We start from the raw sequence: 72,089 nt of genomic DNA, 5'->3' as shown, positions 1-72,089 counted from the left end.
CATTTGTATGTTAATCTACAAACTGTGTTTTGTGACTTTCATCGAAATTAAAAAAAATTATTTCCTTTTGCTCAAGCAGTAATATTTATTTACATGTTTTCTAGGTGATAGCTCAAGTAGAAATGAATTGGCCATTCAGTCCATTGTGAGCAGTGAGCCACAGTTTGAAAGTATGGCATTTTTTAGGGTAGACTCAAGGAGGAAGGAACATAATAAGCAAATCTTGTCAGTATGAGTTTAAATATTCATGATTTGCTTATTAAAACATTTTAAAAACTGTGTCTGAGCATCAAGTTCTTAATATGCAGAACAGACAAAGTATTGAAAAACAACAAGCATATTGTCATGGAATTTGCTTAAAATATCCCAAAGCCAAAGCTGAGTGTTTCACTGTGTATGTATGATACATTAAAGCTTTCCTTAGAAACTAGGTATAAAAAAAATCAATCACCTTTGAGAGTTAATCTTTAAAAATCAGCAGAGAAATGGCATGAAAGTTGCAATAATAATGGGTAAAAAGGATCAGGTGATAACCTAATTGCAATGGTTAATTTTGTGTGTCAGTTTGGCCACTGGGTGCCTAGATTAAACAGTGTTTCTGGATGTGCCTGTGAGGATGTTTCTGGAAGAGATGAGCAATTGAGTTGCTGGACCCTGGAGAGTAGATTGCCCTCCCCAAAGTGGGTGGGTATCACATTTTCTGTTAGTTAAGGTCCTGGGTAGAGCAAAAGGCAGAGGAAGGAGGAATTTACCCCTATTTTCCTGTCTGAGCAGAAATATGCCATCTCAACTCTTCTGGCCCTCTACACCAATGGCTCCCCTGGTTTACAGACCTTTAGACTCAGACTAAATTATTGGCTTTCCTAGGTCTGTAGCTTGCCAGTGACAGATCTTGGAACTTCTCAGCTTCCATAATGAAGTGAATCAATTCCTACCTATGTCTTTACTGGTTCTGTTGCTCTGGAGAAACAGAACTAATACATGGATTTACTATGTTAACATGTACAATTGTAGAGTCAATTAGAGGAGGTTAGTCAACCATCAGAAAATAAGGTGGTTAACGAGCACCTGGGTGGCTCAGTCAGTTGAACATCTGCCTCTTAATGTTGGCTCAGGTTATGATGTCATGGTCCTGGGATTGAGCTCTTCATCGGGCTCTGTGTTGGGCATGGAGCCTGCTTGAGATTCTCCCTCTCCCTCTGCCCCTCCCCTGGTCACACAGGCATGCTCTCTTTTGTGTGTTCTCTCTCTCTCTCTCCCACTGAAAAAAAAAAATTAAAAAAAAAAAAAGGTGGTTAACAGAGTAAAGACAAACCTTGGTAATGCCCATCCAACCTTTAGTCCGGGGATTTTCAATAGTCTAATTCCATTAATAAATCTATTTACAAAATATGATAGATATTTTTGGTTAACACAGGTTAATACTGGTGCTCCTGGTTTGTTGAACAGACCTCAGCAGAAAGAAGGTAAAAGTAAATATCAGGATGCCAAAGGGCAGCCTAAGGGCTCAAAACCAGCTGAATTTATCTATGTCAAGGTAATCCCTCAGCCACAGGAAGACCCTCAGTTTTGGTCGTGCACATGGGTGACTGAATAATCCACAAAGGTGATAAGGGAGGACAAGTCTGTTTTCAATAGTTGGCAATCTCAGGGATGCCAGTGTTTCACAAACATCCAGTAAAACTTTCCCGTCCTTCTTTGTCCCTCCCTCTTTCTAGCTTGCTTCTACTCTAAAGATACAAGGTAAAACATGGGCACTCGGGTGACTCAGTTAGTTAAGCGTCCAACTCTTGATTTTGGATCAGATCATGATCTCACAGTTTGTGACTCAAGCCCTGTGTTGGCCTCTGTGCTGACAGTGTGGAGCCTGCTTGGGATTCTCTTCCCTCTCTTTCTATCTCTCTCTCTGTCTCTGTCTTTCTCTCTCTCTCAAAATAAATAAATAAACATTTTTAGAAAAGTAAAACCTGTGGTTAGGAAGATGGGAAATAAGGGATTGAAATGGTTGGTGTTGATAGACAGTGAAACCCGTTTTCCCGACTGCAGGCTTTCTACCTATAGCAGGAAGAAGTTTGGAGTTTAGATTATTACCTTAGAATAAACATTTCAATTATAGAAGTGTGGGTAACTTTTATAACCTAAAAGGACCATAGAACTTTTTATTATCTTAGAATGACCAAGGAAGTCAGGGAGCTATTTGATTTTTTTTTTCCTTTTTTTCAGGGCCATAGAAAGAATACTCTATAAATAAATTTAAAAGGATAGTAGAAGGCAAAATGAAGTTGCCTTCTGTTTGACATAATGTACACATAAGGTGATGGAAGTTTATTGAAAGGAAACATAGTGATGAAGGCAGAAAAGAAACATTTATAAGCTACATTGCTAGGCCTCATGGAAAATTGAAATGATATTTTAGACTACATTGCAGCCTTACTGGCCAATTGACATTTTGAGCAGGCTGCTGTTTATCTATATTTGGTGCTACTGGTATTACTACTGATTGCTTCTCTTTGCCTGTCTACATGATGGCTTCTGCTTATTCATAATTTTGACTCCTTACCTTCCTCTCGTGTGTTTCGTCAACTCTATTAACATTTCTCCCACTCTCTTTTTGTGTGCAAACTCCAAAAGAGATATCCACATGGCCTTATTTTTGTGCACCAGAACATTCTTCCTGAGTAGAGTTCTTGTGACAGAATACTTTATAGGTGACCACTGTCAATATTACAGGGCTGTTCAATATGGCAGTCACTAACCCCATGTAGCCTCTAAGCTGTTGAAATATGGCAGAGTCTGCAATGAACGTGCGAAGACTATGAAGTATGCACATGATTTTGAAGACTTAGAATAGAAAAAAGAGGGGGGGCACCTGAGTGGCTCAGTCAGTTGAGCACCTGGCTCTTGATTTCAGCTCAGGTTATGATCTCACGGTTTGTGAGATTGAGCCCTGCATCAGGGTCTGCGCTGACAACTTGGAGCCTGCTTGAGATTCTCTCTCTCTCTCTCTCTCTCTCTCTCTCTCCTCAAAATAAATAAAGAAAAGAATAGAAAAAATAATGTCAAATATTCCATTAATACATTTTATATATTGACTGTATCAAAGCATATATTTCATTATATGAAACATATTTTGACATTATATTAATTTGTAAGAAAATGTATTATTAAAACTAATTTTACTTATTTATTTTTAGTTTTTGAAATGTGGCTACTAGAAATTTTAAAATGACACATATGGCTGCCATTTGCGGTTTACATTATGTCTCTGTGGTAGTGATATCTGCTCTCTTAATTCTAGAACAGTCACCAGAGTGTGATTTTACATTATAAAGAGCAAGCACACTTTGATTAAGGAATTGCTTCTAGACACATTTTTCTAAAAGGCCATAGGTATGGCAGGCACTTAGTATTTTGTGGATTACTACCCAAAGATAGAATGAAGTATATTTTACAATATATATATATATATTTTCTATATTAGATGTTATTTTATAGCACTTCCTAAAGACTTTTCACAGTTATTATCATTTTTACTTCATTAGTGATTTGTGGGGTATGAATTATCATTTTACAGATGAGAGAGCTGGAATTCAAAGAGGAAAAGGACATTATCCCATATACAGATCCTATGTGTAGTTGAACCAAAGATGCGTCTCTAATTCCCCAGCATTATGGGGTTTGTCATTGGAGTCAAGCCAACCTGGATGTGTACTATTTTTACTATTTACTGGCCTGTGAGCTGGAGAAGTTACTTAAAGTTTTATTTTTAAGCACACAGGAGTAGGAAATACTGGCACATATGTGGTGCCCAACATGTTAATCCACATCTGATGTGAAAGTCTTCGCTTTTCTATAGGTATAGCTAAACAAAAATTGTTAGATATCAGGGATAATTTATAGATAAAAGGGTTAGATTTTTTGTGTGTATATTTCTGTATAATTGTGTAGAATGTTCACCTACCTGTTAAAATATTTTTTCTGAAACTCTGTCCTAGTCAACTTTTAAAAACAAGTAAATCATTAGGTTTGAAAGTCTATAATAATTGGAAGCAGAAATTCAGTCTGTCATACATTTTGTTTTTATTAGTGATAATGACATTATTGCCTAGGGAAAGGGAAATATTTTCATGAAAATTTAAACCACCCTGAAAAGATATAAAATTCTTGATTTTCAAATCTGAGCAAGCTTGTACAATCTGTATGACCATCTTCCTGACCATCACCACTTGTTTCTTCTGTGAAAATTTCTTAGGGCTTGCTTTGTTTCCATGAATGTTACCATAGTTGTTAGTTACTCATGTTCAAAATGTTAGCCATCTGATTTTTTCTTTCCTTTTTTCTCCCATTGGTTTTAATTAATTGTCAGTTCCTATAGTCTCTATCTCAGCATTGTCCACCAAATTTTCCCTACTGCATTAACTCTTTTAATTTTCTACTGCATTAACTCCTAGACAATATTTAAACTACCGTCATTCAAGCTCCCATCATTGTCCATCTAGATTATGGCAATTTCCTAAATCTACTTTTACCACCATTCCTTCCCATCTCCAAATCTCCCTGGTGCTGAGGCCACAGTAATATCACCAAACCCCAGTGCTAGTTATATAAAATACAAATCTCCTCTTCAAATATACTTTCACAAAAGTTCATCATTACCTATAATATTAAGCCCAAGTTCTTCAGTGTGTCAGAGATCCAGCATGATATGATCTTCACTTTTACTTCCCCAGTTCATCTTCCACCATATTCTGACATCTACCCTCTGCTTTTGCTCTCGTTGTTTCATTTATTTGGAATTGCTTCCTGATTGTCCCCATCTCTTACTACTTCCTTGTGCAACTCTTTCTAACAATGTTTGTTCTCTAATCACTGATTTGCTCAACTTTGAAGTTCCTTGACTTTTTCATCCACCAATCCAAATTTTATACTCCTTGAATTATGGTTGTTCAAGTATATCTACACCCGGTACAAGATATGCTACAGTATAGAAGTTGAATAATCTTTTATGAAGTGCAATAATGAATAAATGAATGAATACCTGAGTGCTAGTGCATAAAATTGATTTCCTGACAACCTGAGACCAAAACAGTATGTTCTTTTTAAATATCTGTAGGAAATCAGAGCAATTATCTTGGCCCCTTAATTAATTTACTCAAGCTTTATAAAACATGTTTAGATGATAGGAGTTTAGAATGCTTTAACTCTTAAACAATGTACTTAAGGTTTTTTTTTTAAGTAAAAAATTATTACAGAGAGTAGTTTTAGAGATTTATACTGTGATAATAATGGGGAGGTTATATTTGCTATTCTTCTCTCACCAGTGTGATAGGGAAATGCTGCAAAAGAAAAATGGGTGTGCTTCGCATCTTCTAGATAAGAAAAAAATTCTTTTTAATCTTTGCATAATGAATTTATCACTGTCTAGATGGCTCCCAGATGATTAGAGGAATAGCACGAGGAATCCTGTGTAATAGGAAATAAGATTTAGTAAAGTTCTGGGTGATCTAGAAGGTATTTCTAGACTGTGATAAGCCACATGAGGAATTGGGGAGTCTGGCCGCTTTTGCCATGTGATCTGGTTCAAGTCAGGGAACTCTTACACACTAATTCTAGAATCCTATGGGGCTATCGGAATTCACAATGATTGATTCCTCTCTGTTGAGCTCAAGACAATGTGCCTTAACCTCTTCAAGATACCACTCCACAGCTCAAGTGATAGACTCCTGTTCACTCCTCTAGCTTTAAAAATACCTCACCGTTCTTCCTGTCTCACCAAACCGAATTTAGTGTTCACTAATCCACAGTTGTTCAAGCAGAGGCTGTTTAAATATATATTAAATAATAGATACAAATATTTATAAATATATTTCTAAAAATAAATAATGTAAATTGTTATATTTTACATATGTGTAGCTGTAAAGGCCTATGGGCAAAAAGGAAGAAGTAGGACTTGTTCTACATCTCTTTTAAGTTACTTCTAATCAGGCAGGATGTGGTCATGGGGTGTGCATTTTCCATTGAGATGGCCATTGGCTAGGGATGGAAATAGGCTGGGTAAGCCCTGGTCCACTTGACTTGTATCAGTGTTTCTGCTGTTGAGCACCTTTCTGCATTACAGCATTAAAGAAAAAAAGTGGACAAGGCTGGTCAGGTCTCAAAATAGTATCTAAAAGAGCAGCAAGAATATTTGAATGCTTCCAGTCCAGAGGCAGTCTTAGCCTGATACATTTATATTGGTTCTTCTGGGCAGAAGTGGAAGAAAATATACTTAATCGTAAAAGTGACTTGTTAGAAGTAGTTTCCCCCTCCCCCCCATTAACTCAATTGCCTTATCTATTTAAAGAAATCAAAGATTAGCAACATAAAAATAAGATATAAAGCAGTACCTACTGATGAGTATGTGAATTTAGATAGTTCCTTTATTCAGAAGAGTGTATTCCAAGCATAAATTATTCTTTATTTTTTCAGAATCTTCACTTTCCGTATGCCTCATGTGAGATCATCTGAGCAATTCTGTTAAGAAACTTCATTTTCAATCAAAGTCAAGTATTAGCCTGGATTCTAATTTTGGTTATGCCCTTTAACTCACTAGATGAGCCTGGGGCAGCCATTTGATCTCTGTTTAAACATTTATAAGATAAAGGAATCCCACACCATTGAGATCCCTGATGTTGAGAGCCAGCTCCTATACTACGACCAGTTTACTATGACATCAGTTTGATGGAAGTGTACAGTCTAGAGTTTTGCCAAGACAACCTGAGAGGCTGTGTGTTAGAGGAGACTTAGTTACCCTCCAGCACTAAGTGAATCCCAGTGACAACTATCAGAGTCATTGTCTTCTTAATGCCCACAGCCTGGTATTTGATCAGTGAGCAAAGGTTTTCCAGTTTATAAAGAACGTAATCCAATACCAGTCATCCCTAGATAGATCTGAAACTCTCTTAGGCAACTGAATTTTGGGATCATTGGAGTCCCAGCTTTCCCAACGCAGAGAAAATTTCCAACGCAGAGAACTGGGACTTTCTGGCGTAAACAGCATCACAGTTTGCCCAGCGGTGCCCTAGACACGGATGCTCCTTTTACAGCCATATGAACAGAAGCTTTTTCTGAAAAATATTGAAACATAATATTTAATATTATTGTTGAAATAGAGAAGCTCAGCCTGGTAGGTTGGTGTGACCAGCTGGTCCTTTTAACATTAAAACCCAGATTCTCTTTCCTATTTAATTTCCATTTAACCAGAAGTATTTCCTTTCCTATGGATCCCCAAATAAGACTTAATTTGAAATTAATCTAATATTGTATAACCAACTGTTGTGATTAATCATGGCTGTTATTTGGGACTTGGAGTTTATTATAGTGCAGGAATAAAACACATTTTAAAAGCGATCATAAAAATCTTTCACATAGCTGGAGTTTAAATGAAAAACTCTTGATTTGTAGTTGTAGAAAATATGTCACCCTAACTTAAGATAATTTAACAGAATCAGTACCTCTCGTTTGGGGGAAATTCAAGAGTTAACTCCTAAAAGTTTGAGTAATTAGGCTCCTGATTTTCTGAAACATTTCCCCATTCTTTTTACCTTTATTTTTGAAACTTTGCGACACTGCAAAAGCCTAATCTTTGCCCACCACCCCCATGTTCTTTTTTGCCTCACACTAAAAATAAGATCTTTATCTCTGTATTAGAAATAGTGAGATATCCATCTCTCTTGGCTTGGCTGTTTCATCTTTCTGGAGGAAAAGCAACCACCCAATTACACACAGCCATAAATTAACTTGACAAGCCACCTGCTGGAACCCCCACCCTTGCCTGTGCTGTTTGAATTGTGCCTGGGTTCAGAGTCTCTTTTTTGTGAAGGAGCATTACATGCCCCAGAGGAAATTGTTTGCTTTTTGTTTCCAGACTTACCAACGACACATTCTATGCAGCAGTTTCAGCTGTTACGTACTTCTTGCTCTTGGTGGTCTCATTATGCAAAAGACATCTCCTCTGCTCTTGCCCATAAATGTATCCCCAGCAAGGAGGCTGAGTTCACTGGCGGTCCATTCATCATCCACTACAAAAGGGCTTGGGTACTCAAGTCTGAGAGCTGACTTAACTTCCTAGGCTTCTACTTTGGAGATGTCCCCCGGCTCTTCCCCTAAGTCTTGATGCTGCCCTTTCGTCGTGAATATTGTTCTGAACTCTGTTATGACATCCAAAGAGGTCATTCAGGGACTGTAATGTGTAAGTGAAATGGCACACCACCAGTTCATCTGGGGACGAGTGAAAAGCTGCTTGCCTCATGCCTCTAGCTGTGTGGTGCTTGTTTATTTGCTCTCCCAATTAAAGACAAATGCAGTGTGCAGTGTATTTATACGTATTTTACAATAAGAATTTGAATACACAATGTTAAATACATAGCGATGTCAGCTTAAAAATAAACCCAAGTGGATTTGTCCAGTCAGTAATGCCAGTTCTCTTAACCACCATCATTGTCTCTTATTTGAGTATCTGCCTGGATGTTTATGCTAGTGGCTATGATGCCTTAAAAATGGAAGAGCCATTGTGGGGTGCCTCAAAGGACTTCTCTTTCTCCCATTCTCTACTAAGATTTTATAATCATAGAAAGCAGTTTACTTCTTCTCCCACTGAGATGGGCTTTAAAGAGGACAGAAGGAGAACTTTCCTGCTCTGCATCCCTGAGGCTGTGTTAGCGGTACGAATCAGCCTCAGAAACTATTTGCTCTGCAACAAGAGTCCAGCAACCATGTCCATTATGCCTTCCTGTTTTCTTCCTCTTCCTGCCCCTGCTCAATTACAAATACTTTCTCCTTGCCTGACACACCAATTCATCAGCATTGCCTCTTTTCGTTCTTCTCTTTGCTATCTAATTCCCAATTCCACAGCCTTTTCTGGGAACTTATTATACTCCTCTGCCATCATGGTGCAAATAAAAATGTCAAGGTTGTTAGCAAATGTTCGGAGTGGGAAGGCCCCATACAATAAAGGTGCATCGTCTAGGGCAAACATCCCACCCCACACTCCATGAATATGAAATAGCTTAGAAATGACTGTTGGGCTTCTTGAAATCCTGTATCAGTATGGATGTGTTTCACCTAAAGGGAACTTTGATATATTCTCTGGGAGCACTTGGTTCTTGCCTTCCTGATACTGAAAAACTTGAGTAACTATTCCCTTCCTAGATTAAGATCTTCTTCTGTGTCCAAGTAGCTCAAATTATTTCCAGCAGCTCCTCCCCTTTCTCAGTCCTTGTTTTGTTTTTCATAAATATTTGTGGTGTGGAGGAAGAAAGTTTGTTTCTTGGTAGGTTTATAACTTCCTGGATTACCAGTGTGTAGTTGATAATAAACTCTTGGTTATCCTCCCACTCAAGAGTCCAAAAATACACAGATATTCACCCATCCAAGTTCCAGCTACAGCTGTAATCCAATTAATATTTCAGCAGAGAAGGTATTTCTACCTTAAAACAATGAAAGAGCTACCAAGTAGCTTCCTGGGAGCTGCTCTGCTTGCTTTTCCAGACACAGGACAAGACAGCCTGGGGTGCACAGGTTCGGCTCAGGTGAATTCAGTCAGTCCTTGAAAGGACTTATCCTTCGTCACTTTTCACCTGCTGCTCTGAGATCCTCCTGCCCTCTTCACTTTTCTGTCAAATCAGGACAATGACTAATATCATCCATTTACACTTGATTGATTATGTTTTATTTGAACCTTACTTTCACTAAAATCTGTACCCTCCAGACATATACATTTGCCTTTCTAGCCTCTTCTTTCTAATTTTGGACCAGAGGCTGCCCCACCCCCACCTTGTCAAAGAAATTTCAAGTGTCATACAGCAGATTTTTTTTTTTTTTCATTCCGTCACTCAGGGACAGTGCAGAGGAGTCCCTGAAGTCACTCAACAGCTGGCCCTGCAGAAACATCTGATTCTTTGTAGGATTTTCTATTTGGAGCTGAATGAATTGGAGGAGCTGGCGTGTGGTCTCTCAGATCTGATATTCTCAGAAAACTTGGGGGAGGGGGTGATGACCCAACAGGAATGGTTGTGCTGGGGCAGGTGGAAGAACTGACCCTGAACATCACCCCAAGACTCTCCATACCTCATCTCTGGCTACGTTTTTGTTGTTATGAATCAGTAGTTGGTGTGAGTCATATGCGTACTTCTTCATTCCTCCTCTCAGTGGATTCAGGCCATAGCTCTCCCCTCTCTTTCTTAATCCTATCCTTTATCCTCTTGGTCTTTCTCTTTGAGTGAAAACAATATATATTAACTGCAGTTCTCACATGCATCTGTGTCTTTTCTCTATCATTTCTACCTGTGGGAAAGATGCTTCCAACAAGGAAACGCTGTATTGCAACATTGACTAACCACAACAATACATTTACAGTAATGATTATTATTTTAGCTACTCTTTAGTGAAACCTTATTATAGGTCAGATATTCTGAGAAGTTGTTAATATGTACTATCCCTACCTCAGGTAATTATATGAATTACATGAAATATCATATATAAAGTACTTTAGCTTGGCATTGGGCATGTAGTAATGCTACTAAAGTTAATTATTACAATCATCATTATAAAATTACTAATTACACTTATTAATATTGATTCCCCATTTGACTTTTATAGCATTCCTACGCAGTAAGAATTATTATTACCCTATTTGAGAAGGAAGGATACAATGCCCATGAGTGAAGGAAGCTAAATATAACCCCATATATTCAGACCTGAGAGCCCTTAGTTTCACGAATGTGGTGGTTATAATTATATGTGTGCAACTTTCTGATGTCCTGGTTTTTACATAATTATTTGTTTGTTTTTGAATATCATTAGCTTTATTTTTCTGCTTTATTGATATATAATTGACAAACCACAAACTGCACATATTTAATGTATACAGTTTGATGAGTTTGCCTGATGCATATACCATTTTACCCTCACCACTTTCAAGTTAATGAATGTATCCATCATCTCTCAAAGTTTCCTCCTGTCCCTTTGTTTTTGTGTGTTTTTGGTTCTTTTGTAGTAAGAGCACCTAACATGAGATAACACCCTCTTAACAAATTTTGAAGTGCATATGCAGAATTGTTAAATATGAGCTCTGTGTGGTGCAGCGGATCTCCGGAAGTTACTTGTCTTGTATAACTGTAACTATATACATTGAATAACTTTCCACCTCTAATTCCCTAAGAATTACCATTTGTTTTCTGCTTCTACAAGTTTACCTGTTTAGATACCTTATGTAGATGGAATCATACAGTAATTACTTGATCCTCGGCAACTGGCATATTTCACTTAGCATAATGATGTCCAGGTTCATCCCTGATGTTAAACATCACCCTTATTCATAGTTTTTTATTTCCGCCTATAAGAAGTAAGGCTTGGTTTCCTGGGGCACCTGGAGGCCTCATTCGGTTAAGCATCCGACTCTTGATTTCGGCTCAAGTTGTGATCTCACGGTTCGTGGGATTGAGCCCAGGTCGGGCTCTGTGCTGACAGCGCAGAGCCTGCTTGGGATTCTCTCTCTCCGTCTCTCTCTGCCCCTCCCACTCTTGCTCATGCTCACTCTCTCTCTCAAAAGGAAATAATATATTTTTTAAAAATTAAAAAAAATTAAAACTTTTGAAGAGGATAAAATAGTTTTATTATTACTTAAAAATAATTTAAAATACTTTGCCATAGTCATGCTCTTCAAGTCAGAGGCCACTTCATATTCACATTGCTGGAAATTTTCCTACTGTGAATGTACTACATTATAAAGTTTATTGTTATGTGTACCTCTTTCATTTTGCCCAGTTTCCTTTACCTCATTTTCTCTATAGCAAAGGACAACCATAAAAGCAATGAAGGCAAATACTCTCCAGAAAGCAATCAGAGCAGAAAAAGAACTTCAAGCCCAGGGGTGTTTTCATGACAAAGAGAGTTGACATGTGGGGAGTAGGTTATAAAAACTAAATAAGCTGGCTCAGAAAAGAGAGGAGGCTATAGGATCAAGGTGAGGGATGATAAGAAAGGTCCATTAGAGCAGAGGAGGAGAAAGCTCTTAGTTTTGGGGGCAATGAATTGTTAAGGACTAGCTTTCTTTTTGTATTACTTTATTTTTTTTAACTGTTTTATTTATTTTGTGGAGAGCATAAGCAAGGGAAGGGCAGAGAGAGAGAGGGACAGAGGATCTGAAGTGGGCTCTGTGATGACAGCAGAAAGCCCAATGTAGGGCTCAAACTCACAAATGGTGAGATCGTGACCTGAGCCAAAGTCAGATGCTCAACTGACTGAGCCACCCAGGTGCCCCACGGTAACTTATTTTTGCCAACATACGGAGTAGAGACCCCATGTTGTTGAAGGGTCAACTGTATTCTAAATGCACTGTCTTGTTTTGAAGAACCATAGGTAGATCAGTTATATCTTGATGTTTGTAATACAATATTAAAGGAAGAGCGATTAATTTGGTGTGAGGCTTAAAGAGTTAATGTCTTTAAAGTACCTGACATGGTGCCTGGCATGTAATGTGTGCTCAATAGATGTTAACTTCTATTTCTCATTGTTATGTAAATGCAACAATAGACATGCAGCATATATTTGTGGAAATTGAAACTTAAAGATGTTTACAACTTTTTGTTTATTAGTGATATTTAATTAATACTTTATTTCCTTCCAGTCATAAAAGGTCCCCTGAATTTCTTTCCTGTATACACTTAACTCTTAAACAGTTGAGGATTATAGGACTATTGATACGTATTCAATATTTTAGAGTTTACAGACTAATTCCCATGGAAATATATATTTTTTAAAGTAGAGTGCCAAAATTTTCACCCTAGGGATTTTTTTGAACTTGAGATTGACTCTGTGGGAAGAGAAAACGACATAGATAGTTCAGCATATCTTGACTCATTGATCACTTCAAGAAACACTTATGGAAAACTACTATCTGAGAAACTGAGACAAGCATGTAGTTGTTATCTAGCTCCCCAACTTCCTCTTGAGGAAGAGGAAATGTGGGTAGGAGGATTGAGTTCTGCTCAAGGTTCCTCTTGTGGGAGAATAAGACACAGGCCTGAGCCCCATGGCAGCTCTCAACACATTCTGCATAAAATGGTTGCCATAATGCCTTGTCTAACCAATTAAGTTTTCTTACACTGACTTCACCATCTGAGTACCCAGTACCCTTTGAAGTCTGTACTTTTTTCGAAGATGTCATGGAAGGAGATCATGATCCTTTGATCTCCTCCTGGGGATCTGTGGAGAAGCCTTTCCTGCACGTTACTTGTGCCTGCCACTGGTCTTGGGAATCTACCTCTGGTGCCTAGTGGAAGTGATCCTTTCTTGAATCTCTGGTCAAATGGCCTCCACATGTTTCTATTTCAGAGATATAATGGAAAGGAGATTCTCAAGTGTGTTTGTATATTGCAACTGAGGCAACCAGTGATTTAAACAAAAGGTATTAATAATACTTCACAAAAGTGATGTTACCTGCAGCAGGAACCATCTAGGACATAGTCACATTCATTTCAAATAATTTCTGTCAGATAACTGCTCATTGTAATATAATCATTTTGGTCTTTGTTAAAATGATGGTTAAACTTATTAACCTCTGAAAAAATCGTATTTACATATTGTGGATAATTAAATTCATATGTATATTTGTTGCTATTGAGAAAGGACATTCACAATGAATTTAATCTAACATGATAAAGAAAAAAATCTTAATTAGTCGTATATTAAATCAACAGTGTTTCAGTCAAATTTATTTAAATTGCAAGTGACAAAACTATTTCAAAGCAGCCTATCAGAGTCCTGCAGCAAAATATAGGAAAGCATCCATGAATTACAAGGAGTAGCAGCCATTGAGATCTCTCCCACTTTCTATATTGTTTATTTTTTAAAAAAAATTTAATGTTTATTTTTGAGAGAGAGACAGAGACAGAGCATGAGCAGGGGAGGGGCAAAGAGAGAGGGAGACACAGAATACAAACCAGGCTCCAGGCTCTGAGCTGTCAGCACAGAGCACGACGCGGGGCTCAAACCCCCAAACTGACCTGAGCCGAAGTTGGACGTTTAACCAACTAAGCCACCCAGATGCCACAACACCTTGTCTTTTTAATCTTTCTCTCTCATTTTTTTCCCTCTGTTGACTAGCTTAATTTACATATACTCTCAGTAGCTTTCCAGTTTATATTTCTCTGTTTGAGAAGAGCTTAGAATGACCCTATATTTTCCTCAGTTCTTTTTTTTAAATTTTATTACATTTATTTATTTTTGAGAGAGTGAGACAGAGCATGAGCAGGGGAGGGGCAGAGAGAGAAGAAGACAGAATCTGAAGCAGGCTCCAGGCTCCGAGCAAACATTCAGCACAGACCCCGATGTAGGGCTTGAACCCACGAACCGTGAGATCATGGCCTGAGCCGAAGTTGGACGTTTGACCGACTGAGCCACCCAGGTGCTCCTAGCCTCATTTCTGAATTTTCAAGAAAGAGTGCTCATTGCTCAGCAGCCTTGTCAAGTGTCCAGTCTGATCCAGTCAGCTATGCAGGGGCACTGACCCTGAACTCTCAAGAACTCTACACAGTGGAGTCTCTGTAACTGCAATCTATATAAAGGACAACACTTAGAGTGCAACAAAGACTATAGTGGGAATGACCCACTGGGGTTGTACAAAATCAAAGTGCCGCAGCTGTGGCCAAGGGCTCAGGGTCATATGGAAGAAATGTTGGGCCAGCAGATTCATTTCTGAAATAGAAAAAAATGAGAGCAAGAGACCCCAACTTTTGTATCCTACCATAGATAATAACAAAAAGAACTCCAAAATTCTGTTCTAACTTTAGAAAGCACAGATGGATAGCAATAGGTTTGAACAATTTAAAAAGGCAATCCTGCTCATGTCATAATAGCTAAGTTGGACATTTTGCATTTATATATTAGAAAAAAAAGATCATAAATCACAGGTAGAAGAGGACTTAAAAACATTCAAGTCTATTTTCCTCATTTGACAAAAGAGGAAAGGGAGACTGCATTAGATAGAGGATATGCCCAGGTTTACATAGCTCATTAGTTGCAAAGCTAGAATTAGAAGCTGGTTCTGAATCCTGAAGAATCTGAGTGGACTGCTGCCTTTGGAGCATTGGCCCAGAAGTCTGCTATCACATTTACTTGCTTGGTTTGCTTTTTGGAAATGATCCAGACCTGGTTATAAACAAGAACTGCTCTTTAATTGGAGTGTTCTGGTTTAAGCCTATTGCCATTAAAAACTGTCTGCCTTTCAGTGTTGCCTGGCAGTCCCTTGGTAAGAAACACCCTTCCCTTCACATCCTCTAGATTTGATATCTTTTTGCACTCTGGGTTGATTAGTCTTCCCCAAAAGTTCGTGTCTAACCTGTGAATATGATGTTATTTGGAAGCAGAGACTTTGCAGATATAATCAAGTATAGATGAAGTCATACTGGATAAGAGTGGGCCCTAAATCCAATATGACTGGTATCTTTATGAGAAGAAAGATATTTAGACAAAGACACAGGCACACAGGGAAAACACCATATGATAATGAAGGTAAAAATTGAAGTGATGTGTCTATAAGCCAGGAAATGAATATCCAAGGATTACAGGCAATAATCAGAAGCTGGAAGAGAGGCATGGAACATTTTCTCCCTCAGAGTCCCTAGAAGGAATCTACCCTGCCAATATCTTGATTTTAGAATTTCTAGTTTCCACAACTGTGAGATAATAGATGTTGTAAAATAGATTTTAGCCACCTTGTTTGAAGCAATTTGTTGTGGCCATGTTTGGAAACTAATGCACCACGTCATTCATGTATATGGCATATATAACTTTCTTGCAGATTGATATTGGCAATTTTACCGGGCCTGGTAAAATAAACAGGCTAATTTAATATTAACATTAGATGTATAACATTAGATCTAATATAACATTAGATGTAGTCCGCTGGGCATCCAACTTCGGCTCGGGTCATGATCTCGCAGTTTGTGAATTTGAGCCCGGCGTCAGGCTCTGTCCTGACAGCTCAGAGCCTGGAGCCTGCATCAGAATCTGTGTCTACCCTTCTCTCTGCCCTTCCCATGCTCATGCTCTGTCTCTCAATAATAAATAAAAGTTAAAAAAAAATTAAATGTATGTAAGGCGGCCTTCTGGGTTTTCTTAAACAGCAGTTCTAACCTAGACTTTACCTCTTCTTAACATTTTGTTTAGAATGGCAGGAAAAATTATGACAACTAACAGGACCAAAAAGATGTTATGTGTCTGTAGTAGAAAACCAGGCGTTGACCAGGGTGCCTTTCCAAGTATCTCTGCCTTGCATTTTACAACTCTGTAAGTCTTATAAAATTAATAACAATGCATCTGATTCTGGTTCATAGCACTGCAAATGAATTGTATTCAGGGGAGTGTAATTGTTTAGTCTTTCATCTATTTGCAAATTCTTTTAGCATTCCTGATTGCCTGTATATGTGTGGTTCTTTGAATCTTCCTTAGAGCTGGTTATAACATTACTGGTTCTCTCACTGATTAAGTTAAATAAAATCTTTGACATATGCTCATTTCATATTTTCATAAGGGTCATGGCTTTACTCTTTGTAAAAATCTGTCTTCTAATAGGACTCTAGTGTTAATTCTTATAATTCTTAATTTTGATAACCTCTTTCAGAACTCAAGGCAAAGAATTACAAGGGCAAAATTTCCATTTTTTCCTTCCTTATGTTGAAAGCCTTTCTACACTTCCAAATGCATTTTTACAAGATTTCAACTTCCTAACTGTTTCAACAAGCAGTCTCCATTATAGATGACAAAAATAATATAAAAAAATCTTAAGATACATATTGTCCAAAATTAGTCAAAGCAGTGCCCTTAGTCTCTTCAGCAATGTCAGTCCAGAGAGCAAGGTTCACAGTTACTCTTTGCTTCCAATCATATCTTGGCTAAAACCAGCTTCCAAGACCTAACATAACCCCAACATAAATTGACAACAGGAACTTGAATCTAATTTTTACAGCTTCTTCATTGATGTGAAACGGCTTTGAGAGGATAATTGATATTGCCCTTTCAATTCTTAAAAACTGGCATCAGGATCATATGAGCATGAAAGGTGATAGAATGATAAAGTCGTATCCCCGTGATAATCTCATGTCCAACTGGGGCAAGGGAGAGACAAGAGTATTCAGAGGGTTTAGGAGGGAAAGGAAGCATGCCAGATGTGTCCTGGGCAGAATGGAGTTGATTTTGCAGAACATAAGGAGAAGTAATGACCCATAAAAACTCCTGGTTACTGCTCTAACACAAGAGGAGACCAGGAAAAAGGCATAGCACATTTCCCTGTAGCCTGGGATACCCCAGAGTTTTAGGTTGTTGTTGTTGTTGTTTCTTTCCTTTTCTTTCTTTTTTTTTTTTTTTAAATAGGCTCTTCACATGCTGAGCTGCAGAATCAAGAGTATGACTTGGAAACTGACTCAATTGTTAGTCCCTGGATATGTTTGATGCTAAGTTTCTTTTTGCTCTCCCTATATAATCTGTGTTCTTTGGATCCAACAGACCCACTGCATAATGGCTTAGGATGGCTGATACCCTACCCTTGTGTGGGCATTTTCTAACATGACTGAGTTTATTTTCACTTTTTCTGTTGTTCGGTCCCTGCTGACTTTATCACTCAGTTCAGAGTGCATGGTTTCTTGGCTGACACAAGGTTCTAGGAGATTTGCAACTCCTCTGGAGATTCCTGCCTGCTCTTGTCTCTTCAGCTAGCACTGTCTTTGTCTTTCACAGCTCCTCAGGTGGCTGAAATTTTCACAGCTTGTTAGGTGGCTCTGGCTTTCACAGTCCGTGGCCCTGAATGGCTGCTAGGGGAACAGCATTTTCGCTCATTCCCAAAGCCAAGCTTCACAGTGGAAATGTGTGAGTTGTGCCAGTAGCCTCCCAGAAATCCTGTGGTTGTGGCAGATGCGAGCTAACTCAGCATGGAGATGAGATTTCTTCCAGATTGGGAATTGATGTCCCAAACAGAAAGTGAATTGTACTGACTTCGTTCTCAAGTAAGTTGTGACAAGTGGAAATTAGAGCAATACCACATAAAGTTGCTGGCAAGATAAACAGCCAATAGCATTATATGTGGAATATTGGTCCCTGTATATCTTTTTTCTTTTAATAGTTGCTAATACAGCCAAGATGGTAAAATGTATTTAATAGAGGTTTCCCTTGATATAGCACTATTTTCAGGAGCCAGGGAAAAATAGGGTTTTATCAGGAAGAAGGTAATAAGCAGGAATTGAAATGTTTTCATTTGGATCCTAAGTGGTGCCTGAGGTAAAATTGCACAATGTTAAAGCAACAATAATTGGTTCCTCCTGGCTTTCTCCATTGAAGGAAATTGAAATTCAATTGACTTTCAATGGAATAGTCATGGAGTTCCAATTGTCATTGCTCTGACTTTGTGCTTGTCTATCCCAAGAATGGTATGGGAGCCAAAAAAGAAAAGGTTTGGAAACAGCTGGGAAAATCAGTGCAATTATTTTAGGACAGTTTGGAGGGCAGCGAGGTATTCCAAATATACGAATAGAGTTCAATGTACCTCAGAACCCATAATTGGTACTTTGCCATTGTTGATATTAACTTGAATATGGTTGGGAGTGGGGTATAGTTCTTCTCATGTAATTATTGATGGTAAAGCAGTCCAGGCTTAGAAGCAAAATGAGAGATCAACACCGAGTCTGTTTGTTTTGTGGATTTAGATAATTTTAAGTAGCATTGCAAGGTGCCATCATAAAACACTTATAGTTACTAATGCTTATATTTAGATTTTATTCCAGTTTATCTCATTTATTATTCATCAAAAAGTTAGCACTGACTGTTTTTATGAATGAGGAGTCTCAAACTCAGAAAAGTCAGGTGCCCTTCTCAAGGTTCATATAGCTACATAGTTGTTAGGCCAGAATTCAGTCGAAGGTATTGACTGGGTAAGACTCTCTGCAAGACCCTTACTCTAAGCAATATTATTTAGAAGGAAAAAAAAACTCTAGCAAAACTACAGATATATTGTTAATAAGAATAGAGTAAGGCAGTAGAATTGTTAACGTGATGGTTGAACAAACCAGTTGGAGAAATACAGTGAAAAAGAGCCATTAATTATTTGATTAAAAAATTGTACTAAAATGCCTGTTTTGTTTGGTGTACCAGATTTAATGTGAATTAGAAAGACATTTTTAAGCATTTCATTGTAGAATATTTCAAGAAAATTCAAAAGTACAAAGAATAATATTAGAAAATGTTATTTACTTATCATTTACCTTAAACAGTTATCAATTCATGACAAATTATGTTTCATCTCTATCCCCAAATACTTCCCAACTAGTAACATTCTTATGAAACAAACCTCAGTGACTCTATTATTTCATACACAAATATGTCAGTATGTATTTCTAATAGATAAGGACTACTTATTTAAAAAAATACATTATCTTGTATATTATAAGTGCTTAATATTCAATTATCCATTGTTCCATTTCCAAAAATATCTAAGATTAAAAAAAAATTCTTAATTTATTTTTGAGAGAGAGGGAGACAGAGTGCAAGTGGGGGAGGGACGGAGAAAGAGGGAGACACAGAATTGGAAGCAGGCTCCAGACTCTGAGCTGTCAGCACAGAGCCCAAAGCGGGGCTCGAACTCACTAACCGTGAGATCATGACCTGAGTTGAAGTCAGATGCTTAACCGACTGAGCCACAGGTGCCCCTCTAAGATTTTTTAAAATCAGCTTTCCTAAGATATAGCACACATAAAATAAAAACAGCCTATTTTATGTATACAGTGAAATGATTGTTAGCAAATATATACAGTTGTATAACCACTACCAGAATCAAGATGGAGAATACTTTCTTCGTGCCCTGACTTCCCACTGGCTCTCTCTCCATTTTCTCTTCTATTCAACCTCAATTTTCTCTTTTACTCAACTTCTACTCAACTCATCCACCCGTCTGCTTTCTGTTATCATCACTTATTGTTTTCTGTTTGATTTCTGTTTTTATCTTTAATAGTTACTTTCTTTTATTTTAGCTTAACTTTCTCTTCTGTTTCTAGCTTCTCATCATAAAATTTTTGTAATTGATGTGGATCTTTTTTTCCAAACATAAGTGCTTAACACTATCATTTTCCCTCTAAGCACTACTATAGTTGCATCCCATAAATTTTGATACATAGATTTCTCATTTTCATGTTGTTCCAAACATTTTCTCATTTCCCTTTAATTTTTTTTTTTCTTTAACCCAAAGATTATTTAGAAGTTTGTGGTTGAACTTCCAAATCTTTGGGGATTTTTCTGTCAATCTTTCTATAACTTCTCATTTAATTCTATTTTGGTCAGAGAATGTACTTTCTATAATTTCAGTCAATTTGCCTTAACAGTGACTGATTTTGTTGTTCAGGATATAGCATATCTTGGTGAATGCTCCATAGCATTGGAAAGATTATTTATTATGCTGTGTCGAGTGGTATATTCTAATAAATGTCATTTGGGTTAATAGGTTACAATGTTATTCTACATTGTTAGAGTTTTTTTTTTCCTTCTTAAAGCAATTAAGGAGAGGGTACGATAAAATACCCAGTTATGTTTGTGAATGTATTATGAAGCTTTAATTGTATGTGTATCTTTTAAAAATTGCTATGTCCTTTTAAGGGATTGATTTGTCTTCTCTTTCTAGTGTGCATTTATCTCATATTTATGGAGCTATTACAGATTTTTTAAATCTTTTTTGTTTGCATAATGTATCCTTTCTCATTTTTTAGTTTTCAGCAAACTGCCTGGAGATTATAGTGATTGTCTTGTAAAGAATTTGCTATAAGGTCTTACTTATCTTCACGTTGATGCTTTCTACTTCTTAGAAGTGTCTAGAACATTTACATTTAATGCAATTATTTATATGGTTGAATTTAAATCTACTACCCTCTCATGTATTCTAATTTCCCATCTATTCTTTGCGTCTGTGTTCTCTTTTTCAGCCTTTTTGTGCATTTTTAATAAGTGCATATGTCTTCCTATTGTTTAATTGTTGCTTTAGTATTTATAATATGCACCTTTAATTCATTAGTCTACTTTCAAATAGTAGTATGCTACTTTGTATGTAAGACCTTTACAATTCTATACTTCAGTTTTTCCAATTTACTCTCCTGTGCTTTTGTATCATACATTTTACTGCTGCATAAATAATAATCCACAGAATGACACATAGTTAATATGTTTAAAGTGTCATTACCTTTAAAGAAAGTTTAAGAAAGATAGTTAAAAATCATACATTTATAAGTTTGCCTTTCCCAGAGTTCTAATCAGTAATTTATCTAAGGAAAACTAATTTATTCTAGTGAGAAATTAAGAGTCTGCAGTCTGTGCTGGGGTGCCCATTGCAAATATGTTAGTCATTATATGATTTTTTTCTGTAGTGAGATGTATTAGTTTTCTGTTCTTTCACAATGATTATCCCTACCTTGGCAGGTTAAAACCATATACATTTCATATACACAGTTTCCATTACTTTAAATTGCTTTACATAAATACAATTGCCTATCTTGTATTTTTTTTTTTTTTTCTTTTCTTTGAAGAACTCCATTACAATTTATTTTAAGGTAACTTTTACGGTGATGGATTCTGCAAACTTATATTTGTCCCCCAAAGCCCGTTTGTCTCCATTTTTGAAGGTTATATCTATGGGGTAAACAATTTTGTGTTGCATTCGTTTGCTCTTAGCACATAAAAAATATTCTTTTATAGTTTGCATGATTCCAGAAAAGAAATCTTCACCAGTGTTACCTTTGTTGTGCTGTGTACAATGCCTTCTTTCTCCAGCTACTTTTAAGACTTGTCTTTTAGACCAGTTTGAAACAGTTTTCTATTGCTAGCAATCTTGATGTTTTCTTTGTATTTATCTTTTTTAATGTTTGATGCTCCTCTCGCATTTGTAGGTTTATTATATTCATCAAATTTGGAAAAATCTTGTTAGTCATTTCTTAAAAACTTGTTTCTCTCTCTGAATCTTTGGGGATTCCATTTGATATTACCTCACGCGTAACCAAGGCCCTGTCCATTTTTTTCACTTTTTTATTTCCCTTTGCTTCCTGTGGATGGATTCTGTCATATGTATTAAAATTCACTGATCTTTTCTTCTGTAGTGTCTAATCTGATATTAAGCTCATACATTGGATTTTTCACTTTGGATAGTTTTTTTTTTTTTAATCTGTCTTAATTTTGTCTGGTATTTTTGATAACTTATATTTCTATTATCATCATATTTATGTGTTTTTTTTTCTGTAGACCTAAGAATATGGTGTGAATTTTATAAGGTCTCTACTGAATGTCTGGCTATAGTCATGTATAGCCTGTTCAAATCATGTAATTAATCATTTCTTTAGTGAGCTTTAGCTTTTTTAGGGAAAAATTGAGAGTCTACAGTTGGATGTTAGAATGCCCATTACTACTTGGTCATTGTAAGGTGTTTTTTAAGTTAGATATATTAGTTTTATATTTCTGCTAATGAAATCATCACAAATTCGGTACCTTTAAACAATATGTCTCTTGTATCATATTTTCTGCAGGTCATGTTTCTGGGCATGGCTGGGAATACTTTGCTCAGGGTCTCACAACGGTGTAATGAAAGTGATAGCCAGGCATATTGCAATCTGGAGGCTCAACTGGGAAGAATATACTTCCAATCCAAGGATCTTTTCATGTGATTGGCATTCATTTTTTTGCAGTGGAATGATTCAAGGCACCTGCTTTTGCTGGCTGTTTGCTGGAAGCTGCTTTCATGTTCTAGAGAGTGTCTCAGTCCCTTGCCATGAGAACTTCTCCATCATGGCTACCCACTTCATCAAGCTAGCAGTATCAGTTTGATGGAATCTGCTACAACATCATGTAATCTTGAGAGTAACCTCATCACATTTGCAACATAACAATCTAATCAAGGGAGTGACATCCAATAACCTTTGAAATATTCTATTAATGAGAACATAGATTTCACTCATACTCAAGGGAAGTTGATTCCAGCAATGTGTAGACAGGAGAAATGGGAAATCTTTGGGGGTCTGTCTACTGTATGAGAACTAGAATTTTTTTAAAGCAAAACAGGTCATGAGTTCAGAAAATCTTTCTTACTCAAACTCAAGAATATAAGATTTTTGCTTTACTCATGTATCTTACATTTGTACCTCCTCTCTCCTCTGTTTAAAATTCCAGTTCCCAAGAACAAAATAATTTTCACTTCTATTTATATCAAAATGCATACACAACAATATGAGAATTTTAACCATCAGTATGATGTTTGAAAAGTTTAAGAATTTTTTTTCTGAGGGTTGCCTGGGTGGCTCAGTCATTTAAATGGCTGACTTAAGCTCAGGTCATGATCTCATGGTCTGTGAGCTCGAGCCCTGCATCGGGCTCTGTGCTGACAGCTCAGAGCCTGGAGCCTGCATCGGATTCTGTGTCTCCCTTTCTCTCTGCTCCTTCCCTGCTTTCTCTCTGCCTCTCTCTCTCTCTCTGTCTCTCAAAAATAATAAACATTAAAAAAATTTTTTTTAAAAAGGATTTTTTCTACAGTGCTTTATCTTTAAAAAAATGCCACTAGGCATACTTGTCAAATCACTGTCTTTTTTTATTGAGATATAATTGACATATAACATTATATTAGTTTCAGGTGTACCACGTAATGTGTATAATCAGAAATGATCACCATAGTATGTCTCGTTAACATGCATCACTACACATAGTTAGAAAAAAGAATTTGTGATGAAAACTTCTAAATTCCAGTCTGTCAGCAACCTTTAAAAATATAGTATTTTTTTGATTGTTGGAGAAGATGGCGGTGTAGGAGGACACTGGGCTCACCGCGTGATGCTGATCATTTAGATTCCACCTACACCTGCCTAAATAACCCAGAAAATCGCCAGAAGACTAGCAGAATGGATTCTCTGAAGCCAAGTGTAGACAAGAGGTCCATGGAAGAGGGTTGGAAGGGCGGAGAGGTGGTGCATACTCCACGGACTGGTGGGAGGGAGCCGGGGTGGAGGGGCGGCCTGCTGGCCAAGCAGAGCCCTCGAGTCTGGCTTGCAAAAGCGGAGGGGCTGGACGGAGTGTGTTCGGATAGCAAGCAGGACTTAACATCTGGAAGGTTATAATTTAGCAGCTCTTCTGGGAGAGCATGGAGGCTGGAGGACAACGGGAGGGAGAGTTGTTGAGTCCCGGATGACAGAGCTCAGCTTGGTGGGGAACAAAGGCACTCTCCAGTGCCATCTCCCTTACCCATCCCTCAGCCAAAATCCCAAAGGGAACCAGTTCCTGCCAGGGAACTGGCTTGCACCGCACAAACACCCCACCCAACGCTGTGCTTCTGCAGATCCATCCCTCTGGCGGCGGGTCTGACTCCCTCCTCGTGCCACAGGGACCTCCTGAAGTGGATCTCTGAAGGAAAAGTGAGCTGAGCCTGCCTCTCCCGCCCCTGTGCACCTTGCCAATCCACCCCAGCTAATACGCTGGATCCCCAGCACCACAAGGCTGGCATTGTGCAAGTAGCCCAGACAGGCCATGCCACCCCACAGTGAATCCCACCCCTAGGAGAGGGGAAGACAAGGCACACACCAGTCTGACTGTGGCCCCAGTGGTGGACTGGGGGCAGACATCAGGTCTGACTGCGGCCCCACCCACCAACACAAGTTATTCAAGACAACACAGGGGAAGTGCCCTGCAGTTCTGCACCACTCCAGGGACTATCCAAAATGATGAAACGGAAGAATTCCCCTCAAAATAATCTCCAGGAAATAACAACAGCTAATGAACTGATCAAAAAGGATTTAAATAATATAACAGAAAGTGAATTTAGAATAATAGTCATAAAATTAATCGCTGGGCTTGAAAACAGTATAGAGGACAGCAGAGAAGCTATTGCTACAGAGATCAAGGGACTAAGGAACAGTTAGGAGGAGCTAAAAAATGCTATCAATGAGTTTTAAAATAAAATGGAGACAACCACGGCTCGGATTGAAGAGGCAGAGGAGAGAATAGATGAACTAGAAGACAAAATTATGGAAAAAGACGAAGCTGAGAAAAAGAGATAAAAACAACTCAGGAGTATGAGGGGAAAATTAAAGAACTAAGTGATGTACTAAAGAGAAATAATCTACGCATAATTGGTATTCCAGAGGGGGAAGAGAGAGGGAAAGGTGCTGAAGGTGTACTTGAAGAAATAATAGCTGAGAACTTCCCGGATCTGGGGAAGGAAAAAGGCATTGAAATCCAAGAGGCACAGAGAACTCCCTTCAGACATAACTTGAACCAATCTTCTGCATGACATATCATACTGAAACTGGCAAAATACAAGGATAAAGAGAAAATTCTGAAAGCAGCTAGGGATAAACGTGCTCTAACATATAAAGGGAGACCTATAAGACTCGTGACGGATCTCTCTACTGAAACGTGGCAGGCCAGAAAGGAATGGCAGGATATCTTCAATGTGATGAACAGACAAAATATCCAGCGAGAATCCTCTACCCAGCAAGTCTGTCATTTAGAATAGAAGGAGAGATAAAGGTGTTCCCAAACGAACAAAAACTGAAATATTCGTAACCACTAAACCAGCCCTACAAGAGATCTTAAGGGGGATCCTGTGAGACAAAGTACCAGAGACATCACTTCAAGCATGAAACCTACAGACATCACAATGACTCTAAACCCATATCTTTCTATAATAACACTGAACGGAAATGGACTAAATGAGCCAAGCAAAAATACATAGGGTATCAGAATGGATAAAAAAAAAAAAAACCCATCTATTTGCTGTCTACAAGAGACTCATTTTAGACCTGGGGACACCTTCAGATTGAAAGTGAGGGGATGGAGAACTATTTATCATGCTACTGGAAGCCAAAAGAAAGCTGGAGTAGCCATACTTATATCAGACAAACTAGACTTTAAAGGCTGTAACAAGAGATGAAGAAGGGCATTATATAATAATCACAGGGTCTATCCATCAGGAAGAGCTAACAATTATAAATGTCTATGTGCCAAATATGGAGCCCCCAAATATATAAAACAATTACTCACAAACATAAGCAACCTTATTGATAAGAATGTGGTAATTGCAGGGGACTTTAACACTCCACTTACAGGAATGGATAGATCATCTAGACACACGATCAGTAAGGAAACAAGGGCCCTGAATGATACATTGGATCAGATGGACTTGACAGATATATTTAGAACTCTGCATCCCAAAGCAACAGAATATACTTTCTTCTCGAGTGCACATGGAACATTCTCCAAGATAGATCACATACTGGGTCACAAAACAGCCCTTCATAAGTATACAAGAATTGAGATCATACCATGCATACTTTCAAACCACAATGCTATGAAGCTAGAAATCAACCACAGGAAAAAGTCTGGAAAACCTCCAAAAGCATGGAGGTTAAAGAACACCCTAATAAAGAATGAATGGGCCAACCAGGAAATTAGAGAAGAAATTAAAAAATATATGGAAACAAACGAAAATGAAAATACAACAATCCAAATGCTTTGGGATGCAGCGAAGGCAGTCCTGAGAGGAAAATACATGGCAATCCAGGCCTATCTCAAGAAACAAGAAAAATCCCAAATACAAAATCTAACAGCACACCTAAAGGAAATAGAAGCAGAACAGCAAAGACATCCCAAACCCAGCAGAAGAAGAGAAATAATAAAGATCAGAGCAGAAATAAACAATATAGAATCTAAAAAAAAAAAAAAAAAAAAAACAGTGGAGCAGATCAATGAAACCAAGAGATGTTTTTTTTGCAAAAATAAACAAAATTGATAAACCTCTAGCCAGGCTTCTCAAAAAGAAAAGGGAGATGACCCAAATAGATAAAATCATGAATGAAAATGGAATTATTACAACCAATCCCTCAGAGATACAAGCAATTATCAGGGAATACTATAAAAAATTATATGCCAACAAACTGGACAACCTGGAAGAAATGGACAAATTCCTAAACACCCACACACTTCTAAAACTCAATCAGGAGGAAATAGAAATCTTGAACAGACCCATAACCAGCAAAGAAATTGAATCAGTTATCAAAAATCTCCCAACAAATAAGAGTCCAGGACCAGATGGCTTCCCAGGGGAGTTCTACCAGACGTTTAAAGCAGAGATAATATCTATCATTCTCAAGCTATTCCAAGAAATAGAAAGGGAAGGATAACTTCCAGACTCATTCTATGAAGCCAGCATTACTTTGATTCCTAAACCAGACAGAGACCCAGTAAAAAAGAGAACTACAGGCCAATATCCCTGATGAATATGGATGCAAAAATTCTCAATAAGATACTAGCAAATCGAATTCAACAGCATATAAAAATAATTATTCACCATGATCAAGTGGGATTCATTCCTGGGATGCAGGGCTGGTTCAACATTCGCAAATCAATCAACGTGATACATCACATTAATAAAAGAAAAGATAAGAACAATATGATCCCGTCAATCGATGAAGAAAAGACATTTGACAAAATTCAGCAACGTTTCTTAATAAAAACCGTCGAGAAAGTCGGGATAGAAGGAACATACTTAAACATCCTAAAAGCCATTTATGAAAAGCCCACAGCTAACATCATCCTCAATGGGGAAAAACTGAGAGCTTTTTCCCTGAGATCAGGAACATGACAAGGATGTCCAATCTCACCGCTGTTGTTTAACATAGTGTTGGAAGTTCTAGCATCAGCAATCAGACAACAAAAGGAAATCAAAGGCATCAAAATTGGCAAAGATGAAGTTAAGCTTCCACTTTTTGCAGATGACATGATATTACACATAGAAAATCCAATAGACTCCACCAGAAGTCTGCTAGAACTGATACATGAATTTAGCAAAGTTGCAGGATACAAAATCAATGTACAGAAATCAGTTGCATTCTTATACACTAATAATGAAGCAACAGAAAGACAAAGAAACTGATCCCATTCACAGTTGCACCAAGAAGCATAAAATACCTAAGGATAAATCTAACCAAAGATTTAAAAGATATGTATGCTGAAAACTATAGAAAGCTTATGAAGGAAATTGAAGAAGATATAAAGAAATGGAAAAACATTCTGTGCTCACAGATTGGAAGAATAAATATTGTCAAAATGTCAATACTACCCAAAGCTATCTACACATTCAATGCAATCCCAATCAAAATTGCACCAGCATTCTTCTCAAAGCTAGAACAAGCAATCCTAAAATTCATATGGAACCACAAAAGGCCCCAAATAGCCAAAGTAATTTTGAAGAAGAAGACCAAAGCAGGAGGCATCACAATCCCAGATTTTAGCCTCTACTACAAAGCTTTAATCATCAAGACAGCATGGTATTGGCACAAAAACAGACACATAGACCAATGGAATAGAATAGAAACCCCAGAACTAGACCCACAAACGTATGGCCAACTCATCTTTGACAAAGCAGGAAAGAACATCCAATGGAAAAAAGACAGTCTCTTTAACAAATGGTGCTGGGAGAATTGGACAGCAACAGCAACATGCAGAAGATTGAAACTAGACCACTTTCTCACACCATTCACAAAAATAAACTCAAAATGGATAAAGGACCTGAATGTGAGACAGGAAACCATCAAAACCCTGGAGGAGAAAGCAGGAAAAGACCTCTCTGACCTCAGTCGTAGCAATTTCTTACTTGACACATCCCCAAAGGCAAGGGAATTAAAAGCAAAAATGAACTACTGGGACCTTATGAAGATAAAAAGCTTCTGCACAGCAAAGGAAACAACCAACAAAACTAAAAGGCAACCAATGGAATGGGAAAAGATATTTGCAAATGACATATCGGACAAAGGGCTAGTATCCAAAATCTGTAAAGAGCTCACCAAACTCCACATCTGAAAAACAAATAACCCAGTGAAGAAATGGGCAGAAAACATGAATAGACACTTCTCTAAAGAAGACATCCAGATGACCAACAGGCACATGAAAAGATGCTCAACGTCACTTCTCATCAGGGAAATACAAATCAAAACCACACTCAGATATCACCTCATGCCAGTCAGAGTGGCCAAAATGAACAAATCAGGAGACTATAGATGCTGGAGAGGATGTGGAGAAACGGGAACCCTCTTGCACTGTTGGTGGGAATGCAAATTGGTGCAGCCACTCCGGAAAACAGTGTGGAGGTTCTTCAAAAAATTAAAAATAGACCTAGCCTATGACCCAGCAGTAGCACTGCTAAGAATTTACCCAAGGAATACAGGAGTACTGATGCATAGGGGCACTTGTACCCCAATGTTTATAGCAGCACTCTCAACAATAGCCAAATTGTGGAAAGAGGCTAAATGTCCATCAACTGATGAATGGATAAAGAAATTGTGGTTTATATACACAATGGAGTACTACGTGGCAATGAGAAAGAATGAAATATGGCCCTTTGTAGCAACGTGGATGGAACTGGAGAGTGTTATGCTAAGTGAAATAAGCCATACAGAGAAAGACAGATACCATATGGTTTCACTCTTATGTGGATCCTGAGAAACTTAACAGAAACCCATGGGGGAGGGGAAGGAAAAAAAAAAAGATGTTAGAGTGGGAGAGAGCCTAAGCATAAGAGACTCTTAAAAACTGAGAACAAACCGAGGGTTGTTGGGGGGTGGGAGGGAGGGGACGGTGGGTGATGGGTATTGAGGAGGGCACCTGTTTGGAAGAGCACTGGGTGTTGTATGGAAACCAATTTGACAATAAATTTCATATATTGAAAAAATAATAAAAAAATAAAAATATGGTATTTTTTAAAATGTTTATTTATATTTTGAGAGAGAGGGAGAGAATGTGGGTGCACAGGGGAGGGGTAGAGGGAGAGAGAGAGAGAGATAGAGAGAGAGACAGACAGAATCACAAACACACCCCAGCACTGTGAGTGCTAGCCCGCTATGGGACTCGACAGGAGGCTTGATCTAATGAGCCAAAATCAAGAGTCAAGCAAGAGTGGGATACTTAACCAACTGAGCCACACAGGTGTCCCTAAAAATATAGTATGTTATTATTAGCTATGGTCCAATGTATTGTTTTTAAAATATGTTGGAGTAGTTCTTACCCACGAATATAATAAGGCCTTTTTGTTTCATTTTAACTTTCAGGGTCTACTTTAAAATGTTTACTTTGTTTTATAAATACAAAAAACTTGCATGACTCCAATGTCACATCTCTGAAATATGATACATTGAAAGAGTCAGCTTAGTTTCTATCCCTCGCACCTCCAACTATTAGCAGTCCTCCCCATGTCCCTCCACTCCTCCAGCCCTATTTAACCACTAGTATACTTGCTGTCTCTCTAGATTTGTCTTTGTTGGACATTTCATATCAATTGAATCATATAATAGGGCCTTTTGTGTTTGGCTTCGTTTACTTAGCATAATGTTTTGAAGATGCAACCCTGCTGTAGCATAGTTTAAAACTTCATTCACTCTTACGGTGGAATCATATTTACTGCATGGTATTAGACATTTTATTTTTTCCATTTTGCAGTTGATGGACATTGGTTGTTTCTAGTTCTTTCACTGTTTTGAATAATGCTATGAACATTTGTGTACAATTTTTTTGGTATAAGACATAAGTTTTCATTTCTTGTGTGTGTGTGTGTGTGTGTGTGTATCTCAGAGTCGAGTTGCTGGGTCACTTGGTAACTTCAGGTTAAACCTTTTGAAGACCTAGCAAACTGTTCTCCAAAGCAGTTGCAGAATTTTTTAAATTTCACCAACATTATATGAGTGTCCTGATTTGTCCACTTCCTTTCCAACACTTGTTATGTGTATTTTTGATTATAGCCATCCTAAAGGTTGTAAAGTGGTATCTCATTGTGGTTTTGGCTTTCATTTCCTTGATGGCTAAGGATAAAAAGTACTTTTTTCATGTGCTTATTGGGCATTTTTGTGTCTTCTTGAGAAAAATGTTCAGATTATTTGCTCACTCTGTATTTCTTTTACTTACTCTATATAACAATGTACAAAAATCTCATTCATGTATTATTTTTTAAAATAAGCAAAGGCATGTACATACATATCTTCTCTGTCCATCATAGACAAATTCTACCTTGCTTTGTTTACTTAATGCTTATCATGTTGAGAGTTCCATAATTATGTATCCATTCCTTATTCCTTTGTAAAACCACATACTGCTGCATTGTGATGACATACCATATTTTATTTTATACTGTTCTCATGCTATGCTTTACCTGGTTAGTCCCCTGATGTTTGAACATTTGGGTTTCCAATTTGGATGCCATTTCATAATGCTGCATGGAATAACCTTGTGTATATATCTTAATATTTTTCCATATGTCTCTGTAGTAGAACCCTAAAAGTAGTAGTTATGTATCAGAATGCAAATAAACATATACTTTTAATAGATATTTTTATTTTTAAGAGACAGAAACAGAGCATGAGTCAGGGGCGGACAGAGAGAGGAGACACAATCCTAAGTAGGCTCCAGGCTCTGAGCTGTCAGCACAGAGCCTGATGTGGGGCTCGAACTCACAAAGAGCAAGATCATGACCTGCACCAAAGTCAGACGCTTAACCGACTGAGCCACCCAGGCACCACAACTTTTAATAGATATTTTTAAATGTCTTTCCATAAAGGCTGTGCCATTTTTAATGACCACTGAGAAGGTATGAGAATCCTAGCATTTTAACACTTCATTCAAAATTATGTTGTCAAACTTTGGATTTTTACACTGTGACAGGAGAGAAATGGCATGTCAGTGCAGTTTTAATTTGCATTTTGTCATGGTTAAAACCCATAAGCAATTAATATTTTACCAAAGGGCTATTCGTGTTTCTTTCCCATTTTTTCTTTTGGTGTGAGATAGAGAGACACAGGTGACTTTTTTTTCTTTTACAAGATAATAAAACAGAATACAACACATACAAAGGGATTTGTGTTTACAGTTATGTGTGTAAACCCTTCCATATAGGGCTCTTCCATGTCCAATTAGCTATTGCAAGGGGACAGGTTTATGAGAAAATTACTTATGTTTCTTCACATTACAAAATGGTGGCATCAATGCCTATAAAAAATAATGTCTCCTCTCTTTTAGGTCACTGGGAGTATTTGGGGACATTTATTGGTTAAAATCATGGGGCACCTGGGTGGCTCAGTCAATTAAGCATCCAACTTCAGCTCAGGTCATGATCTCATGGTTTGTGAGTTCGAGCCCCCGTTGGGCTCTGCTGACAGCTTGGAGCCTGGAGCCTGGTTCAGATTCTGTGTCTCCCTCTCTCTCTGCCCCCACCCTGCTTGCACTCTGTCTCTCTCTTTTTCAAAAATAAACATTTAAACTTAAAAAATTATTGGTTAAAATCAATTTTCCTTTTGAGTCCTCTTTTTAAGTTTATTTATTGATTTTGAGAGAGAGAGTGCTTGCATGCACGATCAGAGGAGAGACAGAATCCCAAGAAAGCTCCACGCTCAGTGGGGAGCCAATATCTTGAGTCAGATGCTTAACCCACTGAACAACCCAGGAGCCCCGAGTCCTACTTTTAAGTCCTTTTAAATTCATATTCCTTTATCCAGGTCAGTCTTCATGGGTCTGGGTTAGGGTTAGGGTTAGGGTTAGTGAAGGACAAACTGGTATAGCCTGAAAAGTATGTCTTTCTGGAAAACTGGTAAGATACTCCAAACATATGGAAAAGTTTAAAAGCCTAGAGTTTTATCATTATCAGTATTACAAAAGTATTGATTGCTCATTCTCTCTCTTGAATTGGTCTAGGTAACATGTTCAGGAGGATAGAAAATGACTACAAATTTTATTAATGGACAATGCAAGTTCTTTCTGAAACTTAATGAAATGATGCAAATGATCTTTATAAACAATTCTTTATAATGATTATAAAGGTATTTTAAACTTTTAAAAAAATGTTTATTTATTTTTGAGAGAGAGAGAAGAGACTGAGTGCGAGTGGGGGAAGGGCAGAGAGAGGGGGAGACACAGAATCTGAAATAGGTTCAAGGCTCTGAGCTGTCAGCGCAGAGCCTGATGGAGGGCTCCAACTTGTGAACCGCAAAATCATGACCTAAGCCGAAGTCAGACACTTCACCGACTGAGCCACCCAGGTACCATATAAAGGTATGTTAGAGGATGGTTGCAGTTTGAGCAGTTTGAATTTACTGCTATAGGATAATTTGGAGAGCTTTGTTTTTTCATGAGATCAAGTCGATAGACATTCTTGTCTGAATATTGGGTCTTTTCCAAAGGGCTAATCTCAGGAGACAATTATATTTGTAATAAGAAGGTCAAATAAAAACTTCAAATTTCAATGATTTCATACAGTGTTTATTTCCTGCTTGCACAAGGTCTAATATGTGTTCAGTTGCCTTTCTGTATTTTATAATCTACATCTGGAAGTCCTGTCCTCAAGGAGAACTTGGTAGGGAAGATAAAGATGGAGGAGATACACTGGCTGTTAAATCCTTTGGCCCTAAAGTGACCATTTCTGCTCATAACCAATTGGCCAGAAGTACTCGTATAGCTTCAACTTCAAAGGAGGCTGGGAAAAATAGAGGAGTACATGGATCTTTGAGGTGTCCATAGGGGTGAATTTCAGAACAAAAGCCTTTTTTGCACTGAAGGACAGGAATCTGAGAATTTTCTCATGATAGTTTGAGAAGAAATCGATCTGGAAGACATAGAGAAGAAGGACATGTCTGAAGAAAGAGAAAGCCACACCAACATGACATCAGACCAGTTCATATTGGTTACAAGAGAAATAAGAGATTCCCTATTATGGTGATTGAGTGATATATTTCTAGGAACAGTTATTTCTGATGTTTATTATACACACACACACACATATATATACATATATATACACATACATACATATATATACATATATACATATGTATATATATGTATGTATGTGTATATATGTATGTATGTGTATATATGTATGTATGTGTATATATATGTATATATATGGCTATTTATTTATTTATTTCTTATTTAAGGAATCTCTACACCCCAGGTGGGGCTCTTAACTCCTGACTGTGAGTTGAAGAGTCACACGCTCCTCCAATGAACCAGCCAGGTGTTCTTTCTGACATTTATTTTAAAGTTATATTTTGCTTTATGCTATTATCACCTTTCATTACCCACAAATATTTAGTGAACGTACCACAGAGAACAGCCTTGTGTTGTTGGTAGATGATCATTTAGAGGAAACACATGAAGAAAGATTCTTTTGATGATGGTATAAAATGGGATGGAGAAAAAAATTCTCAGAAATTGAGAAAAACTATGGAAGATATTTGAAATCATGCTTTTGTTGAATACAGAGTGAGATTTCAGAAGATGTAAACCAGCCCATCCTCTGCTCTGTAACCCCAGTAGAAAAGTATGGCCCTGGGATTCCTACACCACAATAAACATACTGTGTTCCTAACCATTTAAAGGACAGAGTGACCCTATTAGGTTGCAGGATTCAGGATCTTTGTGATTAAACCAATAAAACTCCATTTATTCACTTGTTAGTATTTAGTAGATATTATATAATTTGTATGTTATCTCATTTAGGTCCAACAAAGTAGATATTCACTTCTATATTTTATAGATTAGATAACTGGGGCTCTGAGAGTTTAAATAACTTGCCTAGAAAATATATGTAGCAAGGGGAAGGTGTGAAATTCAAATCAGGATAAGTGCTTTAGACTCCTTTTTTTTTTCTTATTTCAAGTATATGCTGATTTGCAGGATTTTTGCCTTCAATAGAATCTACATTTACTGGAACTTGGTATTTGTCCACAGCAGATATCAAAGACACTCATTCATTCCAGTGCAGAAATGCAAAGTAATACTGCTGTACTGTCCAAAGTGTTGATACATCATTTCTAGATTTGTTGAGAACCTACATGGAAGTTTGGGATGGTATTTTCTTTGCTAAATAAACACATGTGTTTAGTAAACACATGTGTTTAGCTGCAGCTAAACACATCCTAGGGTCATAATGCATCTAAATTGGCTGAGATATATCTAGCTGTTGAAGGCGAGGAATTAAATGTCATGTTAAAAAATATTCAATAGCTTAAGGTAACATAGAATGCTTATTCCAGGGCTCTAGGAGCCATACTGCCCTAATTCTTCACCTAAAGAACTCATGCTTGAAAAAAGCTAATCTATGGAGAAATCCTTTTACAAATTGCTTGATTCCTACCAGCTACCAGTGGAATAAGCAATCTGTTCCTGCATTAATAGGCAGCTACCTAGAGGAAACACTTAGGCAAGATAGCAAGCTGTCTTTTAAAATTCTGGAAAGCAAAAATGTCAGAGGCCTGATTGTACCAAGTGGGCCTTTGAATCCTAAACTGCTTATTAAGACTCGTGTGTTTGGAACATATGTGGAGCAAGTAACTGATTTATTTCATGTGGTACAATGAGCTAAAATCCAAACCAATAAATATTTGGTCCTTTGATTAGGAGAGGAAGGTCATATGTTTTCTTACCATTTAGTGAACTATAATTACCATATATTATACTTGAATAGAAATCTTTTTATAGACTATTCTACATTGAAAGCTAGTCTCCTTTTTAAGAGCCTGTGTGTATTTACATATCAAAGCACGCTTCCTGAAATCATGGTTGGCTCCATTCTGTTTTATGGCTCATCTTCTGGTGGTGACCAAAACTTGTACTTCTAAACTACATTTTGTGTTTTAATGCCTATATATTCCTTTAAAAATGTGCTGGAATAATTCAATTCCAAAAATACATATAGTTATCTTACATTTTCAGTGAGCCATGCTCTCTAACACATAAGGAGAAGTGATTACATTACAGAAACCTCACAATGCTCTCCTAAATTACGTAATCTTCTGGAGGCAAAACTATCTGTTTTTTTCCCCCTGAGCAGAAATAAAAGCTATATGTAAGCAATATTAAGTGTGTTGCTAAATGTTAGTAAAAAAAAAAAAAAATTCAATTGAAAAAAAAAGGTAGGGCTGAGCAATCAATTTATATCTGGTTCAGAGCATGTTACAAATACCAAGAGATTTCAAAGTGTTGAAAATGAATCACAGCAGCATTCACGACTGAGCAGCAACAGGGAATGATATAAAATAAGTTCCCAGCTTGGGGTTTTCTGTAGGTTTCTCCTTTTGCCGTGCAATCAATCATGTGCAGTATTGCTATTCTTTCCATTTGTGCATTCATCACTGTACTGGCAATTGCACTGGGGAAATTGGTCAGAGCAGAGAAGGAACAGGGTCTGGCTGGACTGTTGAGTGACATAGGTGGCAGGTCTTTTCCTTTGAACTTGAGTTTGGAGTTTCATTTGGTGTAGAGATGCTTTTATAGGCATGGAAACCTTATCGTATGCTTGGGAAAATTCAAACACTGTAGGTGAAAAGCAGAGTACAAACACTTAATATGGGGATTCTGGTATGATAAAGCAAATTTTGATCAAGAATGGATTTTTAAGAGCCTTTGTCTTGAGGATCTAAACAAATCCTCACATCATGAAAATACCGACATAGTAGAACCAATTTATTTAGCACCTACCACGTGTAAAGCTCTGTGCTTGAAGTTTGGAAGGATACAGAATGTGTCTTCAGGAGTGGGAGATCTTTAAGAGGTACAGAAAATGTTGTTTTTTAAATTTAACTGAGTAAAGATGTCCCCCAGTGCCTGAAACAGTGCTCCTATGAAACCTTTCATAAGCTCACATGGCATAAAGCAAAGAAGCAATTACCATTAATTTATATGGAAGATATTTTGATCACTGAGACCTGAAACACAATCTCTCTTAGGCTTTTCTGATACTTTAGCAAATATCTTGCTAAAGGATGCACAAAATAAACAGAGTTAAGGCAAACGTGCTCACAGACATAGTTCAAAGCTGTGGTGGCTTGTTGGAGAGATGTTGAGTACTGTTCTCAGGAAGGAGCTTGGTGATATCACTCTCACTGTTGGGGTGCACACTGCCTCTTTAATGGTGAATTGCAAAACAAATACTGAATGCTATTTTCACTTTTTGCCTTTTTTCGTAAAAATGAAAGTCCTCCTTGGATTTCCTTAAGTTAGCAAAAACGAGTACTGATGTTAAGTCTTTTGTAAAAGCCAAGCAGTGTAAGGTGAACTTGCACAAATCAGGGGTGCTTCTATATAGGTCTTGATGAAAACTCCAGGAAAATCAGTCTTTGAAAGAAGAATTCGGAATGGGGAAGACTGGGAATGTTTAATGGAAAGCATAAGAAAAGTGGCTAGAAAACATAGAGCAAAGGGGTAGAGATGGGAATGGTCAGGGCTCATGTGTGGGACAGGGCATGAGCCAACCTATCTGGAATAGGAGACTTACCATAGCCCTGTTTTTTGAGTATCTTATAGGTCACAGGGACCAGATTACATGTAACATAGAGGATTTTCATTTTCCAAAAAAAATGTTGTAAAAAATGATAACAGTTGTTTTTCCAAAACATTTAGAAAATATATGGCCTTCCACCTAAGACATGCTTAACATACTTGACATAGACTAGTAATATTACGTGAGGCCAAAGAGAGCCTAGACTTGGTTCAATTATTTACTCTTATAAAATAAATTGCTTGTTTATTTTGCCTTTTAGAAACTGATCCATCAATTAATTTTGATGTCTTCTGGACATTCAGTTTTGCAGCAGTTTAACGTTCATTCTTGCATAACAGGTTGTATTTTATGAAAGGTGTTTGGTACATGGGAATATTTTTCATTGAAAGAAATTTTCAAGAATCAGCGGCCCAAAGATATGTCTCTGAAATCTGCTGATTTGGATTAGGATTATAAACTTCCTTTAGGGGTTCAGTAGAATCTTATTAATAACTCTGATTCAAGTTAGATAGGGAGTCTCCACTGTGAATTCTGTTCCCAGATTTTAAACCGAGTCTATTGGAAGTACCTGGTTATGGTGGTACAACTCAAATGAGCCCACTTAGAGTCTTGTTTCTGAAAGAAGAAACTTCTGCTCCTTCATATAACTCATAACCACAAAATCCCAGACAATTCCCTGTTACCTTCTTGGTTTTAGGATTGGGACAGCTTGAACAGAAGGAGCCAACAAAGACATCATGCCTGGGTTTCTGAGTTCCTAAAATAGGTACATCATAATTAAGTGTTCACTTACTGTAGGCAGACTTCCTAGATCAACCTGGCATTAAGGACCTTCCCTTCACTTCTAATTCATCGAGAAAAGAAGGTATAGTCTACTGGCCAGGAAAGGAGTCAATTTGGCTTATATATACTACTGCCTGTAGCTGATAGTCCCTTAATTGTTACTCAGTTTTACTAATGAATGTTATGCAAGCAAATTGTTCTTTATATTAAAAAAAAATCTAATTTATTTGACTTCTCGGTGACTAAAAGAACCATTGTAGTATTTTAAATAAAACTAATAGTTAATATTAAATACATTACTTTCATAGTCTTTTCAGGAAAATGCTGAGGAAGAAAGGCTGTGCTCAATTTTCTGTTAATTTTGAATATCTCTAAAATGATATTAGAATGTCATTGATATGACCTGCCTAATACCTGTGTTTTAGAGCAAAATGAGTGAGGAAAATGCCAATCAAATTGAGATTTTTGGCAGCACAGTGAAGTTGAGATTCTGTATGAAATTACCAATTTGTGGTACTCATGTATTATTCCCCTTGGATAAGTTCAGTTCAAATAATTCTTAAAGCAAGACAGTTTATTCATTCCAACTTTCAGAGAGACTCAGGAGTAACAGGAGAGAAACAGTATTGTGAAACAACACTACTTCACAAACTAAATTTCATTTGGAATTTATCTAAGTGTTACATATGTGAATGGATGTCAGTATTAATTTTCTATAGATTTTTTGTCTGTGGCTTAAGGTTAGGTATTTAACAAGACACAAAAATGTATGTAAGTAATCTTTAAAGTCTGAGTGTTTGGATTTCCTCAAGATCTAATTACTCTTGAGAAAAATTACTAAAACACATATTTATCTACAAAGGTCAGAAGTAAAATATGTTGTCAAGAAAATCAACAATTTGACTGATATTTTGGTTGAGTGAAATTCTGGTTTCCGGTTTCATTGGTTTAAGGGAAATCTATGCTGGTGGAGTGAGGTAGAGAAGAGGCCAGTTTTGTAGGTAGTCTGGGTTAAGTTGATACTTTTTTCTTAGATTATGTAGGTACTGGTTTATATTCTCAGCATCATTCCAGAACAAAAGTTCCCAAATAATGTCTCAGGGATACCGTTTTCATGAGGTAATTCATAGCAAGGTAGGGGCATACCCCCCAAAAAAATCCCATATTTAAATAATTATTAGAACACAGCTGATATAGTGATGCAGCTTTATTTTCTTTACAAATTCTCAGGTATCTTAATATATGCAAGTACTTTGGGACTCTCTGAACAGGAGACGGTATATATTACAAGTAAGAGTAGGTTTTGATAGCATTAGGAAGGTTTAAGGCCAGGAGACCCAAGAGTGTTCTTATGCTAATCACATTTTCCTTCTGTGAGGCCCCCTGAAGGAAGCTGTATACAGAATAAGCAATAATAGTAATAAATTGGAACTAAAAATACCATCTTAACGTGTGAGTGTGTGATATTCCAGTGAAGTCTCCTAAGAATGCTGCTAAGCTGCACAGGAATAAATGATTTCTGTTCATTTATCCAAACTTAGAAATGTGATTCTATTCATTCTAAGACCAATATGGCCAATTGAGCCAGGGTGGAAATCATTTACCATCCATTTAAATGAAAATGGCAGAATATGGTGGTGCTCCTCTGAGGGAATACTAACATATTTCCTAATACAGTCCATGAAGGGAATAATAAAGAAAAGGAGAAAAGCGAGAGCTAGATTGCAGGTCTGAGACAACTTACTCATCAGACTGCATGGCAGGAAGTGCTGGGAAAAAGACAAATGGAAAGAGAAATAAAAGCAACCCGGTTAGATCCAAAGAAGAAGCCCAGGTCCATGAACATGCTCCACTGCACCAAAAAAGACACCGAAGAGGACAAGGTCATATGTGCATGCTTTAAAGAATCATTTATCCAACATAGTAATGAAATGGGTTCAAGTAAGTGTTCTGAAACGTGTCCAATCAGAACGCTAGATAAATGCACATCATTGGAGGAATAGGGAGGCCTGGGAGAAATTAAGAAAAAGCATCATGCCTCAGCCCTACATGAGGCACAGCTGGCTAAATTTATTGACCCCAGAGTCTGTCTGTTTTTGTTTTTTGTTTTTTTTTTCTCAAGGAGAATCTCATACGGAGCAGTTTTTTGGGAAAATACTTTAGAAAATGATCCATAGCCTTAAAGCCATTGCCTAGAATAAGTAAGTCTAAGGTGAGTGGTAAGATCAAGGAAAAGTTGCCCTCCTTTCTTTCAGTAGTATAACAGTAATACATTTCAACTCGCTGTGGGAATTCAAGACTTGAAACTTGAAATGTCTTTGATCAGACGTTCCCATCAATCTAGGAAAGGGAAGTGGTAGAACCTTTCTGGAATCAGTTCCTTTGATGCTGGGTATATGGAGGATATAGGGAGCTGGACAGAGGGAGGGATGCTTAAGATCCAGAAGAACATCTAATGGCTTCTAACACAAAGTCTATTGAAGTTCACTTGAATAGGAGAGGACACACATGTTGTATTGTGTGGTCCACACAACCAATTGTATATTAGTTTCAGTCTTGGAGTCTGTTTTATCAAAGGACAGTTGCTTATAATGTTACAGCCTACAGCTAATTTCATGATTGATTTAATTAATTCAGGGTTCTATTTTTTGTTTGTTTGCTTGTTTGTTTTTAACGTTGGGTCCTCTTTTGGGTGTTCCTGCTAGGGTAAAGAAAGGAACCGTTGCTTCCTTTGTTATGTATTTACTGTTTTTACTATTCATAGTAAATATATTTGGACAATTTTCCAGTTAATTCTTAAGTTTTTTGAAGAATTGAAAAATAGCTACAGTAGACACACTCGTTTTTTATGCACCAAAAAGCAAGTTCACCTTGTCGGTATTTTGTTTGCCTGGTTTTCCATTTCCTTGCTGTTCTGGATAACCTTCCATCAGCATATTCCTTGAAATGAGCTTGAAATATTTGTTCTATATTTTATATTGAACTTGGGCTCCTGTCTTTTGCAGACAAATGACTTGTTAACATATTGTTTTTGAAGCACAATTTGCATTTCTGTGAACCAGGGATTAGGCATTGTGTGTAGATTAGGAATAATTTATGTCAAATTAATAATTGATGTTTTTCCCTATTCTGACTGAGATTTTGTTCTGCATAATATAAGAAGAGCAGATACTCCCTAGTGATGACAAGAGAAAGCATTTTTCAAGTGCAAATAACACTAAAACATCAAAATCAGCTGCATTGGACTTTTTAACCACTTCACTGCTAAATAATTGAGCCTATTGGATCTTAGAATTTTTTTTCCCACTATTCTTGTCTTCTGAAATGAGAAAGTGTGTACAATGTAATAATGCCCTAGGTATTCAAAACTCAAAAAGTTGGTAACCTCACATGTCTAGAGGGCACTTATAAACTGAAAAGGACATCAAGAAGACCTCTGGGCAATAAAGAAAAGAAGCCTGGAAGCTAATGCATTAACGCTCACTAATTTTTGTCAGGAAAGAGTCCCTCAGGTACTCACTTAAAGCAGTTAATCTACATAGAATGTTTTAAAATAGGCTTTTTAAATTTAAAAGAAACTATAGATTTATTATAATAATTCCAATATTGCAGAAATATTTATAGTAAAGGTAACTGCTGCCTCCCCCACTCCCATTCAATTTCCCAGCAATGGTAAGTATTAATTATTTCCAGTCTCTTTAAAATTCAACAAGCCTATTTTATTTCCTAGATTGAAACAGCCGATTAGAAGAGCTGAGACAGGCACCTAGAAGGAGCCAGAAGCCGTAGCAGTCTGTCTGTAAGAATAGAAACAAAAATAAAAAGCAAGAAACCCAACACCTCAAAAAAAAAAAAATGCAACCATAAACACTCCAAAATCACAACAGTCCACAACATTTAGTTTAGATCAGATTTCAAGCAGTACTTTTAAATGAGGAATTGCAGGAGTGTGTTCAAATGAGAGAAAAGTCATCTGGTAGTGTTTTCCAAAAGGTGCGGATTAGAGCCAGTTACATGCAACATGTTTAGCACAAAGAATACACCAAAAATCTCTTATTACTGTTATGATAGATCAAGCTAGGCTCAATTTTTCTTCTTTGATTTTAATAGTTTGAATTCTCCTATCATACAGATGGGTGAAGCTGAAATAGTCTGATCCCCAAACAGTTAAATTTTAGTATTGAAATGTATTTACTGCTGTCTCCTATTTATTCACTTTTCTCAGTTTTTACTAGCTACACTTTGTTCTTAGACCTCATAAAAACACCCAATTTCTTCATGTTTTCATCACTTTCTAATCCAATACCTGTCTGATGGTTTCTTCTGTTTCCACCACTTAAGCTTGACTCCATGTTTAACATTTTTTAGTCTCTCTTTTCCTGTTGACCAAGAGGACTTCCCAGCTTGACTGAAGTTAGACAGCTTCCTGACTTGTAGGTCCCTGACCTTACTTTTCTTAGAACACTTATATAAGAAAACTTAGAATTGTAACTTCTTTCTGTGCCCCTTTGAGAGGTAAATCTTTTAAAATGTCCCTTGCCTGTTTTATGTCTTTCTCTAGGACTTGGGAGCCATCCTCAAAGAAGATAGTTACCCTCTCAGCCAGTGGGAAGGGAATTCCTAACTTCATTGAGCACTTTGGTGTAAGATGTAAATCTATCTCCTGTTATGGAAATAAGAAAAATCAAACTTTTTCTCTGGGTACACCCCATTAGCAAATACGGATAGTCCAGGATCCCCCTTGCTTCCGAGGAAAGGAGTTCAGACAGACAACTGGTCTCTCTCCTTTACTGCAGTAGCCTTAAATAAAGTCTTCCTTGCCTGTTTAATTTTGTCCAGTGCAATTTTTGCTTTGACACCAGCAACTTACTGATGTACCTTAACCTTATGCTTGTCCACTTTCAGCCCTATAATCAAGTCAGTGCTTGACTTTCTTTACTGTTAGATCAAGGTTGCTTTGTATGGCTGTAGAGAATTAGACAATTTTTTTTTCTACTTGAAAGTTTTCCCAAAATTTCACCACTCTTCTGCATCAAAATAGTTGTCAGTTGTGCTAATACTAGATATTTACAATTATAAAAAGAACTTTATCAATTTGATAACTTAAATGGTATTTCACGCCAATTTTGTTTGTTCCTTATACATTGCTGCCATCCTGGTCTCAAAAAATGACTTTGATAGAGGTGTTCTATTTTTCAACTCTGCCTATATCACAATCTTTACCGTTCACTGTGTCTTGTATAATCTGGGCTCCATCATACTGGATTGATTGATAATTTATTAATGTTTCAAAACGTTTTCTGTGTCCTTGATTTTACTGACACCATACCATTCCTTCATGCATACATTGATGTAGTCATTCATTCAAAGGTTTCCTTGAAACTCATAGAAAGCACACATTAAAGGCCTAAAATAAATCTTCCCTCTCGTATCTGTTTGTGTCTGATGACACTGTCTCCTTTTTCAGGATTCAGCTTAGCCCCTATTCCATAAAGCATTTTAACCCTCCCTGACATGTAGAATTAACCTCTCTTTCCCTTTTCCCAACTAAATTCTGTTAGATTCTTCTATCACGGAACATATAACATTTTTGGCACTTTTTTAAGGACTAAAGGACCAGAAACTATTTTGGTTCCAGCAGACAACATTGTTCATTTTGACTGAATTTCTGAGTTCTTCTGTTTTGTTTTGTTTTAAATTTAAATCCCTTAGTCTGAATGTCTGTATCTATTGGTTCAGTGCTATATACACAACATCTCTGACATGTAATGCTCTCCTATGCTGTGGCTTTGACCCTTGGTTAGCAACCTTATTGAGTAATTTCTTTCTTACACAAAAATATGATATGTGTACTTTATAAGAGTCTGTTGAGAAAAATGTCCTTGAACCTGTTTAATCTTAGAAATAATTATACTTCACAGAAGTAATTACAGAAACATATTTTCTATTAAGAGTACTTGGTACATGAATCATTCTGGATAAATAAATTTTCCAATAACTTAGCACTTTAAATACCCAAATTTTAAAATGTTCTAATGAAAGAAAATATTGTAGATATTTATTATATATGTCATTATGTTAAAATTTTTTAAATGTTTTATTTATTTTTGAGAAAGACAGCATGAGTGGGGGAGGGACAAAGAGAGGGACAGAGGATCCAAAGCAGGTTCTGCCCTGACAGCAGAGAGTCTGATGCAGGGCTTGAACTCACTAACTGTGAAACCATGACCCAAGCTAAAGTCGGATGCTCAATCTACTGAGCCACTCAGGTGTCCTGTCATTGATTTTAATTACAACATATAGGGTAGAATTTAGTATCTTTTCATATATTCTTTATCATATATGGTCATCCAGGCTATAAAGTTCTGGTGCTTTCAGGAGCAGCTTAGTGTTTTAGAACTGTGAGTTCTCTGGCTGCTGTGTGCATATACTGCCTTTCATAGACTTTCTCTATTGGTATAATAAACTGCTTTTTGGAACCTTGAAAACCATACATTCTAATTTATAAAAGTTTTATATAAAACAATAGCAAGGACACACTAGGTCTAGGACTGAGGACTTATTTTTAAAAGACATGATTAACACTTTAGTCAATGGAATTTTTGATAATATTGCCTGGCCAAAAGCCAAACAGGAAAAAAAATCTGGTTTTATTATCATTATTTGGGATTATAGATAGTTGAGTTTTCTGGACAGTTGAACCCTAGGTAGGCAAATTTAATTTTGATGGATACTAATATTGTAATATTAACAACAAAAACATTTTCTTACTACAGAGTAATGTTTTCCTTAAGATTAAAAACCCCTTTTATGGTGTTTTGAATCAAAAAAGGTACAGTATATATTCAGATTAGGGATTATTACATATGCAGTTGGGATGATCAGGAAAAGATTCTTAAAAAGGGCCCTTGTATTTGACCTCCCCTAAACTTGTTAATAATCCAAAATTGAAGCCTGATCCTCAGTTTACATATTTCACATGGGTCTTGTCAACCTTGGTGATATCCCTGATTTGATATTTTAAAATGTATTTGCCATTTTGTCTTCATAGAACTGTGTTAGTTTGGAAAGTTGGAAATTTTGCACTTTCATAATCTCTTATTGTCATATATTCAATATATTTGGGTTAGTGAGGAAAATGGTGTAGTGGATGGTATCATCAATTTCATCCATTCTAAAATCTAAAATAAGCATAAGGAGAAAATGCTTGTTTTCTGACTTTTTCATGGATGAATTGTGTATAATGTTAAGAAGGACGTTCAACAAAAGAGCATTTCCTTTGGAGTACAGTCACATAATGAGAAAGTTTCATGAGAGAATATACCTGAATAAGGGGAGAGTGTTATGGGTAGTGGGGGCACAGGGACATTCTGTTAAAGCTTTTATAGACAGATTCTATACATGTCATGAAAACTTTCTGAAATTGGAGGAGTGTACTTGAAGGGAGGCATTCTGCTACTTGAAGTGTTTTAACTGGCAGGGATCCCTAAGGATAAACAATCTTTTGACTTTCTGTTATTGCTAAGAAGATAATATTTAGATTTAAAAATCAAGGGTGGATAGTAAAGGGATGGGATCAAAATGGCAGGTAAGACCATTCATCTCCTTCTCCCTCCCAACCAAAACACTAGAAATGACAGATGATATTAACATAATTATAGACACAGAAGTATATAAACATAAGCATAAGGATGTAGATACAGGTACACATGTCGGTACTGGAAAACTTATGTACTATCAATGGAGATGCCCTAAAACAAATACTCAGTTGTTACTCTCTATTCTTCTCCATACCCTGTCCCACCTCCAGACCTAAGGGTCCGTTAGTCTACTCTCTCTTTTGATTTGCCTTTTTTGAATATTTAATATATCTTTGAACTATTTTTGCAACTCTATTTGTGATATAAAATTACCTAAAAATAAATAAGCAGTATTTACTTTTGTATAATGTTTTTGGGTATACAGTTTTGTGACCCATTTTTTCTTGTGTTTAACATAAAACATTAGATATGCCACATATCTATTATGAAAATAGAAGATATATATACATATGCATATGTATACATATGTATATACATATGTATACGTATATATATATATGCATACGTATATATGTATATATATGCATATATATACGTATACATATGTATACATGTATACGTGTACATATACATGTATATATATAAATGTCTAGTTTGCGTCTGGATATACAAAACACCAATTTTCTAGTTCAGAAGCCAGCATTTTATTTTATTTCATTATTTATTTATTTATTTTTTTCAGAAGCCAGAAGTTTAAACACTTTTTCTGCTTTGCCACATAATGCACAAACCTTGTCTTATTTATCTCTACATTTGTTCCTGTGTGTAACAGAGTTTCTGGCATACATTAGGTAATTAATAGATCTTTGTTAAATAAATACTAGTATATATGCATATGTAAATAAGTGAATTAATTATTTCACTTGTATCATAATAAGATATCAGTTTAATAGAGCTTTCCGAAACTATTTTGCAGTTGTTTAAAAATCACATCAATAGCATCTGTTCTTTATATTTTTTGTAACCAAAGCATTTTACATTTTAAAGCTGGTTCTCTTTTACTGACTTGATAAAATAATCCAGTCTTACAGATAAGCCTCAGTTTGTTTACCAAAAAATGACAAAGATACTCTATTCCTACACTACTTCACATCACTGTTGGGCAGATCTTGTGTAATGATGTACTTTTTGAAAAATCATCAGGAATTATTATATAAAGAGCTGTAAATTGGGAGATAGGTTTTCTTATGATGGTATGAAATGTTTTTAGACATTGTTAATGCATTCCTATATGAATCTTCTCAAAATACCTAGTGGTAACAAACAGTTGAATTTTCTTGAGTAATATAAAACCATTCTCAGACTTATCTGGCTACCCCAGATGGGTCCTAAAAGAAGATTCTCACCATAGAAGAGTCTTCATTTGCACATGTGAGTTCCCATTGATGTCAAAGCAAATATCAACCAAGAAAAGAAACTCTTAAACTATTTAACTGCTCAGATATTGGACACAGGATTTACAGGGAAGAAGGATAAAATAAAATATAAAAATATCTCTCCCTGTGTCTTAAAAACGAGTAGACCTATGTTAAAAAAAAAAATCCCCGGAAAAAATGGTCTTCTGACATGAAACAGAATTAAAGGTCCAGAAAGAAGAGTGAGGGAACAACAGTAAAGATAAGTCAGTTTAGCTATAATTGGTAACAAAAGTATATATGAGGAACAGAATAAGAAGTTCTTGCATAATTTTAATTGCACAACAAAGCAACTCAGCCAGTGTCAGGGTTATTAAGGGTTCCCAGAAAGGGTGAATGAGATAAGCATCAAAGAAGATGGTCTAGGGTACCAAACAATTCACCATATTAAAATGGCTCAATTATAGAAAGATCTAAAATTATTTTGGGCTTACCATAATATTGGCAAATCCTGAATGAGTACATAGATGAGACAATGAGAGGGAAGAAAAAAAAGGAAGTGGTATATTTTTAGTATCATATAAAGTTGTTATATACATTGTCAAGCCACAGACTGAAGCTTGAAAACCTCTTTCGCACCTCGCACCTATTGCTGTCCTCACTGAGAAAGTGTGTTGCTCATCAGTAACATATTTACTAATACACATTGCTTTGCCTGAAAAGTGGTTATAGGTTTTCATTTAATGGAATATTTCAGGTAATTCTTAACTCCTATGAAGATAAAACTCCAAGGTATTGAACATCATGAGATATAGAGAAAGAGAACTCAGTGTCTGCTCATGGTGACTTCAGAGCATCTACAGAGAAGTGACTTGGAGGAGGCAGCCTTCCAGTTGGAAGAATTTGTGCAGGGATGATGTTAGGGATTTCATCTTGAAAACCCTATTTGTGTAGTAACCACAATGTTTTTATTTAGATGGGATGTTTCTTTTAAGTGACTTTGGATACCTGGTACAGACATAGAGACCATACGCTCTGACCACCATCAAGATACTCATTGCTATTGATAGTATAAAAAGTTGAGAAGAAATAGTAATGGGAAATAATGACTGTAGAAGACCATGTCTAAGGGACTGATGGATAATGGAATATTAACATTCTGTGCTAAAAAAGAATTGAGAGATAACAGATCCCTAAGTGGATCAGGGCAATCTAGGGAGACTAATATTGGAGGGATTTGGTTAGACATTAAAGCTTAGGTTGGATTTGCAGAAGTAGAAGAGGGAGGATGTTTTAGACATTGGCATTTGGAGAGAAACTATTTTGAGAGGAGTCCCTCAATCCCTTCGACTACCACATAGGAGGAAGTGTACCATTTATCTAGATATGAGGCTCTGCTAAATCTTTGAACTCCGGAGATCTGAATCCATGTTGTTGAATGTTGCTCTAGTTCTTTGAAGGATGGAAAACCTTGTGGACCTCTTAAAGTTTAAAAAACCTCTGTGTGTGTGTGTGTGTGTGTGTGTGTGTGTGTGTGTGTGTGTGTGTTGAGCTGTATTACCCAGCATCTGTAGTTTAGTGCAAAAATGATAGCTTTTATCTTATTTATCAGATGTGGTCCAGTAGATGGTTAGTAACTTTCCTGGAGTATTCTCTGGGCCATGGCCTAGTTCAGCAAGAGAAACATGTCTAGATGTTATTAATTCATGCCCTCAGGACAGATGAAAACACTGGACAGTAATAATACACATCCCAGAACCCAGATATAAAACGACATGGCACTTTAAAGTGAGGCATTTGATTGAAAATTCTTTTCACTTTTACCTGAGTTACCTTTGGTATAATAATCAACCATTTTTGACTAAAGATTCTGTTAGTGAAATTAGTTTACTAATTATAGAATTTTTGTAAAAATTAAATGATCGTAAGTACTGAACCTTGAGTAGCACCTGAAATACAACAGCGTCCAATAGGTATTAACTTTCTTTCTAATTTTTACCAGATATGTTGCAAAAGCTGTTAAATAGAAAATGAAACTGTATTCCAAGATTTGGCATATATAAACAACATTATAAATAGGGTAATCTTTTCATATAAGCATTATGGAAAATAACTACCATTGTCTCCTATGAAATGTCCTTTCGCATTTATCAGATATAAATCACTAGTCAGGTATATCATTCATCTGACTATGATTTATTTTTATGATATATACAAGATGTGGATCGATTTCAGGGCTGGTCAGTTAACCCATAAGTCTAATATGATATTGCCAAAATGTCACATCCTGTTTTTATTTGAACATACTAAATATTTCCTGCTTTTTCTTTACTTCATGGAATTTCTAAGATTCATCAAATATGATTACCTTTTATAGTCTACTGAAGAACTGTTTAGTTTTTAAGTTTATGTATCAGTCTTAGGTTGTGTTCTGCCCTTCTCATAATTTAATGATTGGCCTTGGGCAACATATTTAATACTCATGGACTTGATTTCCCTGCCTGTAATATAGTGTCCATATTTGCCCACCATAGCATTAGACTTATAAAAGATTAACAGCCTGAGGTGCCTGGGTGGCTCAGGTGGTTAAGTGACCGACTTTGGCTCAGGTCATGATCCCATAGTTTGTAGGTTCTAGCCCCACGTCAGGCTCTGTGCTGACAACTCAAAGCCTGGTGCCTGCTTCATATTCTGTGACTCCCTCTCTCTCTTCCCCTTCCTTGCTCATGCTCTGTCTCTCTCTCCAAAAATAAATAAACATTAAAAAAAAAAAAGATTAACGGCATAAAATGAGTTCAGAATATCTTGGGCTATCCCTTTGTCATTGACACTAGCCTCCTTAGGGACATCGCATTTTAATTTCATAGCAGATTTTAGTGGCCGTTCCTAACAAAGGTCTAGCAAATTTAAAATTAAAAACTAAATAAGCAAATATAGAAAATGCACCCAGAAATGTCTGGAATACTGTTGTATTTATAGAGTGATTAAAACTGAGCAATCCATTTTGTTTTAGTTTTGTTTGGATTTGCCTTTTTCTTTTCTTTTTTTCCAGTGTAAATTTATGGTTGCTTTGGTTTTTCTGAAATTTGAGATTGTAACAATACTACTATAAGCTGTCTCATCTTGGGTAGGGATTCTTCTGCATGTTCTTTAGGTTCTCTGATCTTCTCTGAAGGAGCGCAGTGAAAGCTTAGCGATTATGACCTTAAATAGTTACAGCCTAAGTCAATGGAAGAGCCAGGATGTTGTGAAAAAAGCCAGAGAAGTGGAGAGAGCTAAGGGTTGATTTAATCATAAAAAGATCCTAATTCTGGTGTAAAATGGGAGATAGATCACACTCCCTTAGCTTACATTTTGTCATGTATAAAAAGAGGGAGAAGATTTCCTCTGGTGACTGAAGTGACCATTTCTGAAAGAAAAACAGTAATCAGTAGGTGTTTGGTAGAGAAAACAAAGTTGCCATGTGGCAGACATTGGAAAAGAAGTTCCTGTCTGGTGAGCTGAAAACTGCTGTTGTTTACCATCTGGGAATCAGAGGAAGGTATGAGGCTTTTTGAGAGGTCAGCCTTTTCTGAAAGACCTACAGGTATCTGAAGAGCTGTTAGAGCACACAAACCTTTACAGGTTGAAGCCTAAGTGTCTAAAACTCTTATAATTTGTGGATAAACTCAAATGGAAAGTACCTGAACATCAGTTGTTGTGAGGAGAAGGTACAGGATGTGAAATGAGGAAATTTCCTGTTTAATATACCAACCATTGAATTTATATCCTATTAATTATACTTTCTAATATAAATTGGTGCTAAAAACTGCTGGCAAGATATAGTTATGGGAGGGTGAGGTAAGAACTACCTTATTTAGCTTAATAACTGTCTGTCAGGTGTAATTCAAACCAAACAAAGTAGTTTATGTAGGTATGTGTGTGTGTGTATATTTATATTTATATATGATTTCAAGAGTCGTCAAAGATGTTATATTCAAATAGAGTTCCCTGGTGGTTTTAGAGGTAATTTTATTTCCTGAGTGCTAGAGTGCTGATTTTCAGGTGATAGGAACCCTGGTTCCCATGCTTCTGTTTTCCCTGTGATGCCTTACTGGGATATCATAGTTGATGTTCAATAAATACTTAGTAACTGATGGATTAATTCCTCATTCTATTTAATCTAAGCCTCTGTTTTTCTCCTCATTTAGCTTTAGATACCGGATTCCCGGAATCTCCTTGGGACATTCCATTTGAATTTATCTGGAAAAGGAGGAATGCTTTTGAACAGGTAAAGCTCTACACTCATGTTTTGCTGTGTTGACTTTAGGAGCTGGATGGGTTGACCATAACATGGACACATGATAATTGAATATTTGAATAGAGTTATCCACAAGATCATATGGTATTGTTTCCTGGTTTTAGAGATAAGGAAACTGAGGCTTGAGAGAGTAGAGAGGATTTGTGGTAGCTGGCATAAATGCTTCGAATGCTTCAGTGTTTTATTTTAGCGCTAATTTTCTACTTGGCAATCCTATCTTCAATTCTGGAGCAATTTCAGACTCTTCACATCATAATTAGTCATAATTTAAATTGCAGTGTGATAACTACATATGTCATTGAAGGTATTTAAGCTTTGTCAGCATTACCGTGTCCTATCTGTAAAATGGGAGAGATCATCTTAATCTTTTAACCAGTTGGAGTCACTAGTTGAAGATGTGAAACAACCTTATTATTCCAAAAAGAAAGCACAGGGTACTTTCTTCTAAGTGTTAAAAGCAGGCTTTGGAGGGGGTGGTCATTCTTCAAACCAATAACACGTCTTTGTAAATGGGCCTCCTACTGAATCAAAGATTGTGCGGGTGCAGTATGATGAGAGCCTCTTTCAATTTCCTCCTGTGCTGCCAACTATTTAGTCTGAGGCTGTTTACACTTCCTTGGATATAAATGATTTTATCTCCATTGCTGACAATGTTGAATTCAATGTCCTTCTTTTTGATACAGTATTTGCTGAAGAAATTGTATTGATTTACGGAGTCTCTCTTCTGTAATTCCCCTAACATCTCAAGGCCTTTTAGGTTAACCAGTTTCTTTCAAACACCCTTCAAGACAAAAACATATTGGTTTTCACAATCTCAGCAGGATCTGGCAATGCGGGAATCACTGTTGGCCTTAGTAATTAATAATTTAAGTTTATATAGCTATCTTTACAAATTCAGTTCTAGCAGCATTTAACTTTTTATACCTCAGTTTTTTTTAACCACCGATAATTCTACTTTTTCCATGATGCATTTTCTTCAGATGTATAGGTGAAAGCAATGATTTACTTGTCTGAAGTAAGGAAGAAGCAAGGGAAATTAACTCCCTCCACCCACTCCCCCTTTAGACAATCAATAATTCCTGTTCTCATCCAGAGTTTAATCATTGCCTGTCTGGATTATTGCAGACTTCTTCTTGGTCTTCCTCTCTTTGACCTCCCTTCTCACTAGAGAATTCAAAAACTTTGGCTAAATTCATCTTGCTCTCCCCCAAACCATATTACTAGTCTTCAAGTGTCTCTCTCGCTTTTGGAGTTAAGTTTGAATTTCTTGATTGTGGTCAACCTAGTGGAAACCAATTTAATTTTCTTCTACCCTGAAGTCAGAGTGCTTTTTAGTTCATCCATTTTCTGTAAGTCGTCAAAAGTTCTTTAAGAGAGTTTTCCAGATGGTTTGTTGAATGTGAGAAGTGACTTTTCAATCATATTCTGTTGGTAAAATGTGACTCTTAAGTGTGAGTTTAGCCCAGAAAGTATATAATATCTTTGCAGTGTGTACATACTGTTGCCAACAATGCAGGCATCTCTGACTAAGCATCTTAGCAGTATTGTAGGATGCTTTTTCACATTTATCATTCAAATTGGCATACCTCACATGGTCATCATGACAGCTTGCTGTCTAAAATATATTCACCAAAGCTGCATTGTTTTGAATTTAAACATCTTTTCCCCTGCTTTGTGCTCCTGGGAATATTTTTGCATAATATCACTTTGCTCAAAAACAAGGGACAGGGTTATAGGTGAGTAGAAAGATGAATTAGGAAGGGTAAGAATGGAAGAAAGGACAGAAATTAGGAGTCATATACCAGATACACAGAAGCTGCCCTTGAAGGTGTTGGGTGACCATCTAAAATCTTATAGACTCTACCAGGCTTGTCCTGGGCTATTTCACCTATACCCCCTGATATTTCCTCTAAGTTTTATTGATGGAACTACCTTTTGTGTACTACTTATTCAATTCATTAATCAACAAATATGTAATAAGGGAATACCATATTCCTTGCATTATTCTGAGGACTGGACAAGGAGTGGTGAACAAGGCAGACAGGCTTCTCTCCTGGTGCTTGCTTTCCAGAGAAAATTGAGGGTGGGGTTGAAACGGAACATAAACATGTAAAATAGCAAATAGGCAAGATGAAATGCAAGAAAAGAAATAAAAATAAAGGAGGGTCCGCATCACAGAGTGGCAGCAGAGATCATAGAGACAGAGAAGGCCTCTTGAATGGGAGAAATTTCAGCCCAAACCCGGGTGATGAAGAGTTGGAGGCAAAGCATTTCACGCAGAGGGAGAAGACAGCGAAAAGCCCAATCAAGCAGAAGCCAGGGAGGAAATTCTGACATATCAGTCACAGAAAGGAGTCTCAGTCTTGTTTTAACCACAATTGGAAGAATTTCAACAGAAGGCCCTGGTTATCTGATTTACATTTTAAAGAGCTGAATCTGGAAGCTCTATGGAGAATGAATTATAGGAGAGCAAGAATAAAATCAGTATGTTCCTTTCCCAGTCCATTGCTAAAACTAGGGACATCCTAGATTATTAAATCGACTTTCCCTGTATTCAGCAAGGTTTAAATTAAGTCCTTTTGATTCCAAATATTGCACTGTATCGTACCCTTTCTCACAGGAGCAGCAATGGTTTTCCAAACTCTCCCATGAGTGTTTGTTAATTGGGAGTCATGAGGTGGTTGGGGAGGCCTTGTAGGCTTCTTGCTTTTATCTGTTTTGTGTATTTATGCTTTGCTCTGCTTATGGTTTGGATACACAGAAATTTGTGGCTAACATTCATTGGGAAACTAGTGGTGTTAAGATACCGTGTATGCCACCCTACATGGGTATTTTTAAAGCTCATCCCTTGGCACTCACTCTCTGGTACCTCCTACTCAATCCCCTCCCCCACACACAATTATGTAGAGTCCTCAGAATGTAACTTCCAACTTTGCACTTCTCTGTCTTGTACTTGAGGTTCTAGCTGGTTGGAATGTCTTGTCATTAGCAAATGCCTTTTCAGCCCTGAAAAGTCAATGAATACCTTTCTCGCAGTCTACTCTTAGTTTGTTCTCATGTAATACTTTGCGAGAACCATTGCACTAGGACTTGTCTCTTTATAATCCAATATTTTATTCTTTACATTTATTTCCACATTTATTCAGCTCCTTGGTAATGGAAACTGTGTCTTATTCATTTTTCCATTTCCACTGCCTATAATAGTGTCTAACACTTAGGAACTCAGAAATATTCAATGAAATAGTCATTTAATATATAAGTGAATAAAAATGTGATAATTTAAGCATATTTAAGCCACTTACTGACTTTATATCATCAAACTGATAATACCTGGTGTCATTAGAATATTTATTTTTAAACCCTGTAACCATATATAGAAGAAACACAACAATAGAGACTATAAGCAGGCTGAAATTTTGAAGTAACAGTAAAGGTTACTGGTAGACATGCAATCACTTAAAATTTAAAGGTTAAGTTTGCTATTGTCATTCCTGAGTAAAGGCCTCCATTTCAACCTAAATGGACCTATCTATAAAGACAAATAAATAAAAGGGAGTTAGGATTTGTCTTTTAATTGTATTCTGATCACTTTACCTACTGTATCTGTTAAGCTTGATAAAGATCAACTAAGTAATATATTTCAGCAAAGAAGGGTAAGACTTATGTATTGAAAACTATAAAACATTGCTGAAAGAAAATTGAAGACCGACATGTATATATAAAGACATCCATTGATCATGGATTAGAAAAATTAATACTGCCAACATGAAAATACTCCCCGAATTGATAAACAGATTTAATGCAATCCGTATCAAAATTCCAAAAACTGGCGTACCTGGCTGGCTCAGTTGGTGGAGCCTGTGACTCTTGATCTCAAGGTCCTGAGTTCAAGCCCCATGTTGGGCATGATGGAGCCTACTTAAAATAAAATAAAAATAAAAATAAATTAAAATTCCAAAAGACTTTTGTTTTTAGAAATGGGAAAGCTATCTGAAATTGCATATAGAACTGCAAAAAAACCCAGAATAGCCAAAAAAATCTCAAAAAACAAGAGCAAAGTTGGAGGACATAAACTTTTCAATTTCAAAACTTACTGCAAAGCTACCATAATCAAAACAGTTGGTATTGGCATAGAATAGACATAGAAAGCAATAGAATAGAATTGAGAGTCCAAAAATAATCCCATATGTCTCTGATCAGTTGGCTTTCCTCAAGGGTGGAAAGGGTCTTTCTCTGAGTGGAGAAGGAATGGTCTTTTCAATAAATGGTGCTTGGACATCCAGGTGTAAAGGAATCAAGTTGGACCCAAATCTTACATTGTATGCACAAATTATCTTAAAATGTATCAAAGGCCTAAATCCTAAAGCTAAAACTGTAACACCCTTAGATAAAAACAGGGGTAAACCTTTGTGAGCCTGCATTTGACAATATGTTTTTAGATACGACACCAAAATTGCAAGCAACAAAAGAAATAGATTTTACTTCATCAAAATTAAGAATGTTTGTTCACCAAAGAACATTATCAAGAAAGTGAAAAGGCAACCTGAAGAATAGAAGAAAATATTTGCAAACCATATATCTGATAAGAGTTTAGTATCTACAGTATGTAAAGACAATCCTAAAACTCAACAGCAAATAGACAACCCACTTTTCGAAATGGGCAAAGGACTTAAATGTCTGCTTCCCCAAAGAACATACACAAATCGCCAGTTAACAGTTAAAAGATGCTTAGTGTCATCATTAGGGAAATGCAAACCAAAACTACAATGAGATGCCAGGCTACACCCTCTAGATGACTATAATTTTAAAAAGAGAGTGAGAAAAATATGAGCGATGATATGAAGAAATTAGAATGCTCATACATTGCTAATGGGTATATAAAATGGTGTGGTTGCTCTAGAAAACAGTGTGTTTCCTCAAAAAGTTAAACAGAATTCTTGCACTCATAAGTATGCATCCAAGAGAACTGAACACAAGTATTGAAACAAAAAGCTTGTACATGAATGCTCATGGTAGTATTTTTCACAGTAGCAAAAAGGAGAAATAACATAAACATCCTTTAACTGAAGAATGGATAAACAAAATGTGGTATGTCCATACAATGTGATTCTGTTGAGCCTTGAAAAAAGAATGAAATGTTGATTCATGCTACACCATGTATGGAAATTGAAAGCATTATGCTAGCAAAAGAAGTCAGACTAAAAGGCTGCTTACTGTGTGATTCACCACTGTTCACCACTCACTATTTATATGAAATGTCCAGAATAGGTAAATTCTTAGGCTGAAAACTGGATTAGTAATGATTTTCAGAGACTGGGGGAAAAGGGAAAATGGGGAGTTGTTAATGCTTAAGGATTATGAGTTGTCTTTTGGGCATGATGAAATGTGTCTGGAATTAGATAATGGTGATGGTCATACAACATTGTGAATATACTAAAAGCCACTGTGTTTTATACTTTCTGATGGTTAAAAGACATTTTAATAAGGCATTTTCTAGAGATACCATTCTACTCTGATCTATATTGTCATGATTTTCCTCAGTCCACCACTCACCTAATCACTTTTTTTTTTTTCTTCGTTCCCAACTGATTGGTGGATTTTAATGGCAGGGATGATTTCTTAAATTCTGTGTTATCTTATCATTACTATATAAGATAGGTGCTTATCATATTCAAATGTGGGGAGTCATTCGACTTCTAAGAAAACACTGTAGTTCTGTCATTAAAGTTATCAGTATCTCACTATATTTGGATTTTGGTTGCTAGATGTTCTCAACTGGAGATATACCTGAAATAAGTTGATTTGTGGCTAGAGCAGAGGAAGGAAAATAATGAGAACGGCTTAAACATTGTCTGAAAACAATTGTAAAATTGTTTATATTGAATTTACCTGAGCCAGTGGTTTCATTTCATAGAGAAAAAAGGAAGAAGGAACCAGAACTTTCCGATAAAACATAATGGGGCTGATCCTAACAATCATATGGGAGTGAGTTGTTCACTTTTTGGAGGACCATTGACTCTTTCAAGTCACTAGAGTGTCATTTAGTGCATTGGAGCTGACAGGTAATAAACACAGTTTGAGCACAGGAGTGGTGGCTTCCCTAGTGATCTGCAGGCCCTGGCAGGTTTCCAGGACTCTGGAAGTTCAAAGAAGAGGGGCAAAAAAGCCTGACTGCAGCTCTCTCAGAGAATTCTCTGCCTGACCATGGCTGGGGGATCTCCTCCACCCCCTGTGAAAGCTTGCTTTGCATATGTATAAGGTTTACCTAAGACACCTTGAGATTGATCAATACTACAATGGAAAAACAGTAATACTGAAGTTCTCCATTATTATGGGGTAGTTTCTGTTTAAAAACAAAAGTTTAAAAAATTAAAAAAATAAAAAATAAAAACGAAAGTTTTGGTACCACTTTCATTCAGTTGCCATTGTGTTTTGTTTTATAGAATATCTTTTTTTTTTTTCATTTAATGAATATACTTTGATTACTTACTATATGAAGGCACTATGCTAAAATGCTTTTGGGAACATGAAGATGACTGTTGCAATCCCTTCACTCAAGTTTTAAATTTAGTTGAAGCAATAAGCCATAATACTAATTACTAAAATATACAGAAATATATGTTGATAACTGTTAACTGACAAGAGTCCAGGGATGTTTTTCAAAGAGAAATGAGATTCATAGAGCCTCTAGAAAGAGAAGCATTAATAACAAGCAGGAGGAAGCATCTTCTCTAATCAAGACAAAAAGATGGGACTTGCTGAGAAATACCGAGTTGGCGTTATAGAGAAAAGGAAAAGACATTTTTCCCCTTTCCCTTTAGAAAGCTATGACATCTCAAGGGCTGATATCAAAATAACCCTAAAGACTAAACATTTTGGTAATGTTTGTGATACTATTTTTCAGAGAACAAGAGGTGATTGCCTCAACTTAGACCCTAGAAAAAAGTGACAGAAGGAGATATACAGCCCCACCAGCCATGTGACAGAAGTGGAAATGAGTCTACAGATGAAATATTTAATAACAGAAGTTATTTTCAAACCTTTGTGAAAATTCTGGATTATAATTTTTTGCGTGCTATTTTGAAACACCAATTCATTTTTTATCACAAAAGCATCCCATATTTACAAATCTCCAAGAGGGAAAGGAGGAGACAATGAAGTCAACATGCAAAATTCCATTAAATAATTATTTGAGGGATTAATGGAATAGCATAGTGAGAAGACTGCTACATTTGTAGGAGACATACAAAAACAATGCAGTAAGGACCAGAGGTCTTGCATTGTAAGAGACTGGAGCCAGGATGCAGAAAATCTCACTTCCATTTGCAAGATGTCTGTTTCACTTTCTCCAGCACTAAAATCATTTACTCTCTTCTCTGTTTTTAAAAAATGTTTGGAAAGGTGGTTGCAATATCTACCAACATCGGAAAATAGTATTTGTAGGAGTTACCATAGAGAGCTAAGTTGAACACCAGTTATATATGAATGCTTTTTCCCCATTATGGGGTGTTGAAGCATCTGAGATTCTTTTTTTCCCTTGCTCTGGTAGTGGAGTTCCTGTATAGCATTAGATAAATTGCAAACACTCATTTTCTTTTCCCAAATCTAGTTACATAGTACTGTCAGTACCTTATAGTTTCATGTAGAAAAACTTAATTAATGTGTTTAGAGAACTTTGATGTTCTTAGATTAAACACTTATATACAGAAAGAAAAAAAAAAAGATTTTCAGCAATTATTTGTCTAACCTTAATTAGGTGATTGAAAAATATAAGCCACTGGAAAATTAAAATACTATTTGGAGAAGGTGCATTTGTGTTTGTTTCTAAAGTGTTGTTTATGCTATTTATTTTTCCCTCCTGCTAAATGTGTCATTATAAAAATTATCCAGCGTTGTGAGCCATTCCTAGGGGAGAATTAATTCACTGTATCATCAGAAGGGTTTATTTTGTTGTTACATCTAGGCGTGTCCATGAAGACCTGACAGAGAAGTTGATATTGAGCTGGGTCTAAAAGAATAAATGATAGTTAGGGAAATCCACACATAGTCCAAGGCATGGATGAGGGGTTAGTATCACGACAGAATCTGGAAAGTTTAAAGAATTGCCAGAAGTTCGACATTACTGCAATATGTGGGGAAGTAGCAAGTGATTAGAGCTTAGAAATGTCTAGAAGATTGATAACCAATAATAAAAGTCTGTCATGTCTTGCTAATACGTTGGGAGTTTATTTTGTAGGCAAGTGACATAACTGAAGAATTAGCTAGGGACATGATCAAGTTTTAATTTCAAAATCTTATGTATAGTGCCAGTACAACGGGTGGATCTGCCCACCCAAGAAAGAAGTCAGGAGGCTAGTGTTGTAATCAGAAAGCATGTGATGATGATCCTTTGAACTAGGAGAGAGTCTAGAGATACTTACAAATGTCCAGAACTGACTAGATTGGCTGACCTTTTGAATGTGGAGGTGAAAAGATGCCAACTTTGAGAATGGAATGCAAAGATCACTCAGTTGGTTGCTACAATTTTCCACCAAATTCTCTTGTCTAGATATGAAAATGTTAATAAAAGCAAGAGACACATACTGCTCATGTGAGTTGCCAACAGAATATCAACAAACAACACAGTTGGACCAGATGTAAAATCAACTGGAAATAAATCTAGGAAGCCAGTTGTGACTGTTATATTTTCCTAGTTCTCTTTCTCCTTTTCACACATCTGTCATTCCGTACTGTTGTTAAACACAATAAAACAAAACAACAGCAACAAAAAAATAGGAGAAAGACGAAAAATTTAAGTACAGTAAAAGCCCGTATCATTTTGTCTTTCCAAATTATTTCAGTAATTGAAAAACCTTTCACCCTACCAAAATTAAACATTTCAGTTTTCCATTATTAAAAAAGAACAAGTGATTAAATCAATTTTTCCCATTACTGTAAAGAAGAAATGGCATAGGGTGTGAGGGTACAGAACATATTATACTCTCCAGTCTTTTAACTTCACTTTGGTTTGACTTTATAAGTCTAGGAATGAGTTTGTTTTTTCTTCTAGCCCAAAGATTTGTTGATCATGGCTCTCTTCTTTTCAGTTTGCTCTCATATGATTTCAAAATTTTGTTAAAACCCTGTCATTTAGAGAGGGAAGTTAGAAGCACCTTTCCCAAGACTACAAGGAGAACAGAGAAGACAAGTGACTTGCATCATGTAACAACTTAGAAGGAGAATTTCACTCAGCAGACTTGTAGATGCTGTGGCTTTTGAACAGTAATACCTGAATTAAAAAAAAAATAGTGTGTATGGGGTGCCTGGGTGGCTCAGTCGGTTGAGGGTCTGACTTCGGCTCAGGTCATGATCTCGTAGTTTGTGAGTTCAAGCCCCGTGTCGGGCTCTGTGCTGACAGCATGGAGCCTGGAGCCTGCTTCAGATTCTGTGTCTCCCTCTCTCTGCCCCTTCCCCACTCATGCTCTGCCTCTCTCTGTCTCTCAAAGATGAATAAACATTAAAAAAAATTTGTTTTTAAATAGTGAGTACTTTTCAAGTAGGTGAGTCTGTTTAAATATACTACCATTTGATATATTTTAATGACAGGAGAACCAGAGGATGAGTCTTACTTTCCCTTTTTCCCTTAGTTTGATTTAAGGTGTCAGGAGTTTAGAACAATGCTTCCTGAACTCTCCTACCAAAAAATACTGGTGGCATTGGAGAGTCATGCTATTTTCTTGGTCTAATAAGCAGGTAGATAAATTGACCATTTATGAGACAACTACTTTTTTTAAAGTTTATTGTTTATTTTGAGAGAACCAGAGAGAGATCAAGCTGTGGAGGGGCAGAGAGAGTGAGAGACAGAATCCCAAGCAGTCTCCATGCTGTCAGTGCAGAGCCCGACATGGGGCTCAAACCCACAAACTGTGAGATCATCACTTGAGCTGAGACCAAGAGTTGGACGCTCAATTGACTGAGGCACCCAGATACTCCTGAGACAAATACCTTTTAAAAATTTTCATTTAGTTTTCAAAATCTCTGAGAATTTGAATTCTGTAATGTATTTATACAATACTATAGGTACTATAATCTATGCTTGTTATTTAAATATGCAAGTAGTTAGTCTCACTAGACTTCAAATAAAATTAAAGCTCCAGGGTGGTAGGTATATTGCTGTTGACACATATCCCAGGGAAACTCAAGGTTTCTGATATTGAGAAAGATAAACTCCAGTTCGAAAATAATAGCAATGTCCTGTTACATTGCATTGTTTGATAAACTACTCAGAAGCAGAACAGTAAGTTGAATGGATTACTGGAGGGATCTGGTAAATACCGTCCAGCCAGCATTACATTAACCTGCCCAGATTAACCTGCTGATCTAATTTTATACTTCTGTGATTCAGGGTATGATTTTATTCACTTTAAGCCAACTTACAAAGAGATAACTTTATTACATTACTGTTTACTGACACACTATCTGAACACACTACTGACACACAATATCTGAAGAAAATTGTGTAGACTCACTAACTTGGTGCTACAACTCATCTTCCTAATCATCATCATCCCCTTTAAGAACTTGAGTGGGTCAGGTCCTGCTCAGTGAGCACTGTTAAACAATATCTTAGAGCATAATGTTCTAGAGGTTTATAAATGGCTCCTAAGTTAAAGCACTCAAGACCCAGTTCCCTTGACTGAGTAGCAATGGCAGTCTTGAGAATGAAATCAACATAGTGCCGGGCTGTGTCAGACATAACTGGCTGACACCCCTAGGGCTTAACGTTGAGCCACAATAAAATTTCAAAAATGTACGAAGTTTTGTACTTTTGTTTTCAGCCCAAAAATAGATTCCTGAAAGTGCAGAAATTAGAAGTACCATAACTGCTGGTGACTACCTTGTCTTTTAAACCTATGATATCCAGACAAGCACAGTTGAATTTTGCTTCAGGAGGGATAGCAGGTCACTTTCATTTTGAATCTGATGACTCTCTTTCCGCCCTTTGAAAAATATATTCACTGGTGGCTCTCTTTTAGAACCCTCATTTACTGGTGAAGACAATGAGCAGAACTTAGGCTCAAATATCTCAGTATTTGGAGATGATAGTCTGCTTCACAAGGTACATCTATTTCTTGTTTTAATAGGAGATAAACAGAGAAGCCGTATTTGTGTAGACCAGGGGTCAGCATATGACAGCCTATGTGCTAAACCCGTCTGCTGCCTTTTTAAAAACTCATTGTCTGGGAGTTAAAGAATGTTGTCTACAGATCTGAAAAATTGGAAAAAAAATAAAAGAATAATATTTTGTGACATGTGAAACCTATATAAAATTTAAAATGTTATGTCATTAACAGTGTTTTATTGGAACAGAGCCAGGCCAACTGGTTCGCATATTGTCTGTGCCTGCTTTTGCTACGACAGAGCTGACTGTGACAGAGAGGGTATAGCCCACAAAGCCTAAAATATTTCCTATTTAGCCCTTTACAGAAAAATTTGTTGGCCCCTGATGTATACCGACCAAAGAGGGATGGAAAAGGGAGTGCGATGCCTTCACATTGTGATGGCTTGAGAGTGGAATTCACAAGATCCTTTGCAGAAACAGCTTTGAAACAGAACGTAACAAATCGTCTGCTGAAGAGACCCAGTACTTTCCTGGGTTCCCAAAGGGCCTTGTCAGTAAGAGCAGAGTACTTTCTCTTCTGATGTTGCTCAAAGTTCTACATTTGACAGGTGTTATCCCTTTCTCCACACCATGGCGTTAGTGCAATATTTGTCTTCTCAGCATCCAAATACAGATGCACAACACAAAAATATAAAGCCTGTCAATAGTCAGCTTTCTTGAAAGAGGTGGGAGTATGGAGTACATAGGAAACCTCAATTTAGCATCCACAGCTGTCTTTACCAAAAACGATGCCCCAGGCATCAAATTTGACAGTTGTTGTGTCTGACATAGCTATTTTTATCTGTGCGCATGCAGCAAGAATATGCCCCTGATAGGGCACAAAAGAAGTTGTGCCATTACAGATTGTGCTGGAAAATATGTTGGGTTTAATGAACCTTGGAAATATTGTCAGAATTGGATAAACCAAAGGCAAGTTATTACTGTGACCATAGGATATTCCATTTGCCAGTTGTTGTAGTTCATTTAGTAGAAATATCACCAAAGTGAAGCAATCAGTCATAAGGCCATTTGGTTCCATGTAGACCAAAATGTTTATATAGATTTTCTACTTTTAACTAATCATCATGTTATCCCCTCAACTTTTGCTTCTAAGTACTCTAGTGAACTTGGAAAGGAGACAGTGGTCTGCAGAAGGTAGATGGAGTCTCAGGAGTTAGTGGAATTCTTGCCATACCTTTAAGAACATTCATAGATTTATTGACCTAGAATAGAGGGTTCTGGCATCAATGATAGACAAGAATACTGTCAGGATTAGAAGGAGCAAATATTTAGTGGGTAATGTGGCCGCTTAACTGATACAAAGCTAGTTTGTCAAAAGGACTGGCAAAAAACCATTGGATAAAAATGATGAAGTTGGGTAATAGGAGGCCTGGAAAGTCAGCAGAGGAAGTCAGACATGTCTGAAATTAAAATAGGAAATTGTTCTATACCTCTGAGCAAAAGTGATATCTGATAAAAAGCATTGTTTGAAGTCAGCGGGATGTGAAGGCACAGAGCACAGAACATCAAAGATGGGGAGGGGGAACCTAACCTTTGGGAAGACTAACATTGGGAAATCACACATGTTGATGTTTTCTAGCTTACATTTATTTGTTACATAAGCATAGAAATCACCAGCAACAGATTAAGATCCACAAGCAAATTACTTAAGAAACTCCTGTTTCCCCATCATGTCACTTTGCCAAGTTTAACTCAACATCAGTGACTCCTGATGCAAGTCTGTATGCTCACTGGGTCCTTACCTACTTAGTTAGCCTCCTCTGTTTCCCATTTCTTCTGCCCTCACATCAGAAAACAAAGTTGTGACTAAGTACTTCTCTGCCTACCCCCCTTCTGTTTACTCACTTTTATAACCTGCAGTAGAGTTTTCAAGAATGTATTAGTCTGCTTTCTATAATGAATGATGATCTGATTGGCTTTCTACATAACTTGGGAGTCTTTGGAGTCTTGGGTTAGATTGGTGGAGTCAAGAAAAGACTCAATTCCATAGAGGCACATCCACAATGACTTGCAGAGAGATGGGACTTAAAACATGAAGGAAAAATGAAAGTATGAGATGAAGTAAAAGAGGTCTGCAAAGGCTTACTGGAAATTTGAGGTTCCTTTGGTAGAATAACTAGAATACTTGGCAAAGAGATTATTTGTCAGGAAGAGAGTAGTTTATTTGAGGCACTTTTTTGAGGGGGCAGGAGGTGACTGTCCAGAGAGATCCCCTGTGTAGCATAACTAGGTCTAGAGTTGGAGGGCAGGATGAGGGATGCCATTTTGGGGTTTATCCACTTGGTGACAACAGTTGAAATTGTGGTTAAATGAGGCCTTAAGATGATGATACCTTTGGGCTGTGGATGACACGGGGAAACACTGAAAAGGAGCAACATCTAGAGAAGGAATATGAAAAAGGAAAAGCAATCGGAAGAAGAATCAGAGAAAAGGAGTAGTCAAAGATGTAGGGAACATTTTCAAAGATCGTGCTTATTGATTTACTTGATATAGATTAAAAGACAACTAGATAGAGATATAGATATTTTGTTTGTTTTCAGAACACAGAACTAAACACACCATGGCTCAAGAACACTATTTGTGGCTTGCTTATTAACTTGTGTATTTTTTTTTCCAACACTTGACAGATCACTCTGGTGGTGAGGGCATCCAATGTTTGAAATGCTTACCAAGGAGAAAGTAGTAACAACTCACAATAATATGTTCCTACTCAACATAAATAATCTTTGTTTTATAGCTTTTAGTATGCATAATAAACTCATCAGATAGGTGTTATAGTCAACATTTTTCAAACGAAGGAAATGAGATGAAGAAATGTAACTATGGGGATAAACACTTTCCAATGTTTAGATTTAATCTCAACATCAAAAGAAGAAAAGAACACAATACTTAGAGATATGATTGAGGCCAGAGATATGTTCAAGACTTACTAACAAAAATTCTAGATGTTACTTACTTTGGTGATGCTATTGGATAATTCTCCTGATATTTCTGTTTATAGAGTCACTCATATACAGCATCTGATGTTTTCCTCTGAAACAGATGAAGTCCAGCTTCCGTTTTAAAAATACCTCTACTAAATATATGCCTGTGTCCTTGTGTGGTTATTGTGACTAAATCATTCTCTGACCAATTTCATGATTTTATTGCTCATCCTTTTTACTTTTTTGTGTTTAGTTTTTTAATGGCTCCAGGATATCTGTATGCAGTATACATCTGAAAGTTAAACTGCCATCTTTCTTATCTTTTATTTTTTGCCCTTCTTTGAACAAAAGGCTTATTTTATGGTCAAATCAATTAGAAATCTTTGAGTATGAAACTGTTATCTCACTGACATGAGCATAAAAGATATTATGGAAATATTCACTGATTCTATTATAGCTGCTTAGAGAACAGAAATTAGATTTGAACTGTAATGAATATTTTTTGTAAGTTGTGCTAACAATAGTTTTCATTAGTTTAAGAATGTGGATAGAATTTGACCTATTTTAGGAGTGAGTCTTTTGATCTTTGGGAGATACGTTGTTTCTGCCTTTGTTCACTTTACAAGAGAGATATTTTTGTAAATGAAAACTACTAATTTCTTCCTTTATTCATGCGTTTGTGTGTGTATATGTGTGTAGTTTTCACTCAAGGAATTACCAAAAACTTGAAAGTGTAACTTTGAAATGTATCATTATAAAATCTTGAAGTTGAAATGAGTTTTGTAGAGTATGTATGTGGTCCAAACTGCTTATTTTACATGGAGTAAGAGAATGTGTTCATAAAACCAATAGCCGAGCTGGGGCACAATGATAGCTTCTCATTTCCAGCCAAGTACTATTTTTTATAAAAACATATTTTTTAAATCATTTTTAGGCCATTACCACCTCATAGACATCGTGGAAAGGTATATTTTTTTCCAGATTTTTTCCCCCTTTTTGTGGTTACCCTGGTATGCAAGGCATTTTCTCTATCTTGGTGCAGTTCATAATCAACTCTAGTTTGTCTCCTCTTTCACTTTGGTTTATGTTATTTTGGATAAAAATTATTTTATATAGATTAAATGAGAACACTGAACTTGTTTTAAAAAGTGAGTTGTTGAATCCCTCCATTGGGGCCTGTTCCTTTCATTAGGGGCTTTCAAGTTAATTAGAATATATACTTTTATTTGCTGTTCAAAGATCCTACCAGTTCTTTTATCTTCTACTACATAATTGAAGGTTAAAAAAACCAAAACACAACTATTCTAAGTTTATTCACTTAAAGAGCATGGCCAATGAGAGCTAGACATATTTCAGTTGGAAGAAGGCATCCTTTTCCAACACAATAAAATAGGTTTTATCATATGTAGGTAAGCTACATTTTGCAAATTAACTTTCAATGGTCAAGGATTTGATATTGTCTCTGATACTGGCAAATAAATAATTTGGACGATACTTGCAGCTGAAATCAATTTTTAAAAGCTAGAACGTAGTAATTAAAAATATTAAAAGAATACAAGCCATACTAAATAAAATAAATAATAATAGTAAATAAAAATCTATTAATAATTGCCAGAAGATGATATCACTCCAGAGACTTAACTTCTTTTAAGGATTTGTTTTTAACTGCTAGGCAGACTTCTTGAGGTCAAGGTAGCTCAGGACATAGTAGAGGGCTTTATGTGTGATGGAATGGTGTATTGCCTCTTAGTTTTAATTGGACTCGAGTTAAGAAGAAGAGATCAAAAGTAAACAAGTCCTTGAACCAACTTCAGACCAGCTTCAGGCTTTTGAGTGGTCAGAAAAACTTTAATGCTGAATTTGGATTAAGATGATCTGAGATTGTGACCTGGGTACTTTGCAAAACTATAGAACATAATTTCTGGAGCGTTATAATAACATCCTTGTGGGGGACCTGGGTGGTGCATTCACTTAGATGTCTGACTCTTGATCTTGGCTCAGGTCATGAAAGCTCATGAGTTTGAGCCCCACAGTGGGCCCTGCACTAATGGTGCAAAGCCTGCTTGGGATTCTGTCTTTCCTTCTCTCAGACCCTTCCCCACTTGTATTGATTTCCTCTGAAAATAAACAAACAAACTTATACAAAATATCATCTTTGTGCTATACACAAATATATACATATACCTATATACACATTTTATGTATATATATACGCACATATATACATATACACACATTTTATGTATATGCGATATTTGAGACATATTGAAAATTATTTGTTTTTTTATATAAAATTTAGCCTTAACTGGGAAACCTGTATTTTATCTGATAATTCTATTCTTCAGTCTTATGAAATCCATGGAACTGATCTGTTAAAGTCTACCCTTGATGAGCAGCAGCCTCTAGACAACTGCACCAAATTTGGCTAAAGGAAAATTGCATTTGTCTGAAACTTTTTGTATTTCTGCAGAGGCATCAGAGCATTTCAGATGGATCTACTGACTCTGATTTCATTTGTCTAAGTAGATAAATCCTTGGTATTGAACTTGTCTCCATCAGCATGACAGTATTTCTTGCTGATTTAATTTACAGACCCCCTCCCATTCCTAAGGAAAATGAATGTTAGAATAAATATGAAGGTCATCCAGGTCATCTTATTTTCATAAGGTCTTCCAGGTCAATTTTTGACAAAAATATTACCCTAAAATGACCATTTCCTCTCTTCCCTAATTCATTAATTTGACTTGACTTCTAGAGACACTGAAGAATTGAAGAAGGAAATGATCTTTTATCTGAGAACACAGTGGTAACATTATTTTCCTTGATGCTTCTGTTCCTTACGAACACCATAGTTTTTTGTTGTTATTTTTGTTTTTGGTTCCCATTAAAATACTTGAGAGTCTAATCGAAAGACAATACTAAAAAGGATCACTTAGAGCACATCTGTATTGATGAGAATGACAAAACCAAGTAATTGGCCATTGCCATTTGCTTCACATTAGTACTATTAAGAACCTCTGAAAAAAATCTGTACTAATTGGAATTATTTGGTTTAATTCAACTCAGCTGTGAATTAGGGACCCATGCTTGCAGCTTTAAGTTGACTATGTGCTGGGACTCGTGTCAAAGTCGTTGTTTGCATTTGGGCAGATTTTCTTAGGGATCCGTTATAAAGGTTGAAGAAAAGGCAAAGGAGCAATGGTGATGATGATGCTTATTTTGATGTTGGGTAGTAACAGCACCATGTTGGAGACTAAGACTACTATAGGCTTAGACGGTACTGTCTCAGCACTTTACATATATTTTCCCCATCTTCATAAAAGCAGTACAAAGTTAGGGATTATTATCTTCCATTTTACAAATGAGGAAGTGAGACTCTGCAAGCCTAAGCATCTCAGCCAAATTCATAACCATGTGATGATCTGCCCTAAGTCACCTTCTGACTGAAAATACGAAGGAATTATTCATGTTAATGTAAGTAAACTAGATAAAGTCACTATTGGTGCTGGTGCTCCTGCCTTTTATTTATGTCTTTGTTGTACATTTCTCAATGTTAGATTTATAATCCTCTACATGGTTATGCAGTATTTAGGAAAATATGCATTGAAGTAAATAAAGTAACACAACTAATGGCTAATAAATGTTCCCAAACAGAGGCCCTGAATAAAGATTATTCCTAATTTGCATGTGAATTGGTTGCATGCAAATGAGTGTTCCTAAGGTTCTTGAAGATGGTTTGTCCTTTAAAGTAGGTTAACCCTTTCATCATGTTTTTCTTACATTGCCTAGTGCACATTGTATTCTTGGATGATATAAACGTAGCATGTAGAGAACATTGGAGAGCATCCCAGGGCTCCAGAGCTACTATTCACCCTGGGATCTTGGGTTTTCTGGTGAATCTCTTACCCTCTTAAGACTTCTGTTATCTCACCTGACAAATGAAATAATTGTCCTAAAGTAAGGGTTTTTAAAACTATAATGTCATTTCTCTAAATATAATATTATGAAAAATTTCAACATATAAGACATTAAATAAAGATGGTACTACTTTTAAGAAATGTGGCTAGGGAAATCTTGACTCAAGGTCCCCTAGGAGGCTTTTTCTCATTGTCTGTCGGTCTTTTTCTCTCTCCACACACGCATCTACACACACATACATCACACACACACACACACACACACACACACACACACACTGAATTAAACAGGCAAGAAAGACTTGAGTGTTTCAATAGGGGCCAAGACTATTGCAATAGAATATAGGGACTCAAGTCAACTTTTCTGGAAAAAAAAGGCAAGAGAGTTTTTAAGTATAGGGCAAGCTAGTAGCAAAGTACCAGAGGACATTAGTCCTCTGTGTGGGGGTTAGTCAGTGTGATTAGGCCATCTGCGTTTGTTAATTGGCACTTACTACTGTTTATTGACATTAGGCTCCTATTGTCCCACAGAGTCTATGAGAGAAATACCATATCTTTATGATTATATTTCAAAGGGATAGCTCCTAGTTCCTTGAGTAAAACCCTAGCAGGGTGTAGAACATTTACATACCTAAGGGACAAAGAAAGAATTTATAATTGCAAGTTTTTTTTTTTTTAAAGGAAACACTTTATGCAATGGGAGATCTGGGGCCTGTACTAAGGAAGAAAGCTTTCTAAAGTTTAGTCACAGGGAAACATAAGGCCCTAAAATGTACATACACACACACAATATTATAGTCAGCAAACCTCCAGCCTTGATGTTTTTAAATTTTTTTTTTATTTTTTAAAGTTTATTTGTTTATCTTGGGGGGGGGGGAGGGAGGGAGGGAGAGGGGCCTGTGTGAGAGGGAGAGAGAGAGAGAATCCCCAGCAGGCTCTGTGCTGTCAGCACAGAGCCGGACATGGGGCTTGAACTCACAAACCGTGAGATCACGACTTGAGCCCAAATCAAGAGTCAGACTCTTAATTGACAGAGCCACCCAGGCACCCAGCCCTGATGTTTTCGAAGACTTCTTCCCCTGCCAACAGCCTGTGATCCTGTGAGTGCTCATCTACATGATCATAAATTCCAAGTTAATGAGTCAAAATTAATGAGTTTGTATGCCACCTTTACTTAGATTCCCTATAATTCCATGTTTAACTGAACACTGATTGATTTTTTGACGCATTGCATAAAACCTGGCACATTTGTTTTAATAAGTTTGTAATTGATTATTTCTTTAATTAAATTGCCTAAATGATATAAATAAAACTATCATGAACTGTTTGTTACTGATATGACCTCCTCATATTTCTATCATACACACCCTGTGGTACCTGGATACATTCATAGTACCTTAGTGTTTCACAAAATTTAAATTCTAAGCAGTATGAAATCCCAAATCTCCGGTTCCCACGTCAATTATAATTTAGTCTCTTGGCACATCTGGTTGTAGTATTTTCTATTACTGTATAGACTTATATTTATGCCTTAATATATATTTGTCTTACAGCCCAGTTATGATTCCTAGGAGGACCATAACTTTACATTTCATGATGCTTGTTTTAAAATTCTCTGCCATAAAATTGTATTAATATATTTTCTGTTGCTGTTTCCTCCCTTTGTTTTAAAGGATATGTAATGGTTATGTTTGTCTTTTTCTGCTTCATACCAAAATGTATTCGAGAATGTGATTCAGGGTGATATTTGAAATTCTCACCTTCATAAGTAAATACATGTGATTAATCCTGAGCGACAAGAGGGCCAACCTGTAAGAATAATTTTACATAGGTCACACACAGGGCAATGCCTTAATTCACTCAGAAAATCTGTTGTCAAAGCAAATATTTAGAGAGTTAGCAAAACAAAACAAAGGAAAATAAAACAAAACACCAAAACCCTCCCCTGGAAGTCCTGCTCTGTAGGTGAGGTATTATAAATAATCAAAACCAGGGCACCTGGGTGGCTCAGTCAGTTGAGCGTCCGACTTCGGCTCAGGTCATGATCTCACGGCTCGTGAGTTTGAGCCCTGCATCAGGTTCTGTGCTGACAGTTCAGAGCCTGGAGCCCGCTTCATACTCTGGGTCTCCCTCTCTGTCTCTGCCCTCTCCCGCTTGTGCTGTCTCTGTCTCTCAAAAATAAATACACATTAAAAAATAATCAAAACCAATGCAAGTAAATGGTAAGAACAACATTGTTATTTGGTAAGGCATGATTTACACCATGCTTCTCAATCTTTAATGTGTCCATGTATAGTTTTGAGATCTTGTTAAAAATGCTGCTTGTGATTGAATAGCTGTGGGTAGGAACTGAGACTCTGCATTTGTCACAAGTCTGGGCAACTGCTCTCAAATTTACCATAGCCATCAATACTCCCCAGTGTATTACACCTGGCTGGCTGCACTCATTTATTTTTCTACCTGGCCCTGGTCATTGAAGTTTGTCATAACTACTAAGTTTTCAAGTGATTAATATGCATTCTACCTCCTAGTAGGTCTCCAGCCTAACCTTCTCCACTTTTTGTGACTCATTTGGCTCTATTTCTCCTTCCTTCTTGTCTCTGCTCCCCCCACGTCATTCCTTCCCTCTCATAGCTCTACCTTTTCTCTCATTATGAGCAGACACTCCTGTCTGCAAAGATACGTCTC

This window comes from Panthera onca, chromosome D4 (assembly GCF_046562875.1).
Source record: "Panthera onca isolate mPanOnc1 chromosome D4, mPanOnc1 haplotype 2, whole genome shotgun sequence".
In the NCBI taxonomy this organism is placed as follows: Eukaryota; Metazoa; Chordata; class Mammalia; order Carnivora; family Felidae; genus Panthera; species Panthera onca.
Note: the sequence above shows the minus strand (reverse complement) of the source record.